Below are 72,089 nucleotides of genomic sequence, written 5' to 3' on the forward strand. Positions count from 1 at the left end.
GATCCTTGTAGGGATGAAGGAAGGTTGGAACACAAGTACTAGGAAAGTTCTGATTGCAGCTACTGAACTGGCTGGTCATCCTTGCACTTCCACATTTTCTATAATATGGCCATCATCTGTATCTGTGATACAGGTTTTATCAACAGAAACACCAATTTTTATTTTATAAATCTTTCCAATAGAGAAAATTACCTTTGTCCATAGTGTTCGTTAACCTATTTAAATGAGGCAGGTTTTCTATAATAGAAACTTTAAAGAAGTGGCATGTAACATTATGATACTGAGAAAGAGTGGTAAGAACCACCATGTGGGCACCATGAAAATGCCTGATGATATTGGATTAATCCTGTTTATATAGGTAGCAGTCAAGTGACCTTGGACGGCTGAATTAATTTCCCTTTGCATCCATAGCTCTCTGTGAGTAGGAGACTACTGCACTTACCTCTTAGTTTTTGGAAGATTAAATTATTTAAAACAGATTAAACAGTTGGAAGAATCCCTAGCATGTAGAAAACCTTCAACACATGTCAGCTATTAGAACTGCAATGTTTCAAGATCCTGGATTGTCTATGGCCTATTCAAATTTATGTCAGAATATAAGAAGAAAACCAATGAGTTGTTTCTTTGGGTCATATCTAGAGTCTTTGTGTTTCCCCCAAATACTATTAAAGGGCAACCTCACAAGTTTTAGGTATTAGAGAAAGCTTATAGGCTTCTCTTTGACATCAAACTTGACTTGAATCAATAGCATTCATACTTAAGAAATTGATAAATATACACCAAGAATTTCAAACACCATCTGACTTAATAATAACTCAACATTTATGAAATTGGATATATTCTAGCATCTTATTTGTATCTACAAAAATGCAATATGGCATAAAACAACAAAATATAATTTCATATTGGCTTATAATCCAAAGTATGAAATTAATATTCCTGAGCCTATACTGATATAAATGTTTGAATATATCAATAAATGAGAGGAAAGAGACAACTTTCTCATGCAGAAGAATTTCAAATGAATCATACAGCTATTCTACCTTCAAAGAGTGTGGAGCACAACTCTCCCCTCTCAAGTTCAGCTCGCACAGTGAGTTCTTTCCATAGAGCACAGTAGAGAAAGGGGAGGGATAAAAGGTAACTTTAGAGAAATGTAACAAACACTACTCTGAACAAGGGAGCAAGATATCTAAATCATATCGAGATTATATGTTCCTGAAATGATATGATAAAAATAACATGTTTGGGATTTTCATCCCCCAAATCTGTAGATCCAATTTATTCATGCAAAAAATATCAGAGGAATTGTAATAGAAACAAAGGCTCCAACATACCTAATCAGCACTCCTTATAACTATCAAGGTCATCAAAACCAAGGAAAGTCTGAGAAACTTCCATAGCCAAGAGGAGCCCAAGAAGCTTGACAACTAGATAGCTCGAAAAATGGTATTTTTAAAAAGCTAAGGAAATCTTAAAAATCTATGATATGTTAGTTAATCTTGGCTGTCAATGTTATGGAATTAGAATTACCATGGAAGCAATGTCTGGGTATATTTGAAAGCGATGTCCTAAGTATGGACAGCACCATGGCTGGAGTCCCATATGGAAATAAGAGAGGAAAGTGAGGTAAGCACCAGCATTCACCATGCTCTACCTCTTGACTGTGGATACAATGTGATCAACTGCCTCAAACTCCTCCTACCCTGAGTTCTCTGCAATTACTCACTACGTCATGCAACAAAATAAACCTTTGCCTCTTTAAGTGCTTTTGTCTGGGTATTTTATCACAGAAACAAGACAACTAATTAACACAGATGGACTATCATCAATAATATCAACTATAATAGTTGTACCATACTAGCTCCAGGGGCCTGTAATAGGGAAATCTGTGTGAGAGTATGGAAACACTTTGCACTACCTGCTCACTTCTCTGGAAATCTTAAACTGTTCTCAAACATAAAACACAATTCTCGTTAGCCACATTGGTTATGTTCTATGACATCATCAAGAACACTGGGTTAGTGAATGCTGAATTATTTCCCCTGGCTAGAGCCTCTAAGGAAATCTAAATAAATTATGGCATGATGGTTAATCTTGATTACCAACCTTATGGGATTTAGAATTACCATGGAGACAATCTTGGCATACTTGTAAGGGATTATCTAGATTAGGTTAATTGAGGAAAGGAGACCCACCCTGAATGTGAAGAGTCCCATTTCATGGGAAGAAGTCCTGGACTAAATAAAAGGGAAAGGGGGAACTATTTCCACCAGCAAATTCCTTTAAAATATGTTTTTAGACTTAAAAATAGGCTGCATCTAGTATATATATTGTTGTCCCATTAACACTGAACTCATAGCTAACAGCTGCAATTCCTGACTGGCTGAATTTTATCTAACACATCTTTCTCCACAAAGCACATTACAGCCTCTTTGTAGCTGAAGACACCAGATCACACTGCAAAACTTCCTTGAGAACTTGCAAAAACTATGAATCTAAATAGATCAGGAGAAGGATTCTTATTTACACCTTGATAGCTAAAACAAGAAGGATCTTTACCTTGTTTGACCTTAGCAAGAAATGTGTGCACTAGGTATTTCACCTTTAAAACAGTATTGGCACATATTTATTGTGCGTAGTGATAGATTTAATAGACATTTTATTCAAGTATATGATGTATTTTGAGCATATTCACATCTTCCTATCCTCTATATTCATCCCTACTTACCCCAGCCCCTTCCTTCCTTGCTTCTGCATTCATATCTTGTGTGTGTGTGTGTGTGTGTGTGTGTGTGTGTGTGTGTGTGTATGCATGCATTCATGTGACTTTATGTATTTAAAAATCTCAGATCTACAAAGGAGAGAAAACATTGGGGCATTTGTCTTTCTGAGTCTAGCTTATTAAACTTGATATGATGATCTCCAGTTGCATGCATTTTCCCATAAATGACAATTTCATTCTTCTTTATAGTGGAATAACACTCCACTGTGTGTGTATACATGAATATTACATTTTCTTTATCCATCCATCTTTAATGGACTCTAGATTGATTCTATAGCTCAGCTATCCATTAAGAAAACAAAGGCTGGTGAGGATGTGGTGGAAAGGAGAACATTATACACTGCAGGTGGGGATGTAAATTAGTCCACTCCCTATGGAAACGGATATGGGAGTTCTTCAAAAATCTAAAATTAGAACTATCTGTACAACTGTATAAGTTATGGTTCTTTAGAGGAACAAAACTGATAGAATGAATATATAGATATATTATAAAAGGGAAGTTATTCAATTGGCTCATCTCATAGGTGCTGGGTAATCCAGTACAAGTTCCCTGCATGCTGTAGAGGCTGAGAATCTAGGAGCTGCTCAGTCTTTAAGGCTTGATGCCTTTGCAGTTTTAATCTGGTTCTGAGGGCATGGAGAATTTGTAGAGAGCAATAATTAGTCTGCAGTCCATGATGGAAAGCAAAAGAAGTTGTGTTCTGATGGCAGTGAATGACAGCGACAGTAAGAACTGGGTAGATGTACTCATCAATAAGAAATGAAGGCAGGCAAGCACATTCTTGTATTTTTCTCACACTTCTTTATGTCTGGGCTGCTACCAGAAGGTGTTGCTCAGTTTTGAGGAAGGGTATTCTCCTTCAGTGACCAATGTATGGAAATGCTCTCACAGACTCACCTAGAGCTCTTTCTCTTAGTTGATTCTAGATCCAGTCAAGTTGACAACCAAGATTAACCATCACACTAATTAAAATACTCATGGAAGTACACCTGAAGGATATAAATCATAATTCAACTCTTTACACTTCTGCGCATTTATTGTCCCAGAGATAATCATGTAACTTCAGGGTTTCAAATAAATTTTAATGAGCAGAAGAATTCACAAACACACATTCCATTAATAAGAACCAAATGTATGTTCATTTTTTAATAAAACTTTGATTTGCCATTTTTACTTTATCTTTCTAAATTTTATTTACTATTTTTTTTCTGTTTATTTCATGATCCTGTGTTGTCTAACATGCTAGCTATCGAGCCCTTGTGCTTATTTGGTACTTAAATGATGCTAGTCCAAACTGAGATGTGCTGTAAAAATAAGCATCACATTTTGGAGATTTCACACTTAATAATGTAAATCATCATATTAATGATTTAATATATGAAATGATAATATTTTAATACAATTGTTTGAATAAAGAAGATGACTAAAGTCCCCTACAGTCCCCTTTCAACTTTTATATGTGGCTACTAAGATCCCAAAATTGTACATATGAGTTGAATTTTCCTTCTGGACACTCCCAGGCTATATGACCTCAGAAGGAGACCAGTTCCAGGTAAATGTGAGTAGTACAGGAAAATATAGAGCTGTAGTGTAGAGTCATTTCCTCCTCTTAGCAACCATTGAATGCCCTTGTTCTAGGAAGGTAAGAAACAATGAGAATGACTTTAAGTTCGCTTAGTCAGCTGGTGGTTGAGCATGGCTTTCCAGTGCAATGTCTTTGTGCAAGGTCTTTGAGGAAAAAAAAAACAAGATGGCTGCTCCTGAATTTTAGGAGACCATTTTTTGAAGCCTGATTCTAGTGATGTAAGTAGGGCTGCCAGTTTTAGCAAAACAGCAAACACAAAAATACAAGTATCCCTGTGAAAATTTGTTTCGGATAAACAATCATAATATTGAAGTATTTTCCAAATATGTCATGAGATATGTTTTTACACACACACACACACACACACACACACACACACACACACTCACACACACACACATACACACACACACAAGGGGGGGAAGGAGGGGAAGGGGAAAGGGAAGGGAATGGAGAGGGGAGAGGGAGAGATACACATTGCCTTGTTTATGTGAGAAAAACAACTGGGAATCAAGGTTTTTAGTATCAAGTTTATCCCATGCCATATTCGAGGACAAGCACTGAAATGCATTTGCTGTTTGTTATTCTGAGAGGCAAACATAACCGGTACCTGGTATTTAATATGGTATTTAATATGGTAGCCCTACTAAAACCCTTTCACGAGAGAACATTTTCACTGATTTCCTCCAGGCACTCATCTTCCCTGTTCCTCCAAGGAGGAACCAGAGCAGTGAGTCATTCACGAGCTCTGTAATAAAAACCGGAATCTGCAGCCTTGCCTTCCCATCTGCAGGCTATCTTAGCTGTCACTGCTATCTTTCCAAACAGCCAAGTTCCCCGGGAATCACGCTGCAGATCTCAGCTGTCCCTCCCAACCTTTATAATCAATTTGAGTTGGGCAAGATGCCAGCTACATATAAAAAAAAATGCACAGAACCAACTCTTGTAACTATGGAGATAAGAGGGAAGGAATAACCCGAGGAAGCCCGCAAGCTTTCCTCTTCTTTACAGAAGCTCTTAAATGGAACAGGCAGCAATCATCAGAAACATGCCAGCCATTTCCTGAACATGTATACATAGCAAAGAGAACACAGCAAAAGTTAGCCAAATTGTACATGGTGTGATTTTTCTTTCCTTCAGAAGTATTATGTTGCATAATGAGGGTGCAGGCAAAAAGGGGGAAAGGCAATAAGGCGTTCATCTCCTTATACAATTTAAAAACAATAATAAAACTGACTAAAAGTTGCTCTGCTTTTTATTACCACAATGTTCTGGCAATTCTAAACAGTGTCATTGATAAAATACTCCTCCCACTGCACACGCACTCCCTCCCCTACCCAGACTCTTCTCATTTTAAGCAACGCCATCGACCTTTTTTTCTTTTTAAAGAAAACTGCTTTATGGAGCGTCTCTTTTTGTTGTTTTTGGAGGCCAGGAGGAGATGGAAAGCAGGAGAGAAGAGCTGGACGGAGATCGGATGTTTAAGCAATCAAGACTGCAAGAGCTACGAATCTCAATGAGTGGAATTTCCTTCTTGTATCAGATTGTGTCTTGAGGCTTCCAAAGCAGGAAAAGCAATATTGTCGTGAAAGGAATACAAGGAGTCCAACGACTTGCATTTAAGGGTTGGTTTTTTAATCATCGTAGATATATATGTGACGTGAGTAGATGCTCTAGCTACTATCATACAGCTGCTTCACCTGGTGAGAAAAATATGAAAGTATTTGCAAACTGGAAAGTGCTTTACTGTGGTAACTAATAATTCATTTTAACAGAGACCAAAATAACAGCAGCTCAGTAAACATAGAAGTTCTGGTTGGGAATAAGCCCGAGATAGCAGGTTGTTGATGGAATAGGAGAATCTTCTTCTTTGAAGTAATCTAAGGACCCAGGTTCTTTCTTTGTTATTATCATTTTATCTTATAGGGTGTCTTCCTTGTCTTGAAAATTGAAGTTCAACCACCACTTACCACAGCACATTCTTATCCACTAGACAGAAAAACAAGCAGGGGAGAAGTTTCCTTTAAGAGCATGGATCAGCCATTAGGAACATCATTTCTGCTGCCTTTTTATTGGTTGAAACTTACCCACATGATCGCTCGTTGCTGCCATGAAGGCTGGGAAATGTAGTACCTAGCTGGGTAACCATGTATACAGCTGGAACCTGAAGGTTCTGTTGCTCTAAGTTGAGAATGGTGTGATGTTGTTGAGATAGTAGATATAAGATCATTTATTTCTCTTTTTCAAGGAATGTAACAAGATGAAAAGCTACATATTTCCCACAGGACTGCTAAATTTTGGGAACGCATTAATGTAAAACATTCTAACTTAAATGGAGACATAAATTCCTACAGCAATAGATTCCAAAACACTTTCCTTGGGTCTGTCTAGGACTCTTCCTCTACTGACCTTGCTGAGTTTGGATATATCTTGTAAGCAGCCCTGTGCTTCTTGGTGTCTAGGCCCAAATCCCAGGAGAAATGTGGAAATGAGACCACCCTGCCATTGTTCTGACTCTTTTCAGTGACTCAAAGAGCTTCTAAGTGAGAAATGGTACGTCATCTGGTTAATGCCTGATCATCCTTAAGGCCTTGTGTCACTGCCTCCATAATTAAACACAGACCATTAGCTCTAACCCACTGCACGCACATCAATTATGCCAGTTTGGGTGACAGCCTCTGAAATCCTTCTTTGCCATTTTTTGCCTCTCCAGCACTGAAGCAGGCCAAGTTCCATGGGTATTGTTAGAGTTACTGTGATTTTTATAAGATGTCAGATCAGCAAGGCTGCAGCCCCGTGATGGAACAGAAGCACTTCTTTTCCATGCTGATTAAAAGGTTGATTTAACCTCTTCCAAAGTTGGTCCAGCCAATCCCCAGCAGCACTGACATTGCGTTAATGTGAAATTGCTCTCCAGAGTGACAAATTAGCCTTCTGAGACCAGTATGAAAGCCCATCTTTACTGAATGGCTCAAGCTTAAAGAGCAAACTTGGTTTCCTACTCCTTCGATTAAATCTGCATGGAGTGATACACTGCATCTGAAACGTACACTTACAGCCTACTCAACAGTGTTAACTCTGGGGCACATGCTACCTCCTCCATTGTGCTAGGTCAAGTTCAGTGTAGCTTAGCAACAATGGGAATGATTAATCCACCTCATTTTATACACAGAAGAAATACAACTCACCACAGAAATGAGACAACAAAACGAAAAGGTCCCAGAAGGTTGGGGCGGGGTGGGGGGGCTTTTGGCTTTTGTTTATACTGACTCCAATATTTTCATTTTTTATGGAGAAACTGATGCCCAATGAAATGAAACACATTGGCTGGAGAGGCAGAAAGCTGAAGCCACAGAGATAAGCTAGAAATCTTTTCCGGGACAAGCTCAGTGTTTATTTTTTTAACCTGGCTCTGTTTACCCTGCCAGCTTACTATCCACCCGCTGTCACATTCTTTACAGATACTCATTCTACTCGTGTTACTCTTCCCATGTAAAGAAAGGATTCATCTTGCTTAAGAACAGCAACCCAACTTCCTGTGGTTATCAGACATAAACCTTGATCCACAAACTCATGTGAGTAAAGAAACATTGAAATGTCTTCCTTTTTACTACCACCTATCATGATCCATCCAAGCTGGTAGGAAATTCAACCCCAGACATTCTTGGCTTTTCCTCTGCTCACTAGGGTGTGCCTTGGATCTGGGTGCCAGGTAGTGCTAAAGCATCAGGGTGATCCTGTGGATCTCAGGCAGATATATCACAGAGCCACGAGCCCACAGGGGTTCTTTATACCCTTCAGGTTATTGGCTGCAGAAGGGACCAAGGAAGCCTTGGCTGCTAGGAGCTTAATGCTTGACTACCCTCCAACCTTCATCTCAGCTCTCTGAAATCCACCTATTTTTTCCCCAAGTGTCAGTATGCGAAATGTAGCTGCCTATAGCTCTCTAGGCTCTCAGAGTCACTTCTCTTGTTTCCAGTTAGAATTTCATTTTAAAAACTCTTGTCACATATTTTCTAAGACACAACTAAACGTTCTGAGAGGGCAAGGCTTTTGGAAATAAAATCCAGGCAATCTTGGGATTAGAAAAGGGAAAGTTCCAGGGAAAGGAACTATAAATTATTTCCCCCAAATTCAGGCCAGTCCTGGCATTGCATGCCTATATTTTGAGTACTTAGGAAGTAGAGGCAAGAAGATCAAAAGTCTAAAGCTAGCCAGGCTGGGCTATAGGAGACACTGTCTCAAAAAGCCATTAAAAAGTTAGATAGCGATCGCCTTATCTTCTATTTCGCTTTCCACAATTTCAGTCACCAAGAAACTGTAGCAGAAAAATATTAAATTGAAAGTTCCAGAACTAAATTTTTCAAAAGTTGTCAACTGCATGCCATTTTGAGGAGCATGATGAACTATCACATCATCTGATTCCAGTCCACCTGGGACACGAGACATTCCTGTGTCCAGACAGCATATGTAATACCTACCTATTCATCACTCGGTACTCATCTCGGTTTCCAGATGCACTATTTCAGACTTCCAGGTGCTCAGATATATGATTTGCTACTAGTATCAAAGCACTTACTGGGGTGGTGTCTTGGAATACTTCCTGCATATTGCTGCGCCTTAGTGTTAGCATAACATTATATTGATCATGCTACTTTGACCTTTTGGATGTCATAATTTCTCCTACAGAAATATATATCTTTATAGAAAAGAAACCATGGGGATTTAGAAATTATTTTGTTACTATGGTTTATACATTTCCCTGTACCACTAAAAGGTTTTTTTTTCCTTACAATGAATGCTCTTAAATTTTAGATGAGTATATCATCAGAGAGTATTTGTTAAAAATATATGTCCTCTTTCCCTCAGTATATTTGTCATTGGTATATAGAAAAGGCCGGAGGAGTTGGGGGTGGTATTATGGGAAACTGCTTGGAATGGTTCTCTTGAACTCATGATAGCTATCTTCACAATATTGGATTTGTCAACCACCTGTCATGGAGGTTGAAGTGCTCATGAAGCCTCAACAGCCAGTGTGTACTTACACACAATTAATGCATGATGGGAAATGGGGAAAATTATTTCATGGTTTCGGAAAATAAACCCCCCACTCATTCTCCTGTACACAGCGTGAAAGTAACTCACTGGGCAATTTTTAAAAAGGCATGAAAGCATTCTGAGGACTAGTTGGCAAGAGGAAGAGGATAAACAAGAATGGGAGGAAGGTTAGAGAGGGTTATAGGCAATGAATATCATCAAAATACATTAGATGCATATATAAAATGTCATAATTAAATTATGTGTAATTAATTTATATTAGTAAAAATATTTTTCTTTCTTTTTCCTCTCTCTAATCTTCCCTTAAGACCACCTTTTCCTGATTCATGTTTCACTGTCTAGTCCCATGACTTATTTATGTAAACACACACACACACACATACAAACACACACACACACACAAACACACACACACACACACACACAAACACACACACAATATATGTGACTCAAAAGCGGAAGAGGGACCAGTTAAAGGAAGAAGGGAACCAGTAAAATGGGGCTGCCGTTGAGAGAAGAACCTTGGGGGAAATACAAGCTATGAGTGTGTATTAATCAGGATTTTTTAGTGGAACGTAAAATAGAATGAATATATATTAAAAGGGAATAGTTTAGCTCTGCTTACAAGGTATGACTGGAGTAGGCCAACAATAGCTGTCTCATACCAGAGAGGATGAGGACTCAGTAGTTGCTCAGTCCATAAAGCCGAGGGCCTCAGCAGTGCCAGTCTGATGTTAAGGGCCTGGGAGATTCCTAGAGAGCTGCTAATTATCAGTCTTCATATGTTTTATATAGGAATTCTGAAGAAGCTCTAAAATGAGCAAAGTAATAAATGATAGCAGCAACAGAGTAAATTAACTTGCCAGTGAAGTACAAGCATGCAAAAAAAAAAAATCCAAACCAACCAAACAAAAGACACAAAAATCAAGCTTTTCTTCTTTTAGGTTCTATTAGTTGGGCCAATGCCAGAAAGTGCTGCTCACACTGGGGATGGGTCTTCCCACATCAATTAAGTCAATCAAGGCAGTCCCCACATACACATTCACAGACCTCCCTATAATAGACAATCCTTCATTGAGGCTCTTTTCCTGAATGATTCCAATTTAAAACTCACCATCACAGTAAGAAAATTTTATAGTGAAACTCATTATTTTATATACTAATTTTAGAAAGAAAATGCTTTAAAAATAAAAGGATATATGTATATACATATAGATGCAGACATATATGTATTTATAACTATATATATATATATATGAACTGTTACAATTTAAAAATGTACGTCCCTCTAATCTGTCCCCAAACTCTGATTTCAGTTGTCTGTGAAGAATCTGGGAGCCTGTATTTGATTGCTTTGTTTTGGTGTGTGTGTGTGTGTGTGTGTGTGTGTGTGTGTGTGTGTGTTACATGCTAGTGTGTGTGAGCACATGCACATACTGTGAGTATTCACACACATGGGGAGGCAAGAGGCCAACATCAGCATCTTCGATCACTGTCCGTCTTATCTTTTGAGACATGGTTTCTCACTAAACTAAATAAAGCTCATAGATTCTGCTAGGCTAGCTACCCAATAAGTTCCAAGGATCCACCCACCTTCACTCCCCATCACAGCTAGCTCCTTCTCATTCTCTGGCTTCAACTGCCTCTGCTAACCTACACGGAACTGCATAAACTCAATTTCACTTTTCTGACTCACTGAACTCAACTGCCTCAACCGAACTGAACTGAATTCCACTGAGTTACCTGAAATCCTCTGAACTGCACTTCCTACACTGACTCCAGATGACTCAACTCCACTGCACTGAACTCAACTGACTGACTAGAACTGACTCTGTCTCCCTGCACTGTCTTAAATAGGTTTTTTTCCTCCTGAGAGTTGTGTGTATCCTATCTCTGACTTATTGTGTAAAATCTTTCTCTGAGTCGTCACTTTGCCCCTCAATCAGATGTCACTTTCAAGGCTACTTCCTCCTACAAACTAACTTTACCTTCACTGTTAGGGATTAAAGGTATGCACCAAGGGTCTTTCTGTATTCCAGCCAGAGGGATTAAAGATGTGTCATTCTAGTTGGATCACACAGATCTAGAAGGTCTTTGGATGTATTCTCTTACCAGAGAAGCCCTGTTGCTGTATTAAAATTCCTCTAGAGTTATCCTGTGGCCTTCACACACACACACACACACACACACACACACACACACACACACACACACACACACACCATAATCAGGCATCAAAATGCCCTTGGAATTGTCTTTAATATGTGCAAGGAAATGAGTTGGTCTCAGGATCTTCTCATTATGCTTACTTATGATCAACATTCTATGAGAAGGACATCCATGTAGTGCTAGTCTGGTCCCGAACTAATCTTTGATTGCAGGATACTTCCCCAATTTTAGAAGCAAAAGTCTCACATCTAAAATAATCTCTCTTCTAAGCTAAATCAGAAGAATTTATCATGCTACTTATCCTAGAATCAAGAGCTGATTTTTTTAAAATTATTTTTTCTATCTAACACACAAGGGGGCAAGGAAGCATTGTAATCATTTAGTCCCGTTCAGTTATGCATGCTACAAATATTTATTGTGTGTCCAATCAAAGCTGAGATTGCTATCTCCAAGCTCATCACTGAAGATGGGTGGTACAGAGTGACAAGAGTGGGGAAGCAAGGAAGCCCCAAATGTATGTGTAAGAAGTGAACGGTCTTGAGTGAGTATGTATCATTGACATGAGCACAGCCATGACAAGAATGCCAATATTTCAGACTCATAACAGTTGTCAAAGCCTTCTGCTGGGTAAGGCTCAGAGGCAATACCAAAGCCTTTCTCTGGTCCAAGTATGAGTAGTTACTGATAATCAACCAGCATATGCAAAAACTAGCAATGAAACCTTTTCCTCTTCCTAGATACTCTAACCTGATACTGCTCCCCTACACCTACCAAGAGCAGCTAAGCCCACACACGGAGGTTCCAGGATGCAGTTGGTGTTGCTCCGTCAGAGTATATACAACCCAACTAATCCCAGCTTCTCTGTAACATTTGTCTGTGTCCCCGTCTTCTCTTCATTCCCTTCTTGCCCCATTCAGGTTTCCAGGAGCAAACTATGCCAGCTGCTGAGTACAAAAACGTGAAAAGCAAGAAAGTAAGAAAATTAGAAGGAATAAGATGCATATTTAAATGATGAAATACATGACCAGAGAATCTACTGTGTATCAAGCATTCGCTATGGATTTCTACATTTATTTCTGTAAAGAGCACCCTGTGAGATAGCTACTACTATTGTCATTCTCAGTATTTAGGAAACAAGGCAAAAAGAGAGCAAGCATCATGCCTGACATTGCACAGGAAGTAGTACAAAATAGGTTTTGAATTCATTGCTTCAGAGTTTGTGACTTTTACTCCTGTGAAATGTTAGACTAATCAAAGGGCCCAGACCCCATAAAGAACTATTTTTCATCTCAGTGTCTCTGACCCTACTCAGAGCTTCTTTTATGGCTCAGCGGCTTGCAATATTGGTTCCACATTAATAATAACCAAAAGAATTTACAAAGTAATACTAATTTCCCAGAGCCCTACTTGCCAAGGGACTGGTATTTAATTGAACTGATTTTGCCTGGGCAACAAGATGTTTAAGATTTCCATGTGAGGATCTAATATGTACCTTGGTATGAAAAGAAAGACAGGCTAGATCATCCTCTTTAGCAATCTGGGTTACCCAGTATCTTCTAATCCAGTGCTGTCAAGTCTCAAGGCACAGCTCAAGGGCAAAGTCATGACCTGACTTAAGTGGAGACTCGAATTCATTACATTTGAGGATTGGGGAAAACTTGAGATGTAGTGTTTCTAACATGTTCCCACAAATACTGAGGCTACTAACTGATGGATATAGCAAGGGCTTCACGCAAAAGTGTAGCTTTTAGAGCAAAACCTCAGCATCCTCAGTTCGTTAGAAATGAAGACTCTAGATTCCCATGCAGTGCAGCCACCTGCAGAGACATAGCTGCATCTTTAGGTTCGAGAAGCTGCTTCAAAGCTATCGGCATTGGACAGCTTCTAGAAGTGAGAGAGTCCCCTTTCTTCAGGAGTATAGGCCCTGATAGGTTGTCCATGCTCCCAGCAAATGGCTTTGTGCACCCATGCATGTATAAACAGCACTAATTGGACTCCATAGGCTATTGTTTAAGAAATAAGACATGAAGTTGGGAAAGGGACGTGTTGTAGAGGGTGGGAGTATTCAGAAAACATATACACGTGCGAAATTCCCAAAGACACTCTTCCACATGTACTGGGAATGAATTATATATGTTCTAGGAATGTCTAATGTATGGCTGGCAGGCTGTATGCATCCCGGGATAGCTTTTAACATAGTCTAACACATTTGTAGGTGACAATGTCAGTTTCAGTGTCAAAAGATCAGACACACCTCTGTGAGTGTCCCCAGCTCTTAGGAATCCAGACAATGACTCTGAAGGTTTAGCTGTAAGCTGCCTTTCTAGGCTCATTTGCATATAAATACCATACATTTCAATGCTGGTCCTCATGGAGAAATGGTTAGGGAGCTGTGCTGTAATGGAGATTTGCTGCTCTATTCCTATATGTCCCCAACAGGCCTTTGCTACACGTTCTCACTTTCTCCTACCTGCATAGCCATTGCTCAGCTGCATCCAGTTTCTGAAGGTCTAACTCCTCCTCGTGGAACCATTCCCATTTACTCATGGCTATTTGAACCCAGTGGATATTTTTTCACACAACAGAAACACATAAGCCTTTAACCTTAAATCATTGAATTCCTATTTCACAGGTCAGTAAAAGTGAGGCACAGAACCATCAATTGCTCCAAGATGATCCATGGCAGTGTAGAGGTTCAAACTGAGTTAATCTGGCTTTCGAACCATAACATTCTTGTCATTGTTATGGACTGAGAGAAGAATCTGCAAATAATACAGAGTATGGACAATGAAACAAATAACATTAGCTTCCTGCATTTACACTAGCAAATTACTATATACTGGTGGCCCAAACCAAAAGAAATACGAGTACTTCACAGTGCTGGAGGCTGAAAACACAACATCAAGGTTTCAGCAGGTTCATGTTCCCCTTGGAGGCCCTAGGGGAAGCTCTTTCATTCCATCTTTGTTTTCTGATGACTGCCAACAATCCCTGGAATTCAATGCCTGGAAGATGCATCATACTCCAATCTGCATCTGTTGGCACATTACCTTCTCAGTGTGTCTCTGTCTTTATATGGTATTAGTTTTTGGACTGTGACTCATGCTATTCTAGGGTGACTTCATCTTAGCTACTTATATCTCTTATTTCAAAATAAGGTTATATTTCAAGGTGCCAGGTAGATATGAACTACTACTGCTACTTTATTGTTGTTGTTGTTGTTGTTATCATTATTGATATTGGTGGCAGTGGGAGGACTTGTCAGCACAACACATAAAAGCATAGATGATTCCAGGAGGAAAAAGTGGTTCCTTAAAATGCTTAGCTATGTACTATGTTGAAATGCTGCTGAGGCTTGGAACTTGTAACCGATACCCTCCAGACTCACTGGAAGAGTGACCCATGCAACAGCTGCAAGTCTCAATCAAACACTTGCAATTTCTTCAGCACAAAAAAATGACATCATTTTCCATTTCTACCCCATGTTCAACATCTGTTAGTGCTCGCAGTTTTTCCCAAGAAAAATCAATGCAATTGATTTGATGTGTACATAGGCCCTATCAAACATGCTACTCTGTGGAAGTTTCTGCAGGCAGTAGGAACCAAAATGACTTGTTCCTTGCTGGAGTGGGGCACACAATGCTGGGGTTACCAGACAGTCAGAAGTGGTAGCAGCTAAGCAGGAGCAGCTGTACCCTACGGAACCATGGGATCTTTGGGGACAAGTACTTGCAACTTCTCTGATAGACCCACGTCCTTGTCTCAGATAAGCTAAGGAGGAATCTTGTCACCTCCACTCTGAAGCTATAAAAAGGATATTCCAAGCAATGATCAACTGGAGCAAGTGAAGAAGAACATTGCTTCTGAAAGAGGAGAACTGATGAAGATGGTATTCTCAGGCAGAAACCCCCTACTGAGAAAGCTAGATCTTGCAGCTGTTTTAGACTCAGTGACATGTGGGCTCTGAAGGGGGCAGTAAGAGCATTTGGGGGCTGACATAACACAGTAGAAGCTGCTAAGAGTGATCAAAGAAATGGAAAAAGCAAAGAATGCAAGAATGCAAGTGACCAAAAAATGTCATAAAAGCAAGAGAGGGAGATGATGACCTTAAGAACTTTTTGTCCTTAAATGATTACAGTGACAGAGAAATTACACTTAGGGATGAATAGGTAGCATTACAGAGGTGAGAAATTCAACACCTCAAAGTATTCTTGTAGTTGAGCCCTTGAGGAAAGAGATGTTTAAACTAATCTAAGCTAACCTTACTTTGTGTCTGTTACCACTGCCATGTTTGAAAAGGAGGACCAGCTCTTAGAATTCTCAGGAATGATCTCAAGTCCAAAGGAGCGACCTGCTGGCTTTTCAGAATAGAAGCTGGCTACAGAAAATATGACTGGCTGACAAATAGTCTTTAAGTCATGCAGCATCTGTTAGAAGAGGTCAGCAGATGGAAATATTATTCAGGGTAGTAGGATATACTACCCTGCCTCTTGCTTTAAGCTGTGCTGGGAGAGTAAAGAAACCTGGATTCTATATCTGCTTTGCAAGATTTGGCTTATTATAGAATTTTTAGTGGCACAGATGAAATGTAGAAAAACTATAAGGAGGGCAAAAACCCTCAGTACTGAGCATCTCCACTCAGTGTGACCCCCTTCATCCCCTCAGGTATTCATCCTTCCTCCTTATTGTAGTCTTATAAATTTGAGATCAATTCTTTTTTTTTTCCAAGGCAACAAATTTTATTTTTTCTCAAGGCTGAATTTATACCCTAGTGAGGTAAGAGAGGGAGGGGGAAGTGGGAAATATTTACTCAAGCCAAAGACACTGTGCTCTTGTGGTCAGGTAATCAGGTGATGTCAACAGGATGTTGGTTTCAGAAAGGTCACAAGTTTGTCATATCATTAGACAACCTGAATACCAGATTTGTATTAGCCTTCTGAAGCTGGCTGGGGATTTTCCATTGCCCTGAATTCTTAATGAATACAGTCATCATATTTTCATTTTAACATTTTTCCATTTTATCATACTTAACTCTAACTATAGTATTAACATCAATAATGGAGGGTTTTAAGGTCAAAGCTTCCAACAGTGTCACCTATGTGTTGGTAGTCTGAACAAACAGTCAGAAGCAAGACTGTATGCAATACTTCTCTGCAGCATCTGCATCAACTCCTGCCTCCAAGTTTCTACCTTGTTTTTTATTTCTCTCTTGACTGTGCTCAATAATGAACTTTAATAACGAAGAATAAGTAAAATAAGCCCTTTTTTTCCTTTAGTTTCTGTTGTATCATGGTGTTTCATAAACATAAATAGAACCTCTAATTAAGGCAGAAACTTACCTTTATGTAGCTTTTTAAAAATATAATATTATAAGGTTTTGTAACAAGGTTACTTAGTGTAAGTCATTAATGTTCCCCTCAGAAGCTACTGGTTAGTAAACAAAACAAAACAATAAAAAAAAGGGACAGAACCAGGTACAAAATAATTCCCCATGAGATATCTAGAAAGGTGCTACAGTTCTTTTCTTTTCTTTTTTTTTTTCATTGATTTCTTTTTTTTAATTTAGAGAATACTTTATTAGTTTTTGTAATCAAACCCACGTATATAAGACCTTACATATTTAATACAGTGTGTTACCCCTGTACAAATGGAAAAAACTTAAGTTCAACATTTCTAGACCAATATGGCTGTTAATTTCTGTACAGTGCCAACTCAACACAGTAAACGGGGATACTTTTTTCCAAAGTTGACAGCACAGGTAAAGTTTCAAAAAATTCAAATTATGTATCTGTATATATATATTTATATTTATATAAAAAGACCAATAATAGCAGTGTTATGCATCAACAGCAGCAACAGCTTTTCCAGGTTCTGCAGTCATCTGAACAAAACTGTAGAGACATCCAGCATACTCCATTAAAAAAAAAAGTAAAAAAACAAAACCCGAGAAAACAGCACAGTTCTGTTACTCTTGTGGTACCTGGCACCATTTTTTTTTAAATTAGCTTCTCAATCATCATCTGGAAAGAAAACATTCTGAGCAACATCATTAAAAACAGCTCTGATAAAGCACGGTCACTACTACGTATCATAAACCAGGTACAAGCTATTTTACATCCACAGAGGTATGATACAGTACTGTCCTACATCTATAATACTAGAGGATACAATTTAAAAGGCATTATTTGAGACTTGATTCTACTTTTCCAGCAGAGGGCCCAAAGGATGGTGTGACACAGCTTTGTAAAGAAACATACTCTAGACAGGATTTCCTTTCACTAGTGGCACAGTTCTAAGGATTCATTCTCTCCATGAATGTCAGCTAAAACCGTTATTAAAAAAATGAAATATCCCTAGAACAAAACCGTATAACCACTGGATTCACATGAAGATGACCTAGTGGAGACAAGCTGGACCTCACCTTACCAACAAGCTATCAAATCTGTTATGTTTAAACAGTGAGACCTCCAAGGAAGGAGATGCCAAGTAGTGCTTCACAGCTTCGGACCACAATCAAACACAGCATCCTTTTCAACAGAAGCAGAAGCTCATCTGAATATGCTCATGGATGCTGACATCAACATTTAATCATCTCCTCACTCATCCAGGAAGAAGGGGAGATCAGTTACTACTGTACTTTATTGTGTTCAACCAAATCACCATGTTACAAAAATAGCAAGCTGCCATAATAAAAAATAAGGCTCCTCTATCCAGCACCAGATAGCATCATTTTACTTTCAAGCCTAGAAATTGCACACTTGTATATAAACCAATCGAAGATGAGGATTGAGAGTTCATCTTGGTGGATTTTTCCTTTGATGAATATGAATGTCCTTCCTTATCTTTTTTGATGACTTTTAATTGAAAATTGATTTTATTTGATATTAGAATGGCTACTCCAGCTTGCTTCTTCTGACCATTTGCTTGGAAAGTTGTTTTCCAGCCTTTCACTCTGAGGTAGTGTCTGTCTTTGTCTCTGAGGTGTGTTTCCTGTAGGCAGCAGAATGCAGGGTCCTCATTGCGTATCCAGTTTCTTAATCTATGTCTTTTTATTGGGGAGTTGAGGCCATTGATGTTGAGAGATATTAAGGAATAGTGATTATTGCTTCCTGTTATATTCATATTTGGATGTGAGGTTATGTTTGTGTGCTTTCATTCTCTTTGTTTTGTTGCCAAGACGATTAGTTTCTTGCTTCTTCTAGGGTATAGCTTGCCTCCTTATGTTGGGCTTTACCCTTTATTATCCTTTGTAGTGCTGGATTTGTAGAAAGATATTGTGCAAATTTGGTTTTGTCATGGAATATCTTGGTTTCTCCATCTATGTTAATTGAGAGTTTTGCAGGATACAGTAACCTGGGCTGGCATTTGTGTTCTCTTAGGGTCTGTATGACATCTGTCCAGGATCTTCTGATCTTCATAGTTTCTGGTGAAAAGTCTGGTGTGATTCTGATAGGTCTGCCTTTATATGTTACTTGACCTTTTTCCCTTACTGCTTTTAATATTCTTTCTTTATTTTGTGCGTTTGGTGTTTTGACAATTATGTGACGGGAGGTGTTTCTTTTCTGGTCCAATCTATTTGGAGTTCTGTAGGCTTCTTGTATGCCTATGGGTATCTCTTTTTTTAGGTTAGGGAAGTTTTCTTCTATGATTTTGTTGAAGATATTTACTGGTCCTTTGAGCTGGGAGTCTTCACTCTCTTCTATACCTATTATCCTTAGGTGTGATCTTCTCATTGAGTCCTGGATTTCCTGTATGTTTTGGACCAGTAGCTTTTTCTGCTTTACATTATCTTTGACCGTTGTGTCAATGATTTCTATGGAATCTTCTGCTCCCGAGATTCTCTCTTCCATCTCTTGTATTCTGTTGGTGAAGCTTGTATCTACAGCTCCTTGTCTTTTCTTTTGATTTTCTATGTCCAGGGTTGTTTCCATGTGTTCTTTCTTGATTGCTTCTATTTCCATTTTTAATTCCTTCAACTGTTTGATTGTGTTTTCCTGGAATTCTTTCAGGGATTTTTGCGATTCCTCTCTGTAGGCTTCTACTTGTTCTCTAAGGGAGTTCTTTATGTCTTTCTTGAAGTCCTCCAGCATCATGATCAAATATGATTTTGAAACTAGATCTTGCTTTTCTGGTGTGTTTGGATATTCCGTGTTTGCTTTGGTGGGAGAATTGGGCTCCGATGATGCCATGTAGTCTTGGTTTCTGTTGCTTGGGTTCCTGCGCTTGCCTCTTGCCATCAGATTATCTCTAGTGTTACTTTGTTCTGCTATTTCTGACCGTGGCTAGACTGGCCTTATAAGCCTGTGTGTCAGGAGTGCTGTAGACCTGTTTGCCTGTTTTCTTTCAGCCAGTTATGGGGACAGAGTGTTCTGCTTTCGGGCGTGTAGTTTTTCCTCTCTACAGGTCTTCAGCTGTTCCTGTGGGCCTGTGTCTTGAGTTCACCAGGCAGGTTTCTTGCAGGGGAAAAGTTGGTCCTACCTGTGGTTCCAAGGCTCAAGTTTGCTCGTGGGGTACTGCCTAAGTCCTCTCCGCGGCGGCAGCAACCGGGAAGATCTGCGCCGCTCTTTCCAGGAGCCTCCGTGCACCAGGGTTCCAGATGGCGTTTGGTGTTTTCCTCTGGCGTCTGGATGTGCACAGAGTGCAGTCTCTTCTGGTTTCCCAGGCGTGTCCGCCTCTCTGAAGGTTTAGCTCTCCCTCCCACGGGATTTGGGTGCAGAGAACTGTTTATCCGGTCTGTTTCCTTCAGGTTCCGACGGTGTCTCAGGCACAGGGATCCTGCCGCTCCTGGGCCCTCCCCTACGGGAACCCAGAGGCCTTATACAGTTGCCTCTTGGGCCAGGGATGTGGGCAGGGGTGGGCAGTGTTGGTGGTCTCCTCCGCTCTGCAGCCTCAGGAGTGCCCACCTGATCAGGCGGTGAGGTCTCTCCCCCACAGGGTTTGGGAGCAGAGAGCTGCTGCGGGCCGGGATCCGCGGGTGTGGGACTTCCGGTAAACACAGGAAGTGCCCGGTCCTAGAGGAATTTTGCCTCTGTGTGTCCTGAGTTCACCAGGCAGGTTTCTTGCAGGGGAAAAGTTGGTCCTACCTGCGGTTCCAAGGCTCAAGTTTGCTCGTGGGGTACTGCCTAAGTCCTCTCCACGGCGGCAGCAACCGGGAAGATCTGCGCCGCTCTTTCCAGCAGCCTCCGTGCACCAGGGTTCCAGATGGCGTTTGGTGTTTTCCTCTGGCATCTGGATGTGCACAGAGTGCAGTCTCTTCTGGTTTCCCAGGCGTGTCCGCCTCTCTGAAGGTTTAGCTCTCCCTCCCACGGGATTTGGGTGCAGAGAACTCTTTATCCGGTCTGTTTCCTTCAGGTTCCGATGGTGTCTCAGGCACAGGGATCCTGCGGCTCCTGGGCCCTCCCCTACGGGAACCCAGAGGCCTTATACAGTTGCCTCTTGGGCCAGGGATGTGGGCAGGGGTGGGCAGTGTTGGTGGTCTCCTCTGCTCTGCAGCCTCAGGAGTGCCCACCTGATCAGGCGGTGAGGTCTCTCCCCCACGGGGTTTGGGAGCAGAGAGCTGCTGCGGGCCGGGATCTGCGGGGTCGAGATCAATTCTTTTAAACTAGATTATCAGTTTGTAGACACCATTACACAAAAACCTGTTGTGATCACTACATGCTTTCTCTAATGAGAAGGTCCTAGGACCTGGAGAGATATCTCAGCCCCTAAAGGCTAACTAGCCTTATAACAAAAACATAAGAGAAGGTCCTAGTGGGAAGCAATTGCAAAACCAAACAAAAAAATTCACCTGCTACTTTATCTGTTCTCTATTGAATATTATACCTCATATTTTTCTTTTCTATTAGAGAATTGCTTTAAACATAAAACTTCTCAGTGGCTATGAGACATACACTAAAATTAACAGTCATAAAATGATTTGATCATTTTTATGATCAAAATGATCTGATTATTTTACCTTTACAGTCAAGCTATGTGGTGATTCTGAGAAACTAAAAGTAAAAAAAAATTCTAAAATATCAAAACCACAAAAGCAAAACAAAATCCACCAAGAGATACTTTTCATGCATAACTAGAACAACATCTCTGCTAATGTATTCTTAAAATAACTTTTAAATGTTATTTTATTTGCCCTCATGTATATATGTGTACTGTGTGCATGCCTGGAAGGCCAGAAGAGGATGTCAGATTCCCTGGAACTGGACATACTGATGGTTTTGAGATACCATATTGGCACTCGGAACCAAAGCTGGGTGTTCCCAGGAAGATTCTTATCTGCTGGGCCATTTCTCCAGCCCCCTAAAATAACTTTATTTTTGGTTTCTGGAGATACAGCTCAGTGATAGAACAGAGCATTCACAAGGTCCTAGTTTGTGCTTTAAAAGCAAGAATTTGGAAAATACTGTATACTCTTCCATATATATTAAAAAAATTGAGATGTATTATATGTACATTAAGGGGGAAATCTCACAGGTTCCATCCCTAGACAAAGAACTACAGGTAAGTAAGCACTGCTGAGAAAGAGAGACATATGCTCTCAGGAATAAGTACCCTAATTGGTCATGAAAGATAGCCTTAGAATTTTACACAGAAGCAACAGCAAACAGACTCAGGGGTGTGTGTGTGTGTGTGTGTGTGTATATATATATATATATATATATATATATATATATATATATACATACATACATACATACATACATGTATATGTAACGAAGATAATCAAAGAAAAGGAGGCCATCAGTTTGAAGAGTGAGGGGGAGTCATAGGGATGATTGGAGACAGAGGACAGGAGTGAGATCCACACATCTCCAGATTTTCACTCTGAATTTGTTTCTTTATGTATGAATATCTTTAATTTGACACCCAAGATTCTTTTTCTAATCTTTATTAATTTGAGTATTTCTTATTTACATTTCGATTGTTATTCCCTTTCCTGGTTTCCAGGCCAACATCCCCCTAACCCCTCCCCCTCCCCTTCTTTATGGGTGTTCCCCTCCCCATCCACCCCCCATTACCACCCTCCCCCCAACAATCACGTTCACTGGGGGTTCAGTCTTGGCAGGACCCAGGGCTTCCCCTTCCACTGGTGCCCTTACTAGGATATTCAATGCTATCTATGAGGTCAGAGTCCAGGGTCAGTCCATATATAGTCTTTGGGTGGTGGCTTAGTCCCTGGAAGCTCTGGTTGCTTGGCATTGTTGTACATATGGGGTCTCTAGCCCCTTCAAGCTCTTCGAGTTCTTTCTCTGGTTCCTTCAACGGGGGTCCTATTCTCAGTTCAGTGGTTTGCTGCTGGCATTTGCCTATGTATTTGCTGTATTCTGGCTGTGTCTCTCAGGAGCAATCTACATCCGGCTCCTGTCGGTCTGCACTTCTTTGCTTCATCTATCTTATCTAGTTTGGTGGCTGTATATGTATGGGCCACATGTGGGGCAGGCTCTGAATGGGTGTTCCTTCAGTCTCTGTTCTAAACTTTGCCTCCCTATTCCCTGCCAAGGGTATTCTTGTTCCCCTTTTAAAGAAGGAGTGAAGCATTCGCATTTTGGTCGTCCTTCTTGAGTTTCATGTGTTCTGTACATCTAGGGTAATTCAAGCATTTGGGCTAATATCCACTTATCAATGAGTGCATACCATGTGTGTTTTTCTGTGATTGGGTTACCTCACTCAGGAGATTTTCCAGTTCCATCCATTTGCCTATGACACCCAAGATTCTTAAATCAATTCCGTACAAAGGAGACTGATGAGCCAGTTTTTGCACAGTTCCTTGGTGAGAAATAGCTTCAAGTGATTACTGGACCGTCATGACTATTGCTTGCAGCTTGCTTCATAGACTTGTAACTGAAGATGTTCACTCTCTCTGTTTTGACCCTGAGATTGACTGAATATTTTTGTACTCTATGTTTATTATGTCTTCAACAGAATTCATCAGGCCCGTAAGAACAACAGTAACAGTGAGTTTGGAACTAACAAAAATCAACCATGCCAACAGTACTCTTTCTAGAATGTTGTGAAGGAAAAATAGGTTGGAAAGCCCCCCTGCCCCCTTTTGTTGGCATCCATCACAGTGTGCTTCAATCAATCCGATAGCCACCTGTGAATGGTATGCTTTATATGCCAACTAGACTTATGTATAAGGATAAATGGAAAGAAATTAGAACCTGAAGACCAGGACAGGAAACAATTCTCATGTTATTGTGTGGTCAGGGACAGATTCTTTGACCTTTCAGATCCTCTGTAGACTCTGAGGAGATTGTTGAAACTGAGTTCACTGGCTACAAGAATGAAAATGATTTGAAAGAAAAAAAGTAAAGTACTCATCGCCTGAGAATTAACTATTCTTTTAAACCAGAGTTGATTTTAAAAATATTCCTTTTAACTTTAACTGAACATTTCATCTAAGATGAAGAATATCGAATGCAAGAAATACACATTATTGGAAGGGTATCTTTGTTTATAATAAATAACAATAAGAAGCTATAAATGAGTTTGCATGATGCTTCATGCTTTTAATTCTAGCATTCAGGGGGCAGAGACAAGTGAATCTCTGAGTTCTATGTCATCCTGGTCCACATAACGAGTTCCAGGACAGCCAGGGCTACATAGTGAGACCCTGGCTCAAAAAGAAACAAGTTATAAATGCTATTGTTTAGAAAATAAGATTTTATTCATTAAAATTTCCACAGACATATAAATACAGATTTCTTATGCCTGGTTCCTATGCACACACATACAGGTGCACACACACGCATAAACAACAAAAGAAACAAACCACCCTCTCTTTAAAAGGGGAGCTCTGTAAATATGTAGCCTGTGAAAAATCTGTGAGCAAATTTGTTACCACTCCTTTTCCACCAGGAAAGCTAAGTAATGCTATAATTTTGCTTCTTCCAGAGCCCCTACTTTCTATTCTTAATCCTATCTATGATTCTCTTGAGAACTGTGTGATTTTTTTCACTTACATAAAATGTAAATATGACAACAATAACAATAAAATGATTCCAGTAGAGGATATCAAACTAGATCTTGTGACTCTGGATAATTCATTAGTACATCTAGAAAACCATTAGTAACAATTCATTATAAATTAAGTATTCCATTAGAGAGTTAGAGTCCAAATAGGATGTTCAAGGGGTCACTGCCCTCAACAGAATAAGGTCTTTCTCATCTCTCTTCCCCACTAACCATAACCCAAAGCCCTGAGGTGAATACAAAATGAAAAGAAGCAATTGCCTGAGGGTAGAAAAATAAAACAGTAGCTAGCAGCCCGGAAAGGAAAGCAAAAACTTGATAAAGTCAGAGTACATTTCCTTTTCCGTTGTTGTTCTAGGCGTTTTGGTGTGGTTTGTCTGTTCCATCTATCAGTTTTGACCACAGAATGAGAGGAGATAAAACTTTAAGTGTCTCTACCCACAAAATGGCCCACTCTCTGCTGGAACCTCAGCCATCTCTAATCAAGTGAAAGTGAAGAGAACCATTAATTAGTAAAAGCTTTCTACAAGCCATGCCTGGAGATGGTACATGTCATTTCCACCTATGTTCGGTTGGCTTGGATTGGAGCATGTGGCCATCCTTAGCTGCAAGGGAGAATAGGAAATCTAATGTAACTGTGTACATGGGGTAAAGAATATTCTGTACAGATACTAGTTAGCACTGAAACAGTCTATATCCCTTAAATGCTTTAGTGGAAAAAGAGCATGTGAGGATATGCGTGTGTGTATATATATATATATATATATATATATATATATATATATAGTGTGTATGTATATATGTGTGTATAATATGATGTATATGTATGCATATGTGTATGCATATGTATCTATCACCCTAGATGAAATAAGGAAACAGATACCAGACAAGGCTCTGTGAAGGATGAGACATGGGTTTTAAGAATAATTAGGAATGTGAAAAGAAGAGCACAGGAAGGGATCATGGATGCAGAGGCAGGAAATATGCTGATAAATTTGGAGTAAAGTGGTTTCTTCATCCTTGAGCAATGACTGCAGCAAGAGAGCTAGGAGATAACCTGGAGAGGAAGCCAAGCTGCACGAGAATCAGTCTAGGCAATTCTAGAGTATAGCTAATTGACTATAAGCAGAGGCACGATAGAATCTGTGTTTTATTAGAAAGAACTTGGGAGTTAGGAGGAAGACAGATAGAGGAAGGAGATAAAGTATTTTTGCAGTGAGTAAAGCAAGAAGCAATTTAGGATTGACATAGGTGGTAGAGTGTGATTGTAGGAACAGATATGAAATCTGTGATACTCAGGAGTCAAAGTCTCTAGGATTCTTTGCATATGGTAGGTAAGTCCATAGAAAACATCAAGGAAGATTCCTTTCTTTCGTTTATTTGACAATAGTGAATGAGCAAGTACTATTCTTGTCCTCAGAGAGCTTGCAATCTGGTGGAAATTTAAACAACATTACAAGCAAGTCTATGTTTATAGTGTGATTCCAGTATTCATTACTGAACAAACAGCATGTTGTCTTTGAGATTATTGTAGGACATCTGTGTGGAGCTTATTCAATCTGGAAATTATTTCTGTAAGTCTGGTCCTTAGGAGAGAAGCATTAGGCACAGATGTGGATTTTGGAGTCATCGGCATTCAGAGACTTCCAAGAGACAAACAAAACAAAATCAGTACAGATTATAGCACATGGAAAAAAATCTTAGCACCTTTGGCTTCAAACATTAAAAATCCTCAGGAAGTTGGTATTTCAGCTTTAGACATAGCTAGAGTGAGCAACGTAAATGAGATTTTGGGCTTCTATCTTCTGTTTTGTGTTTTGTTTGTTTTTTTTTTATTTCTTGGACTCCTTGGACACACTAGCCTCTGGAAATGCCAAGTCCATAAATTGCATCTGTTTATTCAACAACCCTGTCTTAGAGTTTCTATTGCTGCAATGAATCATCATGACCAAAGAGCAAATTGGGGAAGAGAGGGTTTTTCAGCTTAGTTACGTTGCTGTTCATCACCAAAGGAAGTCAGGACAGGAACTCACACAGGGCAGGAACCTGGAGGCAGGAGCTGATACAGAGGTCATGGAGGAGTGCTGCTTACTGGCTTTCTCCTCATGGCTTGTTCAGCCTGCTTTCTTATAGAGTCCAGGACCACCAGCCCAGGAATAACACCACCCACAATAGACCGGGTCCTTCCCTTCAATCACTAAGAAATCGTCTTACAGCTAGACCTCATGGAGGCATTTTCTCAAGAAAGGCTCCTTTCTCTATGATAACTCCAACTTTTGAGTCCGGTTTTATCCCCTATTCCTCATCATCCTCATCCCTTCCCACTCAATTATTCCTTCCTCTTCTCATCAAGTGCCCCGTCCACCCGTCCACTTCCCTGTTTTTTTTTTTTTGACCCACCAACTTTAGTACCTTTATGGAATGCAGGACCTCATGGGGCCCTTTCCAACTTGCTGGAATGTCGATACACCTACTCTGGAGCTCCACTACACCTCTGCAGGTAACAATCACTGCAGTGAGTTCATAAGTACAATAGCCACAGCAAGTTCAAAGGAAAGTATTTCATATCACTCTTCCATTTCTAATTCTCCATTCTTTCCACCTCCTTTTCCGTCACACTCTTTGAGCGGTGAGGAGGGAGTCAACATAGACGTACTTATTTAAGACCAAACTCTTAACAGTCACTTATTCTTACCACCTTGGCCAGTTAGTAGTCTCTGTATCAAGCACTGCCCACTACAAAAGGAAGCTTCTGAGAGCCACGCTAATGTGTGGGTATAAATACAAGTATTTGGAAGACAATTTAATGGCGCATCTATTGAGCAAAACAACAGTAGTGCTCAATTTATGGATCCCCATTTGCTCGATATTTCAAAATCAAAACCCTAACCATACCTCCTGTCACCAGACACATATTCTTAGTTTCATTGGAATCAAATTAAATATAGATATATTCTCTGTGAGACATTTATATACTTATTTTTACTTCTAAATTCCTGTAAGGTGATTCAGCTAAATACATGTTTTAACGAATCAAATACACTGTCATTTGGCATTTTGCTATTTCTTTCTTGTTTTTCTTTTTTGTTTTCCTCAAGAAACGTTTAAAATAAAACAAATTTTAAATAAATGGTACTAGTAGACTATGACATGAATGTCGAACACAATATTTGTGTCAGGAGCCTGACATAGCTGTCTCCTGAGAGGCTCTGTTAGAGCCTGACAAATACAGAGGTGAATGCTAGCAGCAAACCATTGAACTGAGAACAGGATCCTCATTGGAGGAGTTAGAGGAAGGATTGAAGGAGCTGAAGGGGCTTGCAACCTCATAAGAACAACAATACCAACCAACCAGAGCTCCCAGGGGCTAGAACCCCATCCAAAAACTATACATGTACTGACCCATGGCTCCAGCTGCATATGTCGCAAAGGATGGCTTTGTTGGGCACGAATGGGAGGAGAAGCCCTTGGTCCTGCCAAGGCTGGAACCCTCGGGGTAGGAGAATGTCAGAGTGGGGAGGCGGGAAGGGGAGTGGTTGGGGAGGGGGAACAATTACAGAAGAAGGGGAGGGGGATGGGACAGGGGGATTATGGATGGGAAACCAGGAAATGGAATATTATTTGAAATGTAAATAAATAAAAAATATCAAATAATAAAATAGAATATTTGTGTCACACATACACACTGTCAACTAGGTCCTAGTCTTTAAAAGTAGACATTTCTTTAAGATTAGTTGAATAATAGCTGGAGCAAAAAGACTTCAACCTAATTATAGATTTAAAAAAAATAAGAAACATTACAGAGAGTCACCATCAGCTGGTTTCTATTTGAAAAAAGGCCTGAATGATGCCACTCTGTTGGCAACATCTCTGGGCTTTTCTCACACTTCTAAGCATTTACAATATGCTGTTTTTCAAGTAGATCTTGGCTCCCTTTGAGAATTGTGCATCTTGTTTCCTAGGAGGCAGAAGGAACATTTCAGGCTCGAGATCTTATAAGGTATTGACCACAGGCCATGTGTTGTGGAGATCTATAGATTTGCCTTTGTTTTAGGCTCATGGAAGCTTACTACAACATTCACAGGAACACCCACTCTGTGAATTCTCTGTATATCACCATGTCCCACATTCCGACATGCTACAAAAGCCTTTGACATGTGATATCCATATTGCCTTTTATACCATTATAAACCCGGGAGTGTAATAAAACTTATCCTAGGTTAGGTCAAGAAGAGAGAAAATGGGGAGAAATCGAGCACTTTCATTGGCAAAAGAAAATCTAGGTAAACAAAACACCATGCAAAAGTTTTAGATGTACCAGTTAAAATTAAACTTGTTTATGCCGTATGATACAGCAAGTCCCCTTATGGTAGTAGATATCAGAATACTGTTGTGGATACTGGCAGGACAGGGGCGTGAGTAGGGGGTGTTGCTGGAAGAGGGGCATGAAGAAATCATTTGGGAGCATAGAATTGTCCTATAGATTGATCTGTAGTGATCATACAAGGGTAGACACAAACATCCACCAATCTGTTCATTTCACATTTCTATTCTCTTCTGGAAGTTATTTCAAAAACTTCCAGAGTTATGAGTGAAAGGCCCTAATAAAGGGGCAATTTAGGAGGATCTAGGTCTTGGGGTGAAGACAGTAATATGATCATAGGAGATCTCTATAATTACATTCTTACAGGCAAAATCCACCCCCCCAATATGAGGTGGGGATATTGTTTGTGTTTTCCCCTCCCAGGATGGATTTCATCCACTTCTTTTTCTAAGAACCTAGGATCCATCAAGCCTGCTTCACTTACAAGATCATTGTTATATAGTCACAGGCACTGAGATAGATTCTACTGGGAGACATTTACTTCTGGTACCTCCTGACCAATTAATCTTTCTTTGATAAATTGATACTATGGTTAGTGGCCAGGTTAATATTGATTTGACTCTTCCTAGTAAACCAAAATTGATAATAACAAGTCATACGGTATAAGTTAAGGTAGACACTGTTTATACTGACTGTCTGTGCTTTTACTGATATCACTTGCTGTGAACATTGGGTCTGGGCTTCCTTTTACCACTTGTTTGGCATTCTAACATTCAGGTTTACCCATTAGATAAGAGAATCATTTAAAACCAATGCTAGCTAAGCTTTGTGTTGCTATAGTATCTGCTGATGCCTGGTAAGCATTGTGGGCACCAAGCTAATCTCTGTTTACTAAGACACATATGCTTTAGTTAGTAAAGGAAGGCACATCTGGACTTTTCCCTGGGAAAATTTGATGGGCTCCTGGTGAGCACAACTGATGATAAGAAAATGGGAGGGGAAGAAACTTAAAGTTTCAAGAGTCTAAGAAAAAGTCATGACAGCAAAAATATGGATAGCCTGAGGCACATTTCCTAAATTAAAATGGTTTTATGTTTGTTTATATGTAGAGTTGAGAATTATGACAGCATTAATATAAGAATATAGAAGTCATTTGGAAAGAATTGATGCTAAATTAGGAAACACAAAAATGTTACATGTACTGAGATGGGACACAATTTTACTCGTTATGATTAGGTGTCTTAGTCAACCTTATGGCATATTTTAGATGTAAAAAAATCTGTGAGAATGCAATTAGTTAAAGTTGTTGAAAGCTTCCTAGACACACAAAAATACTCTATTTAGAGACATTATATGCATAGAATGTTTTTATTTGGTTTTAATTCAAGGTACAAATTTTTATGGTTGAGTAAACTCTTGAGAAAAGTTCCATCAGCTGCTTTTGCATTAGTGTTATACAGAGAAATACAGTATACCTTTGCTATGAAAATTTTTATAAGAACAGAACATATGTTCCACTTCACGGTATCAAACACAGAGGAAAATTACTCTAATTGGGGACATACTTGGGAAAATGATTGGATTAAAATGGCTGAGAGTTATAAATATCTGAAATGTCTATTTCAGGCATGAGTAGGGGAAATGGCACTAATTTTTAAAGTGTGCACATAATGATTAAATTATCCCACAGAGATGACGAGTATATCAGCATGTACTTTGGAAAAAATGCCATGTGAGTAAGGAAAGAGGCAATAGGCAGTAGGCATCATGAGAAACTCTTTCTAACTCCATGGTCACACAATACATAAATGCACCCATTTCTTTTCAGTATCATTACCCTCATTTATTGTATCTGCCAAACTAAATAAAATTCTGTATGCATCCCTAATTCTTGCTCTCTTTCTCTTTCCCTCTCTCCCCCTTCTGTTCCTTCCTTTTCTCCCTCTTCCTTTTCTTCCTCCTTCCTCTGTCTGTTTGTCTGTGTCTGTGTCTGTCTCTCTGTCTGTCTCTATTCTGTCTCCCCACCTCTCCGTTCATGTTTAGAAAATTTAAAAGGAGCCCTATGAGTCAGACCAAGTTGTTTTTAGTATAGTTATAAATGTTATCAAACTTTCCACTTTTGCCTTAAATTCTAATTACAGACATTCACCTATTTTCCCAAGTATCTTAGGTTTGGAATAAGTTAGTAAAAACTTAGATATGCAAAATATGCAAACAGATATTCTGTTTACAGACATACATATCTTTCACACTGCTCTTTATCCTTGATCATGACACTGAAATACAAAAGTAAAATAAAAGCCTATCTCTGAAACTTATGCCTGCTTGGTGTGATGTGTGCCTGTGCGTGTGCGTGCGTGTGTGTGTGTGTGTGTGTGTGTGTGTGTGTGTGTGTGTGTAAAATATTCTAAATTAAGAGAAGACATTCCAGGTGGCAATGAGTTTGGAGTGTGGGTGCCAGTAACCATAGTGTTGACTCTTCCCATATACCTTGTACGTGAACTATTATATCACATATTAGTAGTGTTTTATAGCAATGAGTATATGTGACTTTGCCCTTGGGAGTTTCTTTCTTGAACTGAAAAATCAGGATTCATGGAATAAGCTCTCAGGAGAGTGACCCTCCTTCAGTATATGGAAGGCATGGGGAAGATGCTCCTTACATACTGTCTAGGCTCTCCACCCGGCCAGAGAAATTAATCCCTAGTTAATTAGTGAAATTAATCCCTAGTTAGAGGCAGCCAATCAGTTCCACAATGCTCCCTGGTCTTTTATGATAGTTTTTAAATCACGACTTCTTAACTTTCCTACTTATAGTCTATTTTTACTCCAGAAAACAACACAGTACCAGAAATATAGGTATATGAAAGCAATTCTTAAGTATATATGCAATTTTACCAATTGTTATAGACAAAAGGAACATTTCACACTAATGCAATGGATATGCTTCTCTATTATTATATAAATAATTTTATCTTGTGTGAATATGAGACCCTACAGGATTTATAGCACCTTCAACATTCTTCAGTGTTGATCAATAATGTGATTTTTCTAATAATCAATTATGAGTATATACATTTCACTGAAATGTACAGTGTGACATATCAGAAGTAGATGTGAGGTTATTTCAGAAGTCTGTCAGAAATTCTATGCTCATCACTGAATAATTGTTTACAAAAACTCCTAATTCAAACAGAAAATTTAAAACCTAAATGTTGTAACAACATATTCCAGAGATTAGCTAATTATATTCTTATATTAGGAAAGTATTAATAGTCTTTGCTTCTTATAATTCAACCATTGGGCTTCCATAAGAACAACAGAAAAGTTTGTGTGTACAGTAATAACTCTGCACTTCATAAGACAATTGAGGTATTCTAGGAATCTGAGCAGAGGTATCCCAAGAAGTATTTGCTGTCATTGAATGATGGGAAGACATATGCAATACCAAGTGTGCATGTGTGTAAAGTGCTTATAACTAAGGCTGCAGTGAAGTCTATGGGGTAGAGCAGAGATAACTGTTACTAGAAGGACCTTGGGTTCATTATGCATTTGATTGCAATTTTGGTTATATTTCACAAATCTTTCATTGTTGTCAATTTTTCATGACCCTTCCTTCCCATTCAGTTACACAACCCCAAACATAGTTTAAAAAGCTATGTTTTCGCCCAGAAGTAGTGGTGCATGTCTGTAATCCCAGTACTCTGGAGGCAGAGTCAGGAGAATCTCTGAGTTAGAAGCTAGTCTACTCTATAGTTCCAGGACAGCCAGCCAGGTCTTCAGAGATAAGAAACCCTGTCTCAACAAAACAAAAACCAAGCCAAAGAAGGAGGAGGAGGAGGAGGAGGAGGAGGAGGAGGAGGAGGAAGAGGAGGAAGAGGAGGAGGAGGAAGAGGAGGAAGAGGAGGAAGAGGAGGAGGAAGAGGAGGAGGAGGAAGAGGAGGAGGAGGAGGAGGGGGGGGGAGGGTAAAGAACCAGCAACTATGTTTTAGATTGAATCTCAAAAACTAAGGGTACTTAAGTCTTTGTTTCAAGATTAGTGTAGAAGAAACCAACTTGACCAGGTGGAAGTCACATTCATATTGGAGTCTTGCCTTTGTAATTGATTGTAACTCTACGTAAGATATTTGGTCATACTGAATCGATTTCTCCATCCGTAGACTAGGAAGAAGAGTATGCCTTTCCTTCTACCATTTTGTTGAAAAGATCAAGCAGATACATATGAAAGTGTTTCAAAGCCTGCCAAGAACACACAAATATTTTTCTTTTTCTTCTCCCTTCTTCAATGGAGAAAGAAACTTTTTTCCCTAGGAGCAGGACTTCTCAAAAAAGTATTTTATTATAAAATATTTTATGAAATTCATAGGCAAATGGATAGAACTGGAAAATAACATCCTGAGTGAGGTAACCCAATCAAGAAAAACCCGCATGGTATGCACTCATTGATAAGTGGATATTAGCCCAAATGCTCGAATTACCCTAGATGCACAGAACACATGAAACTCAAGAAGGGCGATCAAAATGTGAATGCTTCACTCCTTCTTTAAAAGGGGAACAAGAATACCCTTGGGAGGGGATAAGAGGCAAAGTTTAGAACAGACTGAAGGAACGCCCATTCAGAGCCTGCCCCACATGTGGCCCATACATATACAACCACCAAACTAGATAAGATAGATGAAGCAAAGAAGTGCAGGCTGACAGGAACTGGATGTAGATTGCTCCTGAGAGACACAGCCAGAATATGGCAAATACATAGGTGAATGCCAGCAGCAAACCACTGAACTGATAATGGGACCCCCATTGAAGGAACCAGAGAAAGGACTGAAAGAGTTTGAAAGGGCTCGAGACCCCATATGAACAACAATGCCAAGCAACCAGAGCTTCCAGGGACTAAGCCACTACCCAAAGACTATACATGGACTGACCCTGGGCTCCAACCTCATAGGTAGCAATGAATAGCTTAGTAAAAGCACCAGTGGAAGGGGAAGCCCTTGGACCTGCCAAGACTGAACCCCCAGTGAACGTGATTGTTGGGGGGAGGGCAGTAATGGGGGAAGGATGGGGAGGGGAACACCCATATAGAAGGGGAGGGGGAGGGGTTAGGGGGATGTTGGCCTGGAAAGGGAATAACAATTGTAATGTAAATAAGAAATACCTAATTTAATAAAGATGGAGAAAAAATAAAATAATCTCAAATTCTTTCTGTCAAAAACTAAAAAAATAAAATAAAATACTTATAGATTCAGAAACAGTTACAACAAACACATGCAGAATGTCAGGTATGATTTCCACAGCTTCTAAGGGGGATAGTCTGTGAATATAGTAGGATATAAAAACTACATGATTGATGTATATACTAGGATGATAAATAGATTAGAAATATTATCTAGTCATGTGCCTTTTACCAGTCTGTAATTCTGTTTCTCCCGTCTTTTCACCTCCACTTCCTCTATCCACAGTGATCTTTGAGGAGTGTGAACCAGCCACTTGAGTCACTGACCTAACATCTGTCATAGTCAAGCAGGGTCTGACTTAACACCTTCAGCCTTCCTCCTAACTATACTTGAGACCTCTTTTGTAAAAATATGTTATTTCTAATCAAAAATTTTTCTTTCACTGTTTATTGACCAATAAGTGGCTTTTATAGGGAAAATCCCAAGATCATCATGGACCTGCTAAGTATATTACTAAAATGGCAAATGCAGGCCTGTGTGGAATCAGTCTGTACCTACCCCAGCTACAGTTCAGAACAGCAATCATAGTGAGTGCCCCACCCCACAGCGCTGCCTGTCCTCCAAGGGTCCAGTTCTAATTAGGAATACACAGGAGGGCTGCTCAAACCCTTGACACACCACTCCAACTGCCTCCTATGAGGTCTGCTCCAACACAGGACACTTAGGCCAACCAAAGCCAGAGACAATTAGTTGGCAAAAGGCAAGCATAAGAATATAATCAACAGCAGCCAATACAGTATTGCACCGTCAGAACCCAGGTCACCTATGGCAATAAACCCTGGATATCCTAACACACAGAAAGAACAAGATGATGACCTTTAAATCCCATTTCATGAAGATGATAGAGTCAGTTAAAGTGGATATAATTTCCATAAAAAATACAGGAAAACAATCTGGAACAGCCCTTAAAGAGGAAACAAATAAGTCTCAGAAAGAAATACAGGAAAATACAATCAAGTAGGCAAAGGGAATGAATAAAGCAGTCCAAGACCTAAAAATAAAATTAGAAACTATCAAGGAACACAGATGGAGGCCACACTGGAGATGTAAAGCCTGGAAAAGAGAACAGGAACTATAGACACAAGTGTCACCAAAACAATTCCATGGAAGAAGAAATGGATACATCAAAGAAAATGTCAATTGTAAAATCAAATCATCCAGGAATATGAGACACTATGAAAAGGTCAAATCTCAGAAAAATAGGAGTAGAAAGGAGTAAAAATCCTCAGTTCAAATGGCCAGAAAACATTTTCAACAAAATCATAGAAGAAAATTTACCTAACTTAAAGAAAGAGATGACTATAAACTTACAAGACGTTTACAGAACATCAAATGGATTGGACCAGAAAAAGAAAATCTTCCCTCCACATATTAATCAAAATGCTAAATGTACAGAACAAAGAAAGAATATTAAAACCTGCAAGGGGAAAAGGCCAAGTAATATATAAAGGTAGATCTATCAAAATTATACCTGACTTTTTAACAGAAATGCTAAAAGCCAGAAGATCTTGAACAGATATCTCGCAGATCCTAAGAGACCACAGCTGTCAGCCCATAATACTACACATAGCAAGGCCAGATGGAATTAGTGCAGATTTCTACCAGGCTTTCAAAGAAGATCTAATATAAATACTCCACAAACTATTCCACAAGATAGAACACTACCTAATTCATCCTATGAAGCCACAATTACCCTGACACCTAAATCTTACAAAGACTCAACAAAGAACGAGAACTTCAGACCAATTTCACTTATGAACATCAACTCAAACATTCTCAATAAAAGCTGCTTTGCTGAAGTTGTTTATCACCTGTAAGAGTTCTCTGGTAGAATTTTTGGGATTGCTTTTGTATACTATCATATAATTCACACATAGCGATACTTTGACCTCTTCCTTTCTAATTCTTATCCTCTTGATCTCCTTTTGTTGTCTTATTGCTCCAGCTAGAACTACAAGTACTATATTGAACAGGTAGTGGCTGGATACAAAATTAACAACAACGACAAATCAATAGCTCTCCATTATACAGCTAAGAAAGAAATTAAGGAAACAACTCAATTCACGACAGCTACAAATAATATAAAATATGTTGGCGTAACTCTAACAAAGCAAGTAAGAGATCTGTATGACATGAACCTCAAGTCAATGAAGAGAGAAATAGAAGCTATCAGAAGATGGAAAGACCTCCCATGATTATGGAGTGGTAGAATTAACATAATGAAGATGGTCATCTTACTAAAAGCAATCTACAGATTCAATGCAATCCCCTTCAAAATTCTAACACAATTTTATAGACCTTGATAGAGCAATTATCAATTTCATATGAAAAAAACCCCAGGATAGCAAACATAATTCTCAACAATAAAAGAACTTCTAGGGGAATCACCGTCCTTGACCTCCAGATTTACTATAGAGCTATAGTGATAAAACTGCTTGGTATTGGGACAGAAACAGAGAGATTGATGAATGTAATAGGATCAAAGACCCAGAAATAAACCCACACACCTACAGACACACTTGATTTTTAACAAAGAAGCCAAAATGACACAATGGAAAAAAGAAAGCATTTTCAATAAATGGCGCTGGTTTACCTGGATATCTAAATGTAGAAGAATGCAAATAGATGCATATTTATCACCCTGCACAAAACTCAAGTCCTAGTATATCAAGGACTTCAACCTAAAACCTGACACACCCAATAGAAGAGAAAGTGGGAAGTAGCCTTGAACACATTGAAACAGAAGATAATCTCCTGAATAAAACACCAATGGCTCAGGCCCCAGGATCAACAATTGATAAATGGGACCTCGTGAAACTGAAAAGCTTCTGTAAGGCAAAGGACACTGTCAACAGGATGAAAAGGCAGCCTACAGATTGGGAAAGGATCTTCACCACCCCTATATCTGATAGAGGGCTAAAATCTAAAACATAAAGAACTCAGGAAGTTAAACTACAACAAACCAAATAACCCAATTAAAAATGGGGTACAGAACTAAGCAGAGAATTCTCAACATAGGGCTATTGAATGGCCAAGAAGCACTTAAAGAAATGTTCAACATCTTTAGTCACTAGGAAAATGCAAATCAAAAGGACCCTGAGATTCTGCCATACACCAATCAGAATGGCTAAGATAAAAAACTCAAGGGATAGCACATGCTGTTGAGGATGTGGAGAAAAGGGAACACTACTCCATTGCTGGTGGGTTTTCAAACTTATACAACCAATCTGGCAGTTTCTTAGAAAATTGAAAATAGTTCTACCTGAAAACCCAGCTATATACCTCCCCTGGGCATATACCTGAAGTGGAAACTTAAGGGTTCTTTGGAAAGTCAGTTGTGTTAAATGGTGTTTTGCTGGGGCAAATACTCAAAGGAATGTTTTGCTTAAGCAGACACAGAAGAAAGGATGTTCTATTAAAGCAAGCACATAAAAGGACACATGATGAAGAATTCTTCTTTAAAGATATGCATCTATTGGTCTGCCTTACCTTGAATAGATGAGCTCTATTAATCAGGAGTCCATAGAGAGAAACACCAACAAACTTCTAGTGGTGTGCTGCAATTTCTTGCTACTTCTTTGGACTCCGGCTGTTTGGCAGAGTGATATGAGCTGAGACAGACCCACATGCTGAGGCAAGACACAGGTGAGGCAAGGCCTGTGGAGGACATGTGATGTTTGGAGGGAGTATAAAAAGTAATCTACAGTAGTTAAGGAGTCTGGGCTAGGTTTCCTTATAGAACTCCTGTGCAACACTTATTGGTCTCAAGTCTTTGCTGATTCTTTTTTCACTAAGAAAAGCACAGTGGAGAACTTCTCCTGGTGTCCGTCCATTCTGCTCCCTCCTGCTTACTCATGCCGAGGCTGAGGCCTGGCTGTCTCTGTTAGGTAGTTCCACCACTGCTGCTAACCAGATGCCTCTGACCAGGACTGCTGATGGGAGGTGTTTGCAAGTGGAACGAGCTGCCACTGCTGACCTGTGAACCGAACTGCTAATTTCCTGCAATGCATATGGAATTTGCTCCAGAGAACCATTTCTAACAGGTCCACTTCCCCAGATCCTTTTTTTTCTCCATATCTCTGGTGAGGGGGACTAGAAGGGAGGTTAAAGGGTTTAAGAACCATCATTAATAATAGAATTTGAGAAAATAAAAGTTACATATACCTAAAAGATGCTCTACCATAACCCAAGGACAGATGCTCCACTATGCTCATAGCAGCCTTATTTGTAATAGCCAGAAACTGGAAACAACCGAGATATCCCTCGATCAAAGAATGCATACAGAAAGTATGGTACATTTACATGATGGAATACTATTCGGCTATTAAAAACAAGACATCATGAATTTTGTAGGCAAATAGATGGAACTAGAAAATATCATCCCGAGGGAGATAACCCAGACCCAAAAGGACATGTCTGGTAAAACACTGATAACAGGATATTAGCCATAAAATACAGAATACCCATTATATACCCCACAGACCCAAAGAGGTTAAACTAAAGGAAGGCCCAAACATGGATACTTGAAGCACACTTAGAAGGGGAAACAAAGTAGTCATAGGAGGCAGAGGGAGGGAGGGAAAAGGGCGAGAGGTGGGAGGGAGAAGGGAATGGGAGGGTAGGATCAGGTGTAGGGGGAGAGACGGGAGAGATCCAGAGGGCCAGAAGAACTGAACGGAAATCTATAGCAGGTGGGGGTTGAGAGGGAGTGGGGAGAATCTCTAGGAAGTTCCAAAGACCTGGGATAAGGGAGGCTTCCGGGAGTAAATGCAGTTGACCTTAGATGAGATGCCTAAAAGAGGAGACATAGAACATAAAGAAGCCACCTCCTATAGCCAGGCAGGATCCCCAGGAAAGGTATAAGGATGCTAACCCACCCACAAAACTTTCAAGCCCAAATTTATCCTGTCTAAAAGAAGTGCAGGGATGGAGCAGAGACTGAAGGAAAGGCCAACCAATAACTGGTCCAACTTGAACCCCATCCCTTGGGCAAGCACCAGTCCCTGACATTATTAATTGTACTCTGTTATGCTTGCTGACAGGAGCTTAGCTTAACTGTCCTCTGAGAGGCTCCACCCAGCAGCAGACGAAAACAGATGAAGAGACTCACAGCCAAACAAAAAAATGGAGGTCAGAGACATTTATAAAAGAGATGGGGGAAGGATCAAGGGCCCTGACAGGGATGAGAACCCTACAGGAAGACCAAAAGAATCACCAAACCTGGAATCCTGGAAGCTCTCACAGTCTGAGCCACCAACCAAAGGACATACATGGGCTGGAATGAGTCCCTCAGCACAAATGTAGCAGACAGGCTGCTCAGTCTTCATGGCTGCCTTGTCTGCCTCAGTGGGAGTTGCACCTAATCAGGCTTCTCAGAGGAGAAATGGAGAGAGTATACAGGAAGGCACTCTCTGGGGAGGGACTGGGAGTGGGAGTAGTGTTTGGGATGTAAATTAATTAATTAAGATAAAAATGGCAAATGCAGCCATTTTCAACAGAGCTGCATCCAATAACAAATGAGATAATGATAGTTTAGATATTTTCATTTATTGTTTAAAAGATATCATATAAATGCTTTCTTAGTTGATTAATACCTTTCTTAATTTTTAAAGTAGTCCTGTCATCCTTCTTAGTACCATTTGAACCCTTACTGGCTGGAGAAAAAAGTGAGCAGAACCAGGGGCTAGAGAGAGAGCTCAGTGGGCAGAGCACTTGCTGATCTTCCAGAGTATTCAGATTCTGTTCCCAGCACCCACATGGCAGCTCACAATTCCAAATCCAGAGGATTGAATGCCCTCCTCAGACATCAGACATATATGAAGTACATATACACACAAGCAGGTAAAACACTCCTACACATAACTATTTTCAATAAAAGTTATATATAATATTATATATATATATATATATATATATACATGTAAGTGGGTAGAACCCTTTTTCCATCAATTTTCTCATTGAGACTTGGTTGTGGAGTCATTTTCAGAAGTGTCTTAGTAATTTCTTCTTTTTTTATCCTTTAAAATATTTTTGTCAATTAATGTATACGTGATCGTTCCTGCATGGGTCTATCTATATACATTAAGTATATGCAGGTGCTCTTGAGGATCAGACAAGAGCATCAGATATCCTGGAACTAGAGTTGCAGGTGGTTGCAAGCTGCCTGACATAGGTGCTGAATATTGAACCCAAGTCTTCTTTCTGCAAGAGCACTGAGTGTTCTTAACTGCTGAGTCATCTTTTTACCCCCCCCCCCCCCGCTCCTTTAAAATATATTCTTTCTTTTTAAATGGGTAATTGTTTTCTCCAACTGCCTTCTTGTTTTGAGGATAGTCCCCTCAAATTCAAACCCTTACAATGCTAAAGCTCTTGCTTTCAATAATGTCTTTTAGAACGAAGAAACAGAAAATGTACCCGGGCCAAGTCTCAACAAAGCACCTGTTGCCCATATTTCTTTCTTTTTGACCAATATGTGTCCTACTGAGCATCTACAATGTCTACAAATACTTTAGGACAAATATTTCCAAGGGCCAAACGCCCCCCTCCACATACACATATACTCTGTCTAAATTTATTTTGTTGTGATTTATTTCTATTTTCCATTTATTTGTTTGTTTGTTTGTTTGTTTATTTATTTATTCACTTTATATCCCAAGCTCTACATTCTCCTCCCAGTGCCCCCCTCACACAATCCCTCCATCCATCCTCATCCTCTTTAGAGGGCAGAGGACCCCCTGGGAAGGATTGAGAGACCTGAAGATGATAGGGACTCTACAGGAAGACAAACAGAGTCCACTAAGCTGGACCCTTGGGGCTCTCAGAGACTGAACCACCAACCACAGGGGCTGATCCTAGGACTCTTGCGCATATGTAATAGACGTGCAACCTGTTTCTCTTATAACAGTTTAGGGCCAATTTTTTAAGTGCTAGAAATACATCTCTCAGAGATTTTGAAAGTCTCATTCTTTCCTTTGAACTCTTGCCATAAGTGATAGTCAGATTTCAATAAGAAACAAAACAAAACAAAACAAATGAACAAACAAAAGAACAAAACAAAACATTCCCAAGATAAGCAACTTGTAAGGAGAGAAGTTTTATTTCAGCTTATAGCCTCAGAAGTTTAAGTCCATTTTAAGACATTGCTATAGATTTTAAGCCTACACTGGGCAGCTGCGTCATGTCATGCCAGGAGTGCATGGCTAGGAAGCTAAACAAGAGATGGGAGTCACATGATCTTTGAGAACGCAGCCTTAATAAATAAAAATCCCATTGGGTTGCATCTCTTAAATGTTCCATGGGGCTAGGGACCAATAGATCAATATGGGGATTTTTAGAGGACATTTAAGATCCAAATCATAACCACATCCTTCATGGCTTCAACATATTAGGCATGAATATCCAGCAATGTCATAATGAAATACCCCGGTGCAATCATTATATGGCAATAGAAAGACATTAGAAAATAACTCTACATATATGGTTCCCAAGCTAACTCTCATTCTCAAGTAATCCAAGGAATTTGGTGTCATACTTCACTTAGGTACAAGTCTCACCTTTAGCAATGTTACCACTGTTCTCACCATTTCTTATAATCAAAATATAAGGCTATGTTGATTCCTTATATAGTTTTAAAAGTGCTCCTGGAACTATATGTCCTCATTATGCCACTCCTGTCTAAAACAGTTACCACATACCCAAATACTTCCAGACCCCAAATGTTCAAGAAAGGGATTTTAGTGATTTTCTGACTTTAAGCAAACCAGATGAGATTTTAACATTGTGAGCCAAAAGACAAAACCCACAAATCAATCTCTCCCTGTTCCTCTCCCTCTCCCTGTTCCTCTCCCTCTCCCTCTCCGTGTTCCTCTCCCTCTCCCTCTCCGTGTTCCTCTCCCTCTCCCTCTCCCTCTCCCTCTCCCTCTCCCTCTCCCTCTCTCTGTTCCTCTCCTTCTCCCTCTCCTTCTCCCTCTCTGTCTCCCTCTCCCTGTTCCTCTCCCTCCCCTTCTCCCTCTCCCTCTCTCTCTCTCACTTTCTCTCTCCCCATTCTCAGATTGCCAATTTTTGTTCCATTTCATTCTTCTTGACCAAAACTATGTTCCCGACTCTTTTCTCCCTGTAATATTCAACCCAGTGCTAAGGGATCTGGCTATTCCTAGTTTTATTAGTCCTAGTTGTTGACATTAATACTATGCCACTTGAAACTGTCTGCTAATGTTCTATAGCATTTATCTTCCTCAACTAGATTGCAATATCCTTAGGGGAATAAACAATGTCTTCTGTTTTTCTTTCAATTTCAATAGTTGCTGAAAAATATCTCCCATCAAACGGATATTATATTCTTCATGAAGAGTTTGTTATCAACAACATGGAACAGTAATTTTTAATTTATATTTTTATTGAAAATAATTTTTCATACAATGTATTCTGATCACAGTTCCCCTCCCCCAGCTCTTCCTAAATCCTCCCCACCAATCCAACTCCATGCCCCCTTTTGAAAACAACCACCAAACAGAATTTTTTAAAGAAAAAAAAATCAAGAAACAAATATGCACACACATATACAAACACTTAAAAAATACAAAATTGGAAACCATAATATGCGAACAAAAGACCGGTAAGAGAAAAATGCCCAAACAAAGCAATATGAGACAAAATGTCTACAAAGTACAATTTAGTTGTTTCGTGTTGGCCATCTACTACTGGTTATGGGCCCTACCTTTAACTGTGGTTAATACACCCAGTAAAACTCCATGAGAGAAAAACTAAATTTTCCCTTATAAGTGAATGATGACCAGAGATAGTTTCTTGATCAGAGGTGGGAGCCTGTGTCTTAGAATTTAGAAGCCCACATGCTTGAAACTGAGCAGGAACTGCCCATGCTGCCACAGTCTCTGTGAGTTCATATATGTGCCAGTCCTACTGTTTCTTAAAAGACACTGCATTCTTGCTGTCATCCATCCCCTCGAGCTCTTAAGATCTTTATGTGTTCTCTTCCAGGTTGCTCCCTAATCCCTGAGGGAAGGTGTTTGATAAAGTCTCCAAGGTGTCTCACCCTCTGCACAATTCTAGCTGTGGGTCTCTGTATTTGTTCCAATCTACTGCTAAGAAGAAGCCTCTCTGATCTAGGGGTATAGCAGAAGGTTATTAAGAGTCATTTTATTATCATGATGGAACCTATTACATTCTTAATATGTTTTTAATTGAAACAGAATATTGCTTTCTCCCCTCCTTTTCTTCCCTCCAGCCTCTCCAAACTATAGGCCTTTGATACCTTTTCATGTGTCTCCCCTCTATTCTCAAGTTGTTAGTCTCTATTTATTGACGTGTGTGTGTGTGTGTGTGTGTGTGTGTGTGTGTGTGTGTGTGTGTGTGTGTGATTATGCAGACATAAAACCTAAAACCTGCCCAGTCCATCTTTGTTGTTTGTGTGTGTATGGTTTCAGGGAAGACTACTCTACATTGGAAAACCAATAAGGAGGCTCATCCCCAGGGGAGGCAAATTCTCCCCATCTACTAGTTCTTAGTTGCCTATGTTTGTTTCCCTCTGGGCTGGGACCTTGTGAATGTGTCATGTTTCTTCTTCTATCTCATCATCAAATTTTATGGTTCTATTATTCACTTTCTCATTGCTGTGGCAAAATGCCTAACAGAAATAACTTGAAAACAAAAAAATATTTTGGTTCACATAAAAGGGCATTGTGGAGAAAATCTTGTAAATAGTACCTTGGGCTTTCATGGATTCCTTGCTCATATGGCACAGACAAGTATACAGAGAACTGGATTGGAAGCAGAATGGGATATCATCCTCAAATAACTACTGCCAGTGACCCATTGCATAAGCATAGTCTACTATGGCTCCAAATACTGCCACTACCTATACACCAGGTATTCAAACACATGAACATGCCCCTATAGGGGACATTTTAGATCCAAACTGTAGCAATTATCTCCATTCCTATGAGTATATATCTCAATAGCCAATGGCCCATTGCTACCTACAATTATCACATTTGGTTGTGGTTGTGTAATGGACATGCTGCTATGTCCTGTTACACACTCTATTCACGAATAGATTTTTTTATCTTCTTCCAAATGTTGGAATTGATGGAGGTGAGTGTTTCTGAGTGTACAACCAAGTACTTTTCCAAGGTACTATCTGGCCTTTGACCACACCTCTTCCTTGAACGACAGCCTGTGTTCAGTGAATGCTCAATGTGGTGCTATAGAGGCTTATATAATTACCTTACTTGAGGGAAACTCCAACGGACTAATTGGGCTCCAAACTTCTGTACAATTGGCTGACGACTCTGCTACACATGAATTTCAGTTCGACTTTTCCTTCTGCCCAATTGCTCTTCTTTCACTCCTTCTGCAAGTATTTCTAAGAACATCCACAAGAGTCATTCTGCATGTAGATGTCTAGTTATTGGTTAATTATCTAGTCTCTTCATGTTTGTACTTTTTCATTCTGTATGTTTCCCTGACAGCTTGATTTTGCAGTTTGAATAACGTGAAAATTAAAAACATTAGTCCTTGCTTTGGTTCCATCCTCCAGTCACTCTTCTTCTGTTGACTGTATATGCTATCCCCACCCCCCTGCTTTTCACCAACTCAATCAGGATCCAGATAGGATATAGGATTCATAGCCAATGCCTTGAATAAGGAAATTTTGATGTAAGACTTCATTGGAATATGGACAAAGTTAGGAGGACCAACTAGGTTGGCATGACATTTAAGAACTAGCAAGGGGGAAGGTGCGATTACGACTATTGGGCCATTTTTGAATCTACTGTTGGCATCTTCTATCCACCAACCATAACCAGATATCAGATGACAAGGGAAACTTGTGGTATAGTATCCTGGAATAAGTTTCTGAGATATGACAAAGATTGGATCTGGGGATTGCGAGGGGTAAAGGAAGAACCAGCACATCCCAATTCTCCCATGTCCCCCCACAATGCATTCCCATGTAGAGGTTACTGTAACATAGTTCAGAAATCGGGCACATCGCCCATGATTGGTCCTATTGATAGCATCTCGCCTTGATACATTGAGATAAAAATGGTACTTATCTCTGTGATCATCTTCTTTCAATCCCATAATCCCCAGTCTAATCACCCAAAGCCCAATAGAGAGACTTTCTTCAAAATACCTGACTAGAACTCCTCAAAACTATCTAAGTCGTGAAAAACAAGGAGCGTTTGAAAAGTTATCCAAACCCAAAGAGATTAAGGTTGTATGATTAAATGTAAGTTGGTATTTGGACCTGAGACAGAGATCAACAATAGTGACAAACTTGGGAAAGTTCAAATTAAGACAGGAATTCAAAGAACGGTAAGCTATAGAAGCCATAGATGCCATTTCCTTCATTGTAGTGTGCAGGAAAGTGTGTTAGAAACTTGTACCATCTTTGTGTGTCTCTATAAGTGTAGATCTGTCTAAAATAAAATGATTATTTCAGAATAAGAACAAATTGTCCAGTCAATAACTGAAAACTCTATAAATATACTTTGTGCAACTTGAGAATCTCTTTTTTCGTCTATAAATTTTATATAAATATAAACAACTAAGGATCTTCCATGGGAATTAAGAATCTAAAAAGAGATCTATTTTATGTGCCAGTCATGGGGTTAAACTTCCATAGGCACAGAGTAAGGCAGGAAAAAGTAGATAATAATGAATAGGGGGTGGGGAAGACAAAGGATATACTCAAGATGCCTCACTCCTTCTGGGGCAACTAAAACTTAAGACACACTCACCAGCTTCACTTCTCTGGTTCATCATTGACTCATAGAAAAGTCATTTTTAGTATATTTTGACAAGCCACACCCACTTCTCAGTACATGCAGACCCAGCCATTAACAGACTCAGAGCTTCCAAGCTAACGCCAGTTCTCAACTTCATCATTTTAGAGGCAATTTATATATGTGAAGAGATAGACAAGTTGTGTCCATATACTGAATGTTTGCCTTTATTCTATAAGGAAAATCATTGATCATTGAAGGTAAAAAGCAGATACTCTGAATAATATGTAGACTCCACTATAGCTTGAGCTGAACGATGAAGACAACGATGACTATGATGATGATGACTATGATGATGATGACTATGATGATGATGATACTCTCAGAACTGTGTTTTTAGTTATTTTTCCCTTATATAATTCTTCAGTTTTCCTAATGTTTATCTTAGCAGGTGTACTTGCTGGTTTTGTGTGTCAACTTGACACAAGCTGGAGTGATCACAGAGAAAGGAGCCTCAGTTGTGGAAATGCCTTCATGAGATCCAGCTGTAAGGCATTTTCTCCACTAGTGATCAAGAGGGGAGGACCCATTGTGGGTGGTGCCATCCCTGGACTCATGGTCTTGGATTCTATAAGAGAGCAAACTGACCAAGCCAGGGGAAGCATGCCAGAAGGTAATATCCCTCCATGGCCTCTGCATCAGCTCCTGCTTCCTGACCTCCTTGAGTTCCAGTCCTGACTTCCTTTGGTGATGAATAGCAATGTGGAAGTGTAAGCTGAATAAACCCTTTCCTCCCCAACTTGCTTCTTGGTCATGATGTTTGCACAGGAATAGGAACCCTGACTAAGACAGCTGGTTAAGTAATCATTCTGTAAAAGAAATGCAACTGGGTGGATCTTCCTTATGTAAAACAATATTATCTTTGTGAATCAGTTGTACTAGTTTTCTTCTTATGCTAGCCTTGAATCTGCTCAGTTTTTCCAGGGCATACAAACAGTGCTGAGAATATAATGATGGATTCCATTCAGCCTCCATGCCATTATGTAAATAGTGTAAAATATGTAAAATATCTAATATCCACTAAAATCCCCTAGGACTCTCTCTAATTCATTAACTTGTTTGTAAAAGAACTACACACATCTTTCTCATGATGCTACGTAGTCTTAATAGTATTGTATTTTGAAGTGTGGCTCTATTTTCAAGGAAAAGGAGTACATGGTTTTATGAAACCTGCTACTTAAGGATTCCATATAATTAAAAGCCCAGAATCATCAGTTGCCCTCAGGGTTGCCCAATGGGCTATTTCCCCTGCCAATAATCATATACTTTATTTTATTAAATGAATACAAATAACCTTTTTAAAAAGTTTATTCATTTGTTTACATCCCAAATGCTGTGTCCCCTCCCAGTCCCACCCTCAAAGAGTTGCTTCCCACATGCCTCCTTCCTTTCTCCTCTGAGAGGATGGTAACCCCTGGGGTATCCCCTAACCCTGGCACATCAAGTCTTGGCCAGATTAGGTGTATCTTCTCCCACCGAGGCCAGACAAGGCAGCCATGGAGACTGAGCTGCCTGTCTGCTACATATGTGCTGGGGGCCCCATTCTAGCCTATGTATGTCCTTGGTTGGTGGTTCAGACTGTGAGAGCTCCCTGGGGTCCAGGTTTGGTGAGTCTCTTGGTCTTTCTGTGGGGTTCCCATCCCTTTCAGGGCCTTTGATCCTTCTCCAACTCTTCCATAAGTGCCCCTGATCTCTATCCTCTATCTAATGTTTGGCTGTGGGTATCTGCATCTGTTTCTGTCTGATACTGGGTATAGCCACCCAGAGGACAGTTATACTTGGCTCCTGTCTGCAAGCGTAACAGAGTATCATTAACAATGTCAGGGACTGGTGTTTGCCCATGGGATGGGGTTCAAGTTGGGCCAGTTATTGTTTGTCCTTTCCTCCAGTCTCTCCCTTCCTGCACGTCTTTTAGACAGGACAAATTATGGGTTGAAAATTTAGTAGGTGGGTTTGGTGTCCCTATCCTTCCACTGGGGGTCCTGCTGCAGGATGTGACCACTACAGGTTCCATGTCACTGCTGTTAGGCATCGTGTCTAATGCCACCCACATTTACTCCAGGGAGTCTTTCCTATCCCAGGTCTCTGAGACATCCTAGAGAGTCTCATCTCCCCTGCCTTCAACCCCAGGCAGCTGAAGATTTCTATCCATTCTCCTGGTCCACTAGGCCTCTCTCCTGTCTCTCCTCACACCTGATCCTGCCCCTTCTCTTCCCATCATCCCCCATTGCCTCCCTCCCTCTGCCTTCTATGGCTACTTTTCCCCTTTCAAGTATGATTCAAGCATCCTTGCTTGGGCCTTCCTTTTGTTTAATTTCTTTGAGTCTGTGGGGTATATAATGGATATTCTGTACTTTCTGACTTGAGTATATTCCATGCTTGTCCTTTTGGGTCTGAGTTACCTCACTCAGGATATTTTCTAGTTCTATCCATTTACATGCAAACCTCATGATGTCCTTGTTTTTAATTGCTATATAGAATTCATTGGTGCAAATGAACCACATTTTCTGTATCCATTCTTCAGTTGAGGGACATCTATCTTGGTTATTTCCAATTTCTGTCTATTACAAATAAAGCTGCTATGAACGTAGTTGAGCAGGTGTCTTTGTGGTGTGGTGGAACATATTTTGGGTATATTCCCAGGAGTGAGTGGTATAGCTGGGTCTTCAGGTAGAGCTAGTACAAATTTATTGAGAAACCAGCAGATTGATTTCCATAGTGGTTATACAAGTTGTAATTCCACCAGCAATGGAGGAGTGTTCCCCTTTCTCTACATCCTCACCAGCATCTGCTGTCCTTTGAGTTTTTGATCTTAGCCATTCTGACAGGTATGAGGTAGAATCTCAGGGTCATTTTGACTGGCATTTCCTTGATGACTTAGGACTTTGAATATATTTTTTTTTTCGGAGCTGGGGACCGAACCCAGGGCCTTGCGCTTCCTAGGTAAGCGCTCTACCACTGAGCTAAACCCCAGCCCCGAATATATCTTTAAGTGAAAAAGCATTTTTTAAAATATATTTCAAAAATATTTTAAAGAATTGTTATGATTTAATGTCCCCTTCTAATTTACACCGTATTTTATAATTTTTAATATTAAATTCTATTTTCCTGATGTAGCATTACTTTCAGTTAGAATTTGCATATTGTGTCTAGGTTTGTTTGTTTGTTTCTATCCTGTTGCTTTCTAACAGTCTGCATTCTTATGTCTTGGAAATGGCTCTTATCATTAACATAGCTACATTAAAAAATGTTCTGACACTTTCTGTTTTTAATCGGTTAATTCAAGTTGCTTGCATATATGTTGATTATCATTAGTCTATCATTATTATTTTGGCACATATTTTGACTATATGCATGATTTTCTGTTTTGGATTGTTTAAAATCTATTTTAGAGAAAATTTTGATTCAGAGCAAAATTGAGAGGAGTACACAGAGGTTTCTCCTAGCCGCCCTTTCCCCAATTATCATCATCTATGCCAGAATGGTACATTCAGTAGAACTGATGAACCTACATTATGAGAAGTGATACCTCATTATCATCCTAAAGTACACAGTTTACACAAGAATTCACTCATCATATTGGACATATGTGGGTTTAGACAAACACATTATGACATGTATCATACACAGTGTTTCCCCTATTCCATCTGTTCCACTCCATTCTTATGTCAAGCCTTCAGCAAACTTTGACTTTCCTATTGCCTCTGTAGTTTTGCCTTCTCCATGTTGACCAGTTGGACACAAGCATGAGAGCCTTTCATACTCCCTTATTCACTTAGCAATACACACTTTGTCCTCTTCAGTGATATTTCACAGCTTTCAAACATGTTATTTTGGCTTGAATTAATTTATATGTCCACCCACTTTCTTAATTTTTTCATTTGTCTTGCTTTTTTCTGTTATCCTTTCCTTCCGATTCTTGTTATGTTGGGGTGATTATTTAAATTTCATTGTTTATCTGTTATGGATTTGCTGAATGAGGTAGAAGGAGAATCACGAGTTTGAGATCAGGTGGAGCCTAATAATCAAACCTATGCAACTGCTATCTATTCTCACACTACAGTGACAATTGAAAAATTGTGACAAAAATTGTATGGATAGTAAACATTCTAATGTTTACTATACTGTAATATTTATATATATTCTAATATTTATATATATTCTAATATTTCTAATTTTATTGAGTATTTTTTATTTACATTTCAAATGTTATCCCCTTTCCCAGTTTCCCATCCATAAGTCCCCTATCCCATCGTCCTCCCCAATCACACCCCCACCTTCCTGCCTCCCCACTCTGAAACTCCCCTACACTTCCAGCCTTGGCAGGACCAAGGGGTTCTTCTTCCATAAGTGCCCAACAAGGCCATCTTCTGCTACATATGCAGCTGGAGCCATGGGTCTGTCCATGTGTACCCTTTGGATGGGGGTTTAGCCCCTGGGAGCTCTGATTGGTTGTTGGTATTGTTGTTCTTATGGGGGTTGCAAGCCCCTTCAGCTCCTCTTCAATCCTTTCTCTAACTCCTCCAATTCAGATCCTGTTCTCAGGTCAATGGTTGGCTGCTAGCATTCGCCTCTGTATTTGTCATGCTCTGGCTGAGTCTCTCAGGAGAGAGCTATATCAGGCTCCTGTCAGCATGCACATCTTAGCTTCATCAATCTTATCTAGTTTTGATGGCTGTATATGTATGGGATGGATCCCCAGGTGGGGCAGGTTCTGAATGGCCATTCCTTCATTCTGTGCTCCAAATTTTGTCTCCATATCTCCTTCTATGAATATTGTCCCCCTTTTAAGAATGAGTGAAGCATCCGCATTTTGGTCATCCTTCTTCTTGGTCTGTGGATTGTATCTTGGGTAATTCAAGCTTTTGGGCTAATATCCACTTACCAGTGAGTGCATACCATGTGTGTTTTTCTGTGATTAGGTTACCTCACTCAGGATGATATTTTCCAGTTCCAACCATTTGCCTATGAATTTCATAAAGTCATTGTTTTTGATAGCTGAGTAATATTCCATTGTGTAGATGTACCACATTTTCTGTATCCATTCCTCTGTTGAAGGGCATCTGGGATCTTTCCAGCTTCTGGCTGTTATAAATAAGGCAAATATGAACATTAGTGGAGAAAGTGTGTTACTATCTAACCCTTAACAGAAAACAGTGCTAACTTCTGCTTAGTAACAATGCTCTTAAGGTTTTAGGAGGTTTTGACTCTGATTTCCTCTCTTCATTTATGTGATTGTTTTCTGGGGTGTGTGTGTGTGTGTGTGTGTGTGTGTGTGTGTGTGTGTGTACATGTGTGTGCTTTTTAACTCCAAAATTTTTACATTATTTACATTATGCACTTCCCCAAATTTCATTTAGTCATATGACCAAATATTTTATGCCATTTTCCTACTCATCGTTTCTTTTTGCATCTTAGATTTTCCTTCAACCAAGCTTGTTCTTTTTCATGAAGTCTATCTTTTAGAAGGTGTTCCCTCAGCTTTGGTTGTAAATTCCCCCATTTTTGTGTGTCTCCAAATATCCTCATTCTATCCTCCATTCTGAAATACAATTTTTGTCTGACAGTTATTTTCCTTTTATTATTACTCCACTGTCTCTTGACCTCCATTGTCCTCAAAAACAACTGTAGTGTAATTGTCCTTCTTTTGTATGATCCATCATTTCACTGTAGGCTCCTTTAAGATCTTTGAGCAGTTGGCACTCTACAGTTGAATTATGACGTATTTAAACATGGATTTTCTCCTCTTACCATTCTACTTGCTATGTACTATTGTGTTTTTCACCAGTCTTGGAAGATTCAGGTCAGTGTCACTTGGGAGCCCTGTTAGATTTATGTCTGACCTTCTACGGTGCATTCTGGGTAATTTCTAATCTTCCTTTCAGCTAGATTTTATCTACTGTTTCACTTACAGTTGCCTTTTCATCTATATGACTACACCATTTATTTTGTTAAATATTTTACAGATAGCTGTTGTGTAGTCTGTGTCTCCAATTTCCTTTCCTCCAGCCAATGTGGAGATCTGAATCTATGTATATTGTTTATGCTTCTTCTGATGCATGGTGGTTTGCCTTAACATATTATGACATTCTTGCTTGATTTTAAATTATGGGGATCCTGTAGGCCTAAATGGGGTTTGCTTCAATGAACAGTCTTGGATAAGGCCCTTTCAGTCACTGTGAGGACTGATGATTGTAGCTTATTAAATTGCTTCCAGAATCCATTTTTACCACAATGCTGATCCAACATGTCCTTTGCCCCTAACAGTGTTGTTAATATCTGCTCTCCAAATACTCACCCTGCTTTTGTCTGGACTTGCCTTAGTTTGGTTTTGATTTGGAGCACTGTAATTGTAAAAAGCCTTAGAAAGTATCCTAAATCATTCAAAACACCAGAAAAGCCTTGAAGAGTATCTTCTATTCAGAATACAGCCTTGTGCCTGCCATGAAGTGGCTGAGTTCCTCAGAGCAATCTTTCCACTCTCACTATGTGCAACTGTGCACACAAAACATCCACAAACTCACATGTTTTGCTATATTGACAATAGCAGACGCTGCTTATTAAATTGCTTTAATCATGAGCAATATATATGTTGGTCATGATTTCCCCTCCTCCAACTTTCCCCAGACCTTCTCCACCTCCTTACCCAGACAAATTTATATTCTCACTTTCTCTTCCTCTCCCTTCCCCCTCTTTCTCCCTCCTTCACTCTCCCTTTTCCTCCTCCCTTCTCTCCCTCTCCCTCCCTCAACAAATATAAAAACGCAAAACAAAGATAAATAAGACAAAAAATACCAAAGCAACAAAAAGCCCACACAGAAACATGGAATCCGTTTTGTATTGGCCAAGTACTATTGGGCATAGGGCCTGCCCTGCTATATGATTGATATATTCAATGAGACTTCATGAGAACCATTTGGTGCTATGTTCCTTTAGTAGAATAAAAGTAGTATGTTTTCCCTATGCCTATCTAGGCTTGGGTTCTTGGCCACTTTAGCAGTTTCACCTCATAGAGTGGTCCTTATATCCAACCAAAATGCACAAAATATTCAGAGGTTCAAACCAGGTGGGATCTTAACACTGAGAGGGGGAAGTGGGTATTGGGTCTTACCCATAAGCAAGAAGCCATCTCCAGTTAATATCTGCTGGCAAAGAGAAAATCGGTGGTTTTCTTTTTTCTTTTTCTCTTCTTTTTTTTTCTTTTTTCTTTTTCGGAGCTGGGGACCGAACCCAGGGCCTTGTGCTTGCTAGGCAAGCACTCTACCACTGAGCTAAATCCCCAACCTGAAAATCGGTGGTTTTCAATAGAGATGGGTATACCAAACACACACCAGGGCAGACCCCATGCCTAGGAGCAGTTGGCCAACACAAAACAGACTCCATGTTCTTTCATTTGCATGTGGACTTTTTGTTTCATTTCATTTGTTTGGCATATTTTCTCTTGTTGGTATTTTGCCTGCTTGGTTTGATTTTCATTTCTGGGGTTTTGTAAGGGGTTTTGGGTTTTGTTTGTTTGTTTTGGTTTTGAGAGAAAAAGGTCATAAATTGGTTGGGGAGGGAGATGGGAAGATCTGGGGGGAGGTGGGGAAGGAGAAAAATATTATTATACTATACTAAATGAAAAAATAATTTAAATAAATAAAATACATTGAAAGAATTAGCAAATGAGCAAGAAGCCTTCAAGTAGATATCTTGGGGATTAATTAGGTGGGAAAGGCCCCAAACACCATGACAAGAAAAAGAGAAATTCAAATATTGAATTCCTATTATGAACCTTGTACTTTGCTTTCTTTCTTAAATAAGTTACAAACACATATGAAAAATAACACAGATTTCTGGGTGTAGTGGTGCATTCCTCTGGCCCCAACTATTTAGGAAGCTGAGGCAAGAGATTTTACAGCAGCCTAAGAGCTCATGGCCAGCCTGGGCAACATGGTAAGATCCCATTTCAAAAATAAATAGCAGAGATTAAGGAAAGTAACGACCATGAAGATTTAGCAAATTGTTCAACATCTCCAGCTGTTATATACCCCACAGTATTTTGACTTCTGTAACTCACTCCTAACAACTCAGCAAGCCCTGTTGTGGTCCTCTTAGACATACACAAAATCATTATACCACAGAAAAGATTTATTAGCCATTTTTTATTAAGTTAATGGTTCATAGAAGCTTATCAGGTATTGTGATGGTTTGAATGAGAATGGCCTTCACGGCTCATACTTTTATATATCTGAATGCTTAGTCATCATGGAATGAGACTACTGAAGATGAGGAGGTATGACTTTGTTGGGATAGGTGTGGCCTTATTGGATAAAGTATGTCACTGGGGAGGAGAGGAGGGGAGGTTTCAGAAGTCTCAGCTAGGCCCAAAATCCCTCTCCCTCTCCCTCTCCCTCTCCCCCTCCCTCTCTCCTCTCCCCCTCTCCCCAACCCCCTCTCCCTCTCCCTCTCCCTTCCTGCTGCCTGCAGATCCAGGTGCAGAACTCTCAGCCACTTCTCCAACACTATCTGTGTCTGCATGCTGCCATGCTCCCAGCTATAATGAGCCTTTGAACTGTAAGACAGCCCTAATTTAAATGTTTTTATTTATAAAAAAAGATTTAACAAATTGCTGATAATTTATCATATTTGTTTCGCCTATATTTAATGAAATAGTTGAAATTATAGGCATCATAATTTTCATCCATAAAGATTTATACTATTTTGAATAAAAATTATCATTCACCTGGTCAGTTTTAGAGTCAGACCCTCTATTAGGTATACGAATTGTCTGAAATACAAAACAGCTATCTAACAATACTCCTTTCATTTAGGTTTTCAAATTTTGGGTTCTATTGTTTGAAATCAATGTTTTTACAGATACTGCAAGCTGCCACCCAACCCTTCTACACCCGAAATAGATTTTCCATTCATAGCTAAGCCCAATTTACAGCTATTAATGCTTGTGACTGTATACTAAGCTCTGATTAGGGATACCTTGGTTATGAAAATTTTTGGAAAGTGTTTTTTTAACATGTATATGTATGATGTGCTGTGCTTTGCAAGTGTATGTATGCACACACATATGTATAGGCCAGAAGTTGATATTGGGGATTTTTCTCTCCATCAAACTCAGGGCTCACTGATGAAGTTAGTCTAAATAGCTAGCTTGCTCTAGGGATTCCATGCCTTTGCCTTCTGAAGCTCAAATTACAGAGCCAAATTATACATCTACCAACATTTGGATCTGTTCTTCAGATCTGAACTCCAATCTTCTTGCTTGCTAAGCAAATTCTTTATCAGCTGAGATAAATCTCTACCCTAAATTTTGAGGAGTATGTTCTAAAAAAAAATCACGCACTTTTTCCTCTCTTTGTCTTTCTAGCTGCATAGACTAGATAGAGGTAGTAGAGTCCGATTGGATAGCTAGGACATTCAAGGGCAAAACATGTCTTAAGGACAGTAGAGCATTAGAAAATGCATGTAACCCTGTGTGTATGGAGTCATTGCTGTACCTGCCATTTCTATGAAAGATAAAAGTTTCTATCTTGTTTCTTGTGAGGTATTTTCTCTTAAGCATAATCATGTTACTATTCATCTGAACTGAATATTAACTGATTAAAAACTCCAACAGACATGGCTGGTAGATGCACATTTGAATCCATATCTGAGACCAATAAAAAGCAATACACTCTTCTCTGGGGCTGTTCTGCAGACATGAGGTTTCATGTTCCAGTGGACCAAGTTGTGGTATATAGGATGCAAACATCTTCTGTAGGACTATTCTTTGACTTCTTCAAACAGACATTCCTTGGTCCTTCCTCCTTAGAGGACTTTATTCTGGCTGGATCCTATCTTACAGGACAGGGACCAATAAAGCTAAACCCTTCAAGCCTGTTATTTTGGTGATAAGATCCTTGGAAAGCCCTATACAAATTTTCTAAGCCAACTATTAGAGACTGAATGGGTTTCTTCTATGAGTCCTACTTTCCAAAAATAGACTTCATATCTAGCTGATAGATTCCTGTAGGTTATAGGTAAGGAGGAGGAAAATATTTGCAAGGAGATATTGATAATCTGTATATAGAAACTCAATAAATATTTAAATAACATAAAATAGAAAAACCTCCAATCTTGGAGCCAGATGTCTTGAAGGATTTTTCTAAGGAAAAACTCTTTTAGATGAACTGTCTCTGTTGGTTTGCTGCCCATCATTGTTCTCATTGGAGTTGCTATTGCACAAGATTGTAACAATGGCTTGATCTTTGTCTAGATCTCAGTTATTTTTGGCCCTGATATATTGGGATTATTTTCAATAACTACACTGGAAACAGCTCTATCAAGTCTTTCCTTTGTTTCATGCCCCAGATCTTGACTGAAAATAGTACAATGGCTTCATTAGGAATTACAAAAGGCTCATGCCAGGAATCCTTAGGAAGCCACAATAGAAAGATACCAAGGCTGTTTAGAAGGATGAAATGAGAATAACAGTGTACCAACAGGCCAATTAAACATGCTTTCCTCCTTTGCCAGAACATGCAAGGAACCAAACTTCAACATTTGGGGTCTGCTTCTTGCAATAGCAAGACTCAGCCCACAAAGCACTATGCCCTGGGGTCATTAGCCTCAATGCGTCCTTTGAACCACACTAGGAAATGAGTGCCATGGATAGGTTCGCTTGAAGGAAAATGTTAAATTGAAAACAATCCCATTACCAGTCTTTCTCAGAATAAGAAGAGCCTGCTAAGCGAGACAATTATAAAGTATCATCTCCTCCATACTTCTTCTTGCCTGAATGTTCTATTAACTAAGCAACATTCAGAGCCTTGTCAGGATTGCATATAACAGTTCACAGATTTAATTAGGTTCATACAGAGAGAAAAAAAAGGACAGGCTAAATCTCCCAGGGCCTTGGGATTACTGAAGAGAACAACATAGTGTGGGCTGTGATTGAGTTGGGGAATATAGCAAACACAAAACTCCAATACAAGAACAATTCAAGTCTAGCAGAATTCCATTTGTTTAGCTTTTGCTTGTATATGAGAAATTTTTAAGGATAAAATTTAAGGATAATGAGGGGGAAAAGGTCTAAAAATAATCCTCTTGAGTTGAATAAATTACCAGAGATCTATAGAGGTACAACTACTAGATATGAGATGAAAGGCCACTCATTAGAAAAATGTCTTTGTACAGTGGATGGTGGTTAATGTAGGAACTCACAACTGGTCACAGTACATAGAGTATGTATCGGTGGAGTTCTCAGCCATATATGGGACATCTACATCATATGTGTGATATAGATAAACCCACACACCACGATATCATAGCTCAAGGATATCATAAAAGAGAAGGACAGAGGTTAAGGAAGACCAGAGCAGAAGAGTGTCATTTGGATATGAAAGTAATATTATTCTCATGAACTCACAGCATTTCTGGTTGCCTGCACAAGACCTATGCAAGATCAAGACAGTCAAGATACTCGCATTGAAAGAGAAGGGGTTCATGAGCTCTTATCCATCTGAGAAACTACTGTCAATTGATGGCTTCTGGAGGAGGAAATGTCAGTTTTCTTTCAGGGTGTGGTTCCTGGTAGGTCGACCATTGTCCAATGGATGGCCCCATACCCATGAATGTATGGGTAACACAGACTGGATTCAGTGGGTAGAAGAAGAAGAAGAAGAAGAAGAAGAAGAAGAAGAAGAAGAAGAAGAAGAAGAAGAAGAAGAAGAAGAAGAAGAAGAAGAAGAAGAAGAAGAAGAAGAAGAAGAAGAAGAAGAAGAAGAAGAAGAAGAGAAGAAGAGGAGGAGGAGGAGGAGGAAGAGGAGGAGGAGGAGGAGGAGGAGGAGAAATCCCCTCTGGGAGCAAAGTGGGTGGGGCAGCCGCCGCCGCAATAAACTGCTGACATCCTGAAACAGAATATTAATTCCTGCATAGCCTGATCTCCTCTACATCATTAGAAAGCAAGTTTGCCATTGTGCCTAGTCCCTCGTTTGAGCACCATTTGTTATTGTACGTTTTGGCTACTTTATTAAGTTTTTATATCTATCACCTTTCTCCAACCCAATTGCTTCTAACCTCCCAATACTAGTTTGGGGAAAAAGTGCTAGAGGGGGAAGAAGGCATAGATCTCATTAAAGTACCTGCTGCTGGTTAGGGATGTTCAGTTCCTTGGGGGCAAGCCTTACCTTCATTGTCAGGATTTCTTCAACCAGTAATCCAGCAACCCAGCAAACAGCAAACTAGCAAACCAACAAACAACAACAGCAGCAATCCAGCAATCTAGTAAACAGCAAGTAGCAGCAGGAAGCAGTCACATCAGGAGCAGCAGCAAGGCAGCAGTTGCCTCCTTAGCCTTTCATGAGTCCCCAGAATTCCAAATGTAAACCATCTTCAGCTGGCAAAATCACGCCCCTGACAGAGCACAAGACAAATCAGAGTTAGCAGCTGTGGACAATCTGAAGCAGCCCTAGATCCCACACCTGGAACTAAAACAAAAATATATCCATATAACTTAGCTGGGTTTTTAAGAAGCCAAAACCTCATTATTGTCTAGTCCATTATCACCATAATAGAAATAAAGACAGGCATGGTGCTGGAGGAGCCAAGCGTTCTACATTTTAATCTGCAGGCAGCAGAAGGAGACTGTGTGCCATCCTGTGTGTAGCTTGAGCATAGAAGACCTCAAAGCCCTCCCCACCCACCCCTCAACAAGGTCAAACATACTGCAATAAGGCCACGCCTCCTAATAGTGTCACTCCCGAAGGCCAAGCATTCAAATGCTTGAGTCTATGAGAGCCAAACCCATTCAAACCACCAGTATGTGTTTGTCACAGGACAGGCATGGAGATAAAGGACAAAATAGAGAATGATTTCTCTCTTTTAATCATATGGGGCATGAAGCTTGAACACTTGTCGCATCTTACTGGCCATTTGAAGGTATAAGGTATAGATACTACTGAGCTGTGACTGACTCATGCAGAAGTAGAGTATTATTGAAATATTTGAGCTGCTCCATATGTCTTAAAATCATGGGATTTCATCAGCAGAGGTTCACATCAACATTCATAATGCCAATTAGCGAGTTATTTATTCATTATTAAATTGTTTTCTGACATTTCTGTGCTCATTAGCAAAGCCTAGGTGATGTAGATAAGCAGCAATAAATATAGCAGAATAGCCGTTCTCAACCTTCCTAATGCTGTGACCCTTAAATACAGTTCCTCATGTGGGGTGACCCCAACCATAACCTTACTTTTATTGTTACTTTGTAACTGTAATCTTGCTACTGTTGTGAATCATAATGCAAATATCTGATATATAGGGTGGTCTCAGACAACCATGTAAAAGGATCACTTGACCCCAAAAGGAGTGGTGACCCACAGATTGAGAACCATTGCTGTAGCAAGTGATTTCTCTGCTTACAATGCACAGAGACTAACTAACTCATATATATGCACATTTGATTGACATCTGGGTTAACCTAAAATTAGCACATATCACTGTGTAATTGGTGAGGAATTTAAATTTTTCAGATATGATAACAAGCCCCTTATTGATAAAATAAGAACTCAGTGCCAGGTCTCAGGGTTCCATTTAAAAATCTTTCTCAAAGGATCACCTTTTCTAATAAAAAAAATTCAAAAACTTGCTAAATATGCCCTAGAAAAAAAGTATGCCCAAGTCCTAATTTTCCTGTGGAAATTGAGATTCTCTGAAACTGATTATTAGGAAGACAAACTGATAGGCTCTAATTTTTACAAAGGAGTTTACCTTTCAATAATATTTGAGGGCACACCATTCCATACTATAGAGCTTCCAGCAGACAGAGGGACTTTTAAGTATTTTTGGCACAAAAGACTCTAATGTTGCCTTTAGTCTTGTTGGAGTAAACCTGTAAAATATAGTACCATGGGCCCATAACAAGCAACAGATGAATACTTGCAAGTTAATTTGTGGTGAAATCCTTGTTTGTTGCCCTGGGGAAATGAGTGGGTGATTTTGGACTTGCCAATGGGGCACTGATTTAGGATTATAATTATTTATTTCAGGTCCAGTTCATTAGCTAGGAAAATGGTTCAATCAGTAAAATGTCTGTAGTGCATAAGGTCTGTGCATTGGAATTCTCAGGACCTAAGTAAAAATCAAGGCATGGTATTGTATGCCTAGAACCTCGAGCAGTGTGTGGGAGAGACAGATCCCTAAAGCTCATCAGCCAGCCAATCTAGCTGAATTGATGAGCTTCAAGTTCAGTGAGAGACTGTCAAAACATAAATGTAGACAGTGATTGAGGAAAAAGAGCTGACATCTGCCTCTAGCCTACACACACACACACACACACACACGTGCATAAACGCACATAGGCATGTACACAGGTATGCACACATACACATACATTCCTACACTAACAAGTACATACATCATAAACATGCCATAATACATCACACATCTACACACACACACACACACACACACACACACACACACACACACACACATCAAAATAAATAAATGACTAAGAATTTGTTTAATCCAGTGACTTCTGCTATTAGCTTCATGTTAAAGTAACCCAAAAAGCTTATAAAACTATTCTCATGCAATAAAATCAGTGTCAGGTGCTAGGGCCCTGGAATCAGGGTATTTTTTGCAGAGTTCTTGGCTCTTTTGTATATGCAGCTTTGAGAAACAATTGTTTAAGTCTCCCCAAACACCACATAGGTATCTTCCTAGAATGTGGATGGACACTCAATTGTTTTTGAATGGTCTGAACTTCTCTCAGAATAGACTACAGTTGCTGGACCACTCATAATACTTGGGTGGCGGTTTCTGCTCAAAGAGTTTTAAGAATAAAACCACAAAGTCAAAATCACAGATATAAGGTTCCGAACAGATAGCTCAGTGGCTAAATACAGGCTCCTCTGGGAATCAACATTTGATTCTCAGTACCCACATGGGTTACTCACAATTGTCTGGAACTACAGTCCCAGGGGATTTGATGCACTCTTCTGGCCTCAGTGGTCACTACACACACATAATACCCATATATTTATGTAGGTGAAGTACACATACATGTAAAATTAAGTAAATCTTTTTGAAATATCAGAATTGGGATGAGAGCATAGTTTACATTCTTGAGAATATGATCATTCTAGCTTTAGTGTCAATGGGAAGCAAGTCAAATAGCTAAGCATGTAAAAAAAATTGATAAAGGAACAAATTTGACTTCCTACACATTTGCTGTAAATGTTCAGAATGTTTTCCAAAGCCCAAAAATACCCTGTGTCTAGCACTGCAATGAACAGCCAAGGCCCTGCAAGTAGCCCAAGTGGCTACAAAGGCAGATGTCATTTTTATGTGTAAACAAAGGAGTAGGCCTGACTTCACTGAGTGGTGTTTTCACTCCTCCTGCATCATCAGTGACTGCCATCAGCCAGAGCTGAACGCTGAAGAATGAGTTGGAGAATTCTGCAAGCTAAGGGAGAAACAGAAGCTCAAGCCGCTAACCCCACAGAGTGTATGGTGCAAGTGTACATGAATTATATTATCAGCTACACAGCAGGACTGCAGACAGCACTCACTATGAACAATCTATAAATTACAGGGGTCATTCAATGAGAAGATCAAGTGTAATTAAAATGCAAAGGACCTTTCTTCTTACCTGAATTGGGAGGGAAAAAAATCTGCAATCTCTCCGGATCCCACAAGAGTGCTTCAAATTGTCCAGAAGAGCATAAAGGGGGGAAGGGGACTGATTACTGGACTAAAAAATAAAAAGGGCTAACATGCAATTTGTGTTCTTTTTATGTAGATTAAATGCATTGACTGCAGCTTGTACTGCTTAGATACGCAGCAGGGAGTCAAGAGCTTGGGTATCAGTCAACCACAGCCAGCAGCTAAACCACAGCGCCAAATCTCTTATTGTGACTTAGAAGAGACACTCAATCTAATCTAATAGGAGCAAATCCTGCTGGACAAATAAAAGGGCATTAGCACCAGCAATGGTAGTTATAACGCTAAGGAAAAGCACCAAATATTTTGTGAAAATATAATTAATGACTTTTCTAGGCTCCTGCATGGTCCTTTCAAACCCTGCCTTCCAGATCACAGGGCATGCGTTTATATCCTGACAGGAACTCTTGGGATATAAATACCATGAGGCAGCAGTCTACCTTTTCATCGTGGCAGGAAGTCATGTGAACTAAACATACAACAATCAGCCACAACAAAATGTGCTTTTGTTATGAGAAAACACCATTCGATTTTGATGAGTGTGCCCCACTAGAGCAAACAAGAGCACAGGGTAAACTAAAGAAGACAATGAACCAGAGGATTGAGAGCTCCTGAAACATGGGCTATATATGTAAGACAGGATGAAATAGGAAACGAGACTCAAAAACATTGCCAGAATATTAGAAATGGGAATTGATTTTGGAAGGCATGATCTCTAGCCTGCTCTAAGCCAGGAAGTAAGTCTACAATGTTCATTTCAAATTTGGAACCTACTTCTAGAAAAAGAAACTAATTTCAAAAGCAATCTTTCTAGATTGTATTCCTTTGATTCTCAAGTCACTGCACACATGATCATTACTTAATCGTGTGGAGTCCATGCTAATAAATGTTTTCCCAGATAGCAGCTACGATCTCCAGCCCTATTGCCATAAAGGTATAGGCTTGCATTCAGTTCCCACTGATGAAATAGAAGAGGAAATGATTAATAATACTTCTAGGTTTTGAAGTAGTCTTTCTCTGATGGCAGTTTACACAGGCAGGACTTTCAGATATTCAGATAGTAGAAGATTAAATCCCAAATCAGTACTTTTGGAAAAGTCACTCATGGATTGACTAGAGACACAGATAAAGGACTGCTATGTGTCAAGAACCACTTACTGTAGTTACCACTGTTACATTACAGTAGAGGCCTGTTTGTTCTGCAACTTGTCCCATCTTATTATCCTGGACCCCCTTTCCTCCTGCTCTGCGTTCAATTGTTCTAAAGAGCTGCTCCAAGTGATTCTCCTCCAGTGTCTTGTGACTAATTCAGTCTGTGATGTTATGATTTCGACATGGGAATGTCTATAATAAACCATCGATGAAAATGAAAGTGAAAGCAAAAGCAAGGAGCTTTAATCCAACTCTGAATGCAAATGTGGAAACACATAATGATATGGACAAAATGGTGGTCTGGGAAGCTAAGAAACCACCCCCTGCCGCGGGACTTGTTAAGTAACTGCCCTTCTCCTGTTGCAGTGAAAACTGTCCTTATAGTGTCTCCTGGTAACCTCAAAGAGCTACCATGTTCCTTTCCAACAGTCTAATTTATGGCTTCAGACTAAGGAGATCTTGTTTTTGTATATGCTGAGAAGTAATTCTACTCTCGTTCAACTTGTAACTCCTGAGAAGTTAACGTCTAGCAAAACTGCCTGAATGCTAAGGCAGTAAAAAAAAAATTGGCCTGCAAGATTCTGCAAGGGTCTGGAAATATGAGACACTGGATCATGCTTGCCCCAAGCACTGAAAATTGCTGGGCGGAACGAAGGATTTCCAGAGGGTTCATGATTCATATGAAGGTGTCTAGTCTATTCAGAGTCTGGGAATGACCTGCATTCTAAGTCAGTGGCTGACATAGCGTTCCCATTTTACTTGGTGTCTTTTAATAGAACAGATATAAATACATCACTTTCATCTTGAAGGAGTGTGGAGAATTACGGTGCCATCACAGCAAGTCCTCTCCTCTAAGCAAGCATGCAGCTAGGAGGTAGAAACACTCATTCAGCTAAGCTAAGGCATACTAACCTTTCAAATCCCCTCCTCGTGTTTTTAACTAGAGGTTGTAGCTAATATCTGTTATCTCAGATTTTAGACAAGGCTTCATAAGCTTTGTGTTTTACATATGCTTACCTTTGGTCTAAACTGTGAGCATTGGTCTACCAAGTGGTTGTCAAAGTTTGATCCTCAGACAATAGGCATTGACAAATTCCTGCACGCTACACCAGTCCTGCTAACTCAGACATTCTGATGATTGGGTCAAATGAGCTTTAACAAACCTTCTTGAACATTCTGAAGCATGTTTAAGGGGTCGAACCTTTGTAAAACTGCATGAACCTTGCGTGTTCACTCTCTTTACAGTTATGCGTCACCTTTCTTCTAGGCCTCACAAGACATTTCACTTTCGGCACAATCTAAGAATCATAATGCAAGAAAAAAAATTACCTTTAGTAAAGGTGATGTTTTTATATTCAAATAGTGTTCAACTTAGGATGGCTTGACTTATTTTTTTTAACTTTGCAATGGTTCAAAAATGATTCTTCAGTAGGAACCTTATTTTGAATTTGATCTTTTTCCCTGGCTAACTGTGGGGATTGTGATGCTCTCTGGTTATACTGGGCACTGGTCGTGAGCCACAGCTCACAGCCCTACAATCATAAGGGGAGACAAATGACACTCTAGTGTGTTGTGTTGCTAAGCTACAAGGGCAGTAGGTTAGGTATTCCATGCACTATAGACTTACTGGAGAGTTTTAACTTGCAATAGGTTTATTGGAGTAAAGCTGGAACATAATTTAAGGAACATTTATATAACAAAAACTACACCCCCAGTCAGACATTCATGGGTCTTCTTCATCTCTGGACGCTCCTGGGGTATTGGCTCCATGTACATTGTAAATTTTGGAAAAATATGCTGGGTACTAACAACTTCTCTTATCCTGCTCCCACACTGCAGAAAACAAGTTTCTCCCAGGCAAACAAATCTCTTTGATTTTAATCTATGCCTTAGATTGATTCATTTGCAGTGTTCACACTTACCTTTGGATTTTATTATAGGGAAGATTACTGTTTCATGATCACAACTGTAGTGTCATCATTGCTTGATACAGAAATCACTGTCCAGGCTTCTACGAGATCCATAACCACCTACATTGTTTGAAGCATTCTCCCAGTTCTCTTCTTCCTCTGCTTTTCCTATCTCAGGACCACTTCACTTTCTGCTTCTTTCCCCACTTCTTGTTTCCTTCCATTTCCTCTGTTATACACAGCACCTGGCAAGACCACCCTTGTATAGGAATCTTGCTTAAACTTCAGAGGGCTAGGTCCTGCTCCCAACCTACCAAATCATCACTACAGAAGATAGCCCAGGAAGCTACCTTGTAAACAAGGACCTTTGTGAATCTAAGAGTCACTAATTTAACATTAATCTTCCAGAAAGTCTTGAGAAGTAATACCTCTAACATGTCTTAGGAATCAGGATGACACACTGTTGTATAGTGTTGGATTCTACTAGCTGGTATGGTTGTCTGATTCTACTAGCTGGCAGCCATATGACATTCTTTGTGTGTGGTCTCTATGTTTATTTGAAATGGTTTTAGAAGACAACTGTGGGAATCGTGAAAATAATATAAAACCTTATTATCCATAGCTTTTCCATGTAATACTCCATCACTTCTGTCTTAGGGTTTCTATGGCTGTGAAGGAAAATCATGCCCATAGCAAATCTTAATGAGGAAAACATTGAATAAGGGCAGGCTTATAGGTCAGGACTTTACTCCATTATCATCATGGGAGGAAGCATGAAATCACACAGGAAGACATGGTGCTAGAGAGGTAGCTGAGAGTTCTACATCTAGATTGGCAAACAGCAGGAAGAGAGTGCCACTGGACCTGGCTTGAGCATTTAAAACCCCAAAGCCCACCCCAGTGACATACTTCCTCCATCAATGCCACACCTCCTAATATGTCACTCCTTAGAAGCCCATAGGGGGTGTTTTCATTCAACCACCACAACGCTCCAGTCTAGGAGACCTGACCATCATCTTTGGGCTTTGAGTCAGACACAAAGAGATTCTAAAACTGATCCAGGATTCTTATACTTGGATCTCACCAATGGATACTTTCCGAGTTTGCTTCCTTATTGCTGAGATAAACACCAAGACCAAAAGTAATTTAGAAAAAGAAAAGTTTCATTCCATCTTTACAGTTTTGGGGAGCAGTCCATCATTGACAGAAGTCAGGACAGGACTCTTGCAGACAAGAATTTGGATGCAGGAAGTAAATCATCAACTGCAGAGGTACATTGCATACTGTCTACCTTGCTCTCTGCTAGGTTTATCATAAGCTCAAGACCACCTATTTAGGAATGATGCCATCTAGAGTGGACTGGGCCCTCTCATCAGTCACCAATCAAGACAATGTCCCCATAGACTTGCCCATACTCCAGTCTCATTTAAGCAATTCTTCATTTGAGGTTCAAGTAGACAATAAAAACTAACCAGTGTGCACATTTGTGCATGCACATGCACACACACACACAAACACACACACACACACACACACACACACACACACACAAAGATGTTTTTAAATTTTCAGTGTTTTGTTGTGAGCCTAACCTTTAACGGCTGAGCCATCTTGAACCCCCAGTGAACGTGATTGTTGGGGGGAGGGCGGTAATGGGGGCAGGCTGGGGAGGGGAACACCCATAGAGAAGGGGAAGGGGGAGAGGTTAGGGTGATGTTGGCCCAGAAACTGGGAAGGGGAATAACAATCGAAATGTAAGTAAGAAATACCCAAGTTAATAAAGATGAAAAAAAATTCAGTGTTTGCATATCCATCCTCCTTGAACCTGAAACATAAATCATTTCCATAAAATAGAATTAGAGGTCCTGTGTGATTGTAAGTTCCTATAGCAGGTCTTGTTAGTACCCCTAAATATCTTCCTTCCTCAACACACACTCCAGACTGCTTGTTACATACAAACAGCTGCAATTTCTACAAAAAGACACTTGGCTGGTACTCAGGCGGTGATGAGAGGACTGGAGGGTTCATGACCCTACGAGCAGCTTTTAAACCATGTCAGAAGTGAAATTCAGTGGAGTAATAACCCAGCTTCCTTCTTGTCCTCTATGTCAGATTACTTTGAGTATCGTGATCACCGCTGTCCCTCCCAGCTTCTACTGGGAGTCCTTTCCACTCTTATTCAAAACACAGGGAGTTGTGCCATCCCTCCCTCCTTCCCCCATGTTGTCATTGTCCAGGCATTGCTTTTTGAAGCTACCTTCAAATATGGTACTTGCACTGAGTCTTTGTCTTTGGTTAATGATGCTAAGGACGGCAAATCCAAGATTTACCCCTGACCCTAGGATTCAGCAGCACCAAAGTGAACTAGCAACTGTGAATGGATCTACAATCTGTATGAGACAGGAGCTGAAGGCACCAAATACAATATAGCTATGGCACTGTGACATATATCTGACTGACTCCTGGTTCCCTATGTCTGGCTTTCATTGAAAACCTAGAGATATCAAGGACACTGTTTCCATGATTTTTCTTAGATAATGAGTTGTTTATTATCTAGAATAATTGGAGCAGAGCAAAGTAGTCCTCTTTTCACCCTATGCAAACTGGGTGCTTCATAGCCATTTTATGTCAGGGGATTAATCAGCAAGCACAATTTGTGGGCTTTCAAAGCCTCCTGCTTACGTTCACGGGGAGTCCCTTAAGAGTAGAAGCACTCCACATTTGTTCTCTCCCTTTACCAGCATTGATTGAACAATTGCTGCTAGTTCAAGTGTAGGTGTCATAGAAGCAATGTATGTATATTAATTCTGGTCAAGCTACTATTGAATGGAGCCTCATTAGTCATTGTTTGATGGTCCCTGCCATACAGTAACTCCTATCTCCTAGGAATTATGTCTGAGCTTACTAAATAGTGTATGTGAAATCAATTCCTCCCTGTCTTGTGCTTCACCTTGGAAGCAGTGCCATTTTCCCTTGATTAATAACCTTTTGTGGTGTCACTTTATCCGTAAAGAACAAAGTCCAGGCTGCACACACAGCCAAAGTGAAGTTTTACAGCAAATTATGTTTCAAGATTTATTTTACTAATTTGTGTATGAGTGTCTGTGCACAAGCAGGTACACACGGCTATGCACACATGGAGACCAGAAGGTGGGCATCAGGTCTCCTGGAGCTGGGAGTACTGTTGTTTGCAGGGCTCCTGACTTGTTACGCGCGTGCTGGGATCTGAACTGCGTCCTCATGATTGCTCAGCAAGTGTGTTTAATGGCTGAGCCATTTCTCCAGCCCCACAAAGGAATTTTGAACATCCTTTCCCACCTTGTTTCCTTCCCACTGGATTGTTTGCATTCTTGTCAACATTATAGATCCCTGAAACTGTACACGTCATCCCTTCCCTAATCCTGGAGCTCACTAATCCCTTCAGCTAAATGACAGTCTTCCTCTCCTGTCTAGCTTTCCCCAGCCCTGCCTCACTTTTCACCAAACAAAAGCCATATCCCTTCTTATCATTTACTGTCTTGACACACGTGGAAAAATTTAATATTGATCATACTTTATGGTCACCACTGTAGACCTTAACATCTCTAAGAAGACTATGAATTCAGAGAAAGCAGGGATGTTGGTGTCTCCTGTATCTTTGTTTTCTTACTTCTTAGCTGTAGATAATTCTAAGTGCACTGTACGTTGGTAAATGCTTTCGATTGACTACATCCATCAAAGTGAAGAAAATTCCACCCGTCCTCTTCGACATAAGATGGGTTCCACATTTCTGGAGGGGAAGGTCAGGAAGGGCTGTTTTATACACATGTTCATGTTCATGTTTCTGTTTCATGTTTCATAATTAACTCTGCAATTGACTTTAGAGCTGCGTTCTTGAGGTTGCTCCAAGCCAGGGAATCAGTAGGATCCTCTGAGCTGTTAGGAGCCAGAGATGAGCAGATGGGTATTTATTTTCCCAGGAGTGCACTCATACTGCTCTCAAAGGACTCTGCTGGCATGAGGAGGCAGGAAGTTGATCACATCACAGTCCCTCATAGACTAATCTGCAGAGCATAGACCAATCTACAGAGAGCCATCAATACTAATGGCTGACAAAGAGATTTGAGATAGAGAAGGATTTAATCATGATGACTTATGTTTATAGAAATGGAGACAGCATCCACAAGGTAGGAGGATGTCTCAGAAAGACAAGCCAGCATGCCTAATAAACACACATCCATGGAAGAGGGATACCAGTATCACAGTTACTCAGGTAAAGGAAGCAGCCTTTTAGTCATCCCATAGAGCGGACAGTGGTGGTAATTTCGAGATCACCTTTGCTTACCCTTAAACTAGAAGAACATTCATCACTTATGCCAGAATCTCTCACATTTTTTGTATATTTATAAGGTGTGAGCCAACATGTTTCAATCCAGAAAGTTCAAGACTTGATAAACACTTACCAAAGAGCAAACACACTAACATGCTCTCTGGGCATCCTCTCCGTTCATACCCATATTTTTGTTAAGTAATTTTCTTTTTAAACACATACCCCATTATACAGATGCTAAATCTGAGGCTCAGGGATATCAACTTGGACATATACAGCAACTAAGTAGCAGAACTAAAACTCTTCATGGTGCTAGCTGACTCCACAGTGTTTATTTGATGCCATCTGGAGTATGATGTCGTTCATTATGTTTAAGTGAAGAGGCATTAGAATATAGAGATGAGGCAAGGGCCCAAAGTACTAGCATTTGATCACCACCTACCTCTGTGGTCGTGAATAAAACACCCTATCTTTCAGGATCTCCATGATTTTGTCAATAGGCAAATAATGAAAGTTAAAACATATAGCTGTAATCCCCCTTTAAGATCTTTTATGTGCCTCTGGTGGAACTTTGTTTTCTCAGATGCATGACTATTATGAGTGGATATCTCTGAGCCTTCAAAGAAACAACTTCTGGGAAGTAAAAAATGTTGAAACAGGTGCTGAATTCCTGAGTCATGGAATGGAGAGGAACATTAGATGTCATTTTTAGGCTGTGAAAATAGAGCTGTCCAACGAGCCAGATTTTTGGAATGCTTGACACATTATGGTTCTCAAATGTTAAATCCCATGGTTTGAAGCTGCTCATCAAAGGCTGTTAATTTGTGAGTACAGTAAACTTCTTTAAGGACATACAGGTAAGCCCCAGCAATCATCACATATCAGCAGCATTTCAACCATTTCTGCTGAGTAACAAAACATCCCAAAACTTAGTGACACAGAACAATATTTTTATTATGCTTGTGGGTGGATTCTAGGAATCAGTACAGGGCACAGTGGAGATGGCTTGCCTCTGGTCACCATTCTTTGGAGCTCAGGTTGGAATGATTCTGTAGCTAGAGGTAAGTGAAATGTGGTAGATTGGAATCACCAGGACAAGTGTTAATGTACACATCTGGCTACTGTTTGGCTATCATTAATCATGGAACATATACATTACCATTTTTACCTAGCTACTTGGGTTTCCTCACATCATGTTGACTTGAGGATAGCCAGATTTCGGGCATGGCAATTTAGGCTCTAAGTGTGAGTACCCAGAATGTAAAGTATATTTTTTTCTGTGAAGCAACTAATAAGTTATTTCCATTTCATTCTATTGGTTATTAGTGTGTCATTAAACCTGGATAAGATAAAAGGGCAGAAGGCATGACCCCCTCCCCCACATCTAGAAATAAGGAGTGTCAATACTGCCATGACATTTTCATTCTTCTGTAGCACAGGAACTGGATTAGTTCTAAGTCCTTTCTATCTGACATGGGGCAAAACAAAATATAGATGGTCAATGAGTAACTGGCAAAGGAACAATGCAGGAAGGCATGAAAAAGAAATCATCTCACTGGAGGAAGTCCCCAAGACACAAGGGCATTTAGTTTCTTTCATTCATTTTTCATGTGTTAAGAATAACTTATAAAGTTTTCATAAGAGACCAGAAGTATAAATGAAAATTTCAGAATATTATCGGAATGAGTACATTTACAAAACCATGAAACATTTTTAAAACATGATGATATAAATTTGTTTTCTAAAGCCATGTATAGTGGTGTATGCCTATCTTTTCCTTTTCTTTCTTTCTTTCTTTCTTTCTTTTTCTTTCTTCCTTTCTTTTTCATTTCTTTTTTGAGAGAGAAAAAGTCTTTTTTTGTCAGATGGGTTGGGCTCTCTGGCCAGTGAGTCCCAGGTATCTTCCTGTCTCTTCCTACCCAGTACTGGTATTACAAGTGCACCACCATGCTTGGATATTTTATGTTAGTTCTATGAACCTAAATCAGGTCCTCATGGTTACAAAGTGAGTACTTCATCAATTAAACCATCTGCTTAGTCTGCACTTGGCTCTTTCTAACACGTGTATAAAGTCAAATCCAAAATTGTTTCTAAAGCAATCCAGTGAACAAAAATGGAGCTGAGTTTGAAGAAAAAGCCACCCAGTAACTAGCCTAACTTGGGATCCATCCCATGGGCACACACCAAACATTATGTTGTGCTTACAGAGAGGGGCCTAGCATGGATGACTTCTGAGAGGCTCTACCAGCAGATGACTGAGACAGATGCATATACTCACAGCCAAACATTGGACTGAGGTTGAGGACTCCCATGGAAGAATTGAAGGAGCTGAAGGGGATGGCAACTCCATAGGAAGAGCAACAGTGTCAAATAACCCTGACCCCTCAGAGCTCCCAGAGACTAAGCCACCAACCAAAGAGCATACACAGGCTGGTTCCTGGCCCCTAGCACATATATAGCAGAGGGCTGCCTTGTCTGGCCTTATTGGAAGAGGATGTGCCTAATCCTGGAGAGATGTGATGCCTCAGGGTGGGGACACCTAGGGGGCACCCTCTCAGAGGTGAGGGGGAGGGGATATAGTGGAAGAACTCTGTAGGGTAAGACCAGGATGGGGGAAACATTTGGGATGTAAATTTTAAAATTGATTAATTAATTAAAAAATAAAATACACCCCAAAAAGAAAGACATTAAAAATAATTCTTTATTATAGTGCTGGAGGTTGAGCCTAGGTTTCTACAACTGCTGGGCAAGTACTCAACCACTGAGCTAAAACACCACCCTCCTAAAACATAATTCTTTATGCACAAACCCCTTAACAGTAAGAATTTGCCATCCCCAAAGTAGTATTTGGCAAATAATAGTCACTCAAACTTTTGACAGTTGGAGATCTTATGCAGCATCTTATCCAATTAACAGAAGAATTGAAAGCCAAAGGGAAGGGCTATGACAGGTAGCATTTACTGGGTACTAACTCTGACCTAGTATACTTATTACTTTACTATAGCTGTACAACATTCAAATACAGTAGAATCATTGCTGTGACTTCTACAATTAAAAACTTCAGAGAGAATCACTAATTTTTAC

Source organism: Rattus norvegicus, chromosome X (genome assembly GCF_036323735.1).
Source record: "Rattus norvegicus strain BN/NHsdMcwi chromosome X, GRCr8, whole genome shotgun sequence".
Taxonomy (NCBI): domain Eukaryota; kingdom Metazoa; phylum Chordata; class Mammalia; order Rodentia; family Muridae; genus Rattus; species Rattus norvegicus.